Source organism: Canis lupus, chromosome 15, assembly GCF_011100685.1.
Source record: "Canis lupus familiaris isolate Mischka breed German Shepherd chromosome 15, alternate assembly UU_Cfam_GSD_1.0, whole genome shotgun sequence".
Classification (NCBI taxonomy): Eukaryota; Metazoa; Chordata; class Mammalia; order Carnivora; family Canidae; genus Canis; species Canis lupus.
This window is the reverse complement of record NC_049236.1, coordinates 43549018-43621106: the sequence shown is the minus strand read 5'-3', so window position 1 is coordinate 43621106 and position 72089 is coordinate 43549018. Positions and strand designations below refer to the sequence as shown.

The 72089-nt window shown below is 38.0% G+C and overlaps 2 long non-coding RNA genes across 2 annotated transcripts; one reads left to right on the top strand and one right to left on the bottom strand.

Moving 5' to 3' along the window:
- Positions 1-24695: 24695 nt before the first annotated feature.
- Positions 24696-28035, bottom strand: LOC119868432. The gene is made up of 3 exons (XR_005369989.1): positions 27916-28035; positions 27470-27601; positions 24696-24975 (listed from the first exon to the last, which is right to left on the bottom strand). It is a non-coding gene; the product is annotated as an uncharacterized LOC119868432 (long non-coding RNA).
- Positions 28036-42204: 14169 nt separating this feature from the next.
- Positions 42205-71752, top strand: LOC111098910. Its single transcript, XR_005369988.1, has 3 exons — positions 42205-42309; positions 64767-64897; positions 71497-71752. It is a non-coding gene; the product is annotated as an uncharacterized LOC111098910 (long non-coding RNA).
- The last annotated feature ends 337 nt before the right edge of the window (positions 71753-72089 follow it).

Below are 72089 nucleotides of genomic sequence, written 5' to 3'. Positions count from 1 at the left end.
CACAATTGGTCAGCATTCCTCACCTGTATTTCTCAAGAAGTTTACTTAAAAATATTTCTGAGGGGTGCCTGGGTGGCTCATGTTCTCTCTGCCCCCAAAATAAAAAAATCTTTAAAAAATATTTCTGATTTTTTGGGTGCATATACATATATTACAGATACATTATTATAGAAGTGAAGAAAAGAACAATTTGGAGATTACTATTTTCAAGCTCTGTTATTAATTCCTCCTAACCAGTGACCAATATATGTTTCAATGAAACAGAATATTTTTCTGTTTCATTGAAATGTATATGTTTCTCTACATCCTAGGAGCACTGGGATTGCCACAAGAACAGAGCAGGTGGATCTGATTTATCCTTGTTTAATTAGCTTCTTTTTATGTGTGTGTGAAAGACTTTATTGTTAAAAACTTTTTTTATTTGAATGTAGTTGACCTCTTTTATTCCTTTTGTATACTGTTCTACATAAGATTTACTTTAATAGTTGAGTGACATTGGTTAGAAAAATAAGTTTATTTAGATTATCAAACAGGATAGTGTACTAAGTTATCTACAGGTATAGCCTAAATATAAATGTCTTTGTATTACCTGTGAGACAATGACAGAATGCATGCATTAACAAGAATGAGGCAGATGTTTGCTTCTGCCTAGGATGTTGACAGCTGGAAAAAATACCACCTCTGCCTTCACAGGGGAAAAAAGCCAGATAAACTACAAAATAATTTTTCTTGAAGTCATCAGAAAACTGAGGTTGCAGACCAATCAGGCAATCTGAAATCTAAAACCTCCTCAATCACTGCAAGAAAGACAGAATGTCGGAACTGGCTTACCTGTGGCTGGCAAAGCATGGAGAAAAGATGCAAGTGGGTAAGAAGAAATCAGCTAATATTTTGATGAATTTCTAAAGGTCAGCTGTGGGCTAGCCCCAGACACATGGAAGGTTCACAGTCATTGGTAGACTCTTTTCTTTTAACTTTTTCTGGATGCTCATGAGAAAGATTGGGAGAGAAGGTTTGAGAGAAAGCCTCTTTTGGTACTGCAGGTTTAGTGGAGGGCATCGGTCATCACTGTGGGAAAAAGCAGGAAGCCTTTCATCTCTTTTATATCAAAAGAAGCAAAAGGTTTAAGCATGAGGATAAGGCAGCAAACTTTTTATGTCTGACCTACTTTAGTTCATGGCTGAATCACTATCATAGAATTCTAGTGTAATATTATGCCTTTATCTTTTTAAAAAATACTCATAGAAATCTATAGGAAAAATTAATAAAAAAATAAACTCTATACTCATAACAAAAGTTGTCCTGAAGCACATCACTAAGCCTTTATAATTTACTTTTAAAAACACAATGGCAATTCTAATAAGAAAGAACTCTAACATAATAATAAATACATGAGATTTTCAAGGAGCTTTAGAGAAGATTATAAGGGAAAATTTACCTAAAGGATTTAAAAATATACAATGATAGGAATTAATGCAATTTAGTATCGACACAAAAGTAGGCATCAAAGTTAGGGATTCCAGGAGTAAATCTAAATATATATAGGAATTTACTATTTGATCAAGTTGACATTCAAATGAGTCAGAAAGGTTGGAATGGCAAGTTAGAGACATGGCAGTTGAAATAAGGAGAAAGGATTATATACATTATATTATATAGGCTTATAATGTATATTATATGTATAATAATATAAATATATATATATATGTTATGTTATGTTTATTATGTATAATACATAGGCTTTTATTTTACAGGGTATTCAAGCCCATGGCCCAATCAGTGTGATTATTTTGGTTTTCTTCCTGGCTCAGTGCTTCTGAAAGTGCTAGAATGGCTAAAGGAAGGCCAAATAGCAAAAGTCTTATTCTGATAGTTGATTTCCACTAAACTGTTAATTCTATAGATTGTGGACTATAAAATATAAGCTTTATAAAGGCAGGGAGAAGGTCAGTCTTAGTAATCATTGTACCTCTAACCTAGTAGAAACTCAATACTGTTGAATACTGAATAAATGTATAGAAATGCCTGTCATTACTCCACTAAATAGTAGGCCTTACCCCATTTCCTTGTGCTTCTAAACTATCTTGTTATTTGGTTTCATTATCATTAGCAGTAGTCTTATTAAGTGACTTTGTATTTTACCCTATTGGTCTGTTGAGTCCGTTCCCTAAAGCCAGAGAGTGGACCAGTGTTGATCTATGATAAACTTTTCATTGGTCTGTGATGAAATGAAGGGAGAATTTATTCTTTGTTTATTTATTCATGGTGATAAAATATTGCCAGATGTCCCACTGGGGGAAGGATTACTGTATTTTTCTTGAAATTATGTCTTTTATATTTTTTGGAATCAAAAACATGGTGATAATAAATGGTAGTTATTTTTTAATGCCCTTGCTTAAATATTTGGTTAAATGTTGAGTGTTGTATGTAAATCCCAACTGAAAAGAGAATTGTCCTTAAATGTACCTTCTAACATAGTGGTTAGCAGCTTGGAGTCTGGGGCACCTGGGTGGCTCAGTAGGTTAAGCATCTGCCTTGGGCTCAGGTCATGATCTCAGGGTCCTGGAATGGAACCCCATGTTGGGGGGGTCCCCACTCAGCAGGGAGTCTGCTTCTCTCTCTCCTGCCCCCTGCTTGTGCTCACTCTTTCTCTCTCTCTTGTTCACTCTCTCTCTCAAATAAATAATATATAAAATCTTTAATAATAATAATTTTAAAAAGCTTGGCATCTTGAGTCAGAAAAACTTTGTGTCTTGTTCTGACTCTGCCATTTACTAGTTACATGACATTAAGTCTCAAACTCAACTTTTGTTTTAAAATGAATATGATAATTTTTTTAAAGATTTATTTTTATTTATTCATGAAAGACACAGAGAGAGACAGAGACATAGGCAGAGGGAGAAGCAGGCTCCATGCAGGAATCCTGATGTGGGACTCGAGCCTGGGATTCTGGGATCACTCCCTGAGCTGAAGGCAGATGCTCAACTGCTGAGCCACCCAAGCATCCCTGATAATAATATTTAGAAAAGCACTTTAATTTGTGTGTGTGTGTGTGTGCGTGTATATATACACACACACATTTATATATAAATGTATATATACATTTATAATACACATTATAAATATAATTTATATATAAATGAATATATGTATATATATAAAAATATATATGTGTATAAATATATATACATTTTTATATATTTATATATAAATTTTTAATATTTATATATAAAAATATATATGTATATAAAATATACATATTTATATATGTATTTATATATAAATGTGTATATATATATATAGATATACACATTTTTTTGGAAGGAAATATTCACATACTCTTTTTAGTGTTCTGTATTCCTGCATGAAGTTCCTTGCTTCCAACTGGAATCATTTTCTTCCAGCCTGAAAAACTTCCTTCAGTATTTCATTTAGTGAAAACTTTGCTAGCAATACATGATCTCAGCTTTTGTATGCCTAAAAACATCTCTATCCCACCTTCACTTTTGAAGGACATTTTCAATGGGTATAAAATTCTAGGTTGGTAGTTTACTCCCTACCCCCCACCCCACTCCAGTGGCAGATTCAAAATGTCATTTTGCTTTCTTTGAGTTCCCTGGTTTCTATCGAAAAGTTCACTGTTAGTCTAATGGTTGTTCCTGGGTTTTGTTGCTGCTGTTCTTTCTGTTTTGTTGTTGTTGTTTTTTTTCCCCTCTGGCTCGTTTAAAATGTTTCTCTTTGCTGTTGGTTTTCAGCAATTTGACCACAATATACCTAGGTGTGTTTTTGTTTATTTGTTTTTTTTTTCCTTGGGGGGAGGGGCGTATTTATCCTGCTTAAGATTGAATAAAACTCTTGAATTTGTGTTGCTGTTTTTCACCAACTTTGAAAAATTTTGAGATATTATCTTTTCAAATATTGCTTCTGCTCCATTTTCTCCTTCTCCATTTTTGTGTCCTTCTGGGATTCCAATTATAGGTAAATTTGACATTTTTACTAGATATTACATTTCTTTTATCCTCACCTCTAATTTTAGAAAAAATTGGAAAATCTTTCTCTTTTTGTGTTTAAATTTAGATGTTTTCTATTGATCTATCTTTTATGCAATTATGCTATCTCCTGCATGTCAGTCTGCTGTTATTCAAGGACTTCTTATTTTCAGATGTTATATTTTGTTGTTTTGTAGTGTCAACCTGATTCTTTGAAATAAATCCAGTTTTCTGATAAAATTCTTCATCTTTTCATCAATTTTGCCCCTCTTTCCCTTAAATTTCTTTGATATATTAAAACTGGTTATTTCAAAGCTTTTGTCTGTTAACGCCATATGTGCATGATTTAAAGATCTCCTACCATTATTTTTTTTTGTTTTTTTTTCCCTACCATTATGTTTTATTCCCTTGATTATCAGCCACATTTACCAGGCTCTCCACAATCTAGTAATTTTTAATTGTATGACAAACATTTTGTGTATGGATCTTTAGAAGGGCACAATGATATCTTCTAATAGTGAACTTTTCACATTATGAAGATAGTGTTAGGCATTGATGTCTCATGCCAACCTGCACTATGCTGAGTTAGGACTGGGTTGCAGAAATATACAACTCAGTTTAAACCAGTTTATGTCTTTTTCTCAAGCATGTTTTTCCACATCTTTTTATTAAAAGTCAATAGGTCTCTTAGCAGCCTTGAAAGGTTGTAGGAGATTCTGCTCTTCAGAGGTTTGGGACTTTCCTTTTGACCTCCTGCTTCCCACTGCTTTCAGATGTGGCAAACATACTGAGAAGGAGTCTAGTCATGTGTTTTGAGGCAGGTCCCATCCTCAAGTTGCACTTTGCCTCTTAAATACCATGGTAGTACAGGAGACTTTAGTTTGCTTTATAAAAGCTTCCCAGTCTCAGAATTCAGCAAATGTACTGTTGGAAAAACTAACCATGTATTAAGATGTCTGAAGTTTTCAATTGTCCCTCCAACCCCACCTGACCACTACAAGCTTTGCTGATTTCATATTCTCCCAGTGAAGTGCCTCTGTGCAGGCCACGCCCAGTCATCAGCCGATGTCTTCATAGGCAAATTCTCCATAAAAAATGGGCAGTGAGAGGCTGCTGAACTGTTTAATACTCCTTGATTCCTTAACTTCTCTCTCTCTCTCTCTCTATATATATATATATATATATATATATATTACAATGTAACCAGTTTTTAAAAGTTATTATAGTAGAAATAGTTGTCCTTGTTACCTACTCTTTTCCTACTTAGAATTAGAAGACTAAATAAATAAATTTGAAAGAATGAATGCATTTCTCAAAAGGTTGTTATGAGAATGCAATGCTATAATATATGTAAAATTACGCAGCATGCTCACCCTTATTGATAAATTTATATTAGTTATTGTTATAATTGGCTCATGGTCTTCAGCTTTCCAGCCTATTGTCCTAATTTTCATTTTAAGTACATTTTTCTCCTTAGGCCTAAAAAAATATCCCACTCTGCTTATATCTCATGTTTTTGTGGGTCAAAGTAAGTCTGTATACTTGCTTAACATTTGCACAATTTGCACATGTTTTGCTTCCTTGACTGTTCTTTTTTCCTTTCTCTTTGCATCTTGCTATAGAGTTAAGATCATATCTGCCATGATATGGTCTCCACATAATGCAATGCCAGAGAAATGTTAGAAATATGAGAGTTGTGCATCATAGTTGTACTTGGATCTTAAATCTGACTACTGCACTTTCAGGCAAATGCAATCTGGAGTTTTTCCTTAAAATATGATTTTGAGAGTTCATTGATTTTTTTTTAAATGTACATTGAGCTTCTTCTGAATTTTAACATTATCATAAATAGGTCACAGTAGCCCAACCAGGAAGGAGAACAGAGGGCCCTCACAATTTCAAGTTCAGTGATGAGTATAGAACCCCTCCAACTCAAATGCCAGTTTTGATTTGCCCAAGCAAAAGCCTGTTGTTTTGGCCAGCCTTTCAAGCAAAACCCAGAAACCCATTTACTCATTAACAAATGTGCCAAGCCCAGTGCTGGGTCCTAGAGAAACAATTCTTAAGTAAAGGATGGTTATAAACAAATAAAATAATGTTCAAAGTGTTTTAAACAATTCATGTTGTGTAAGCACATAAGCTACTTGGCCTGTAATCAGTGGTTTCCTTACTTGTTGCGTGTGCCATGCCCGTTCTGGCCTCAATGCGGCAAAGAATCCTGTGATTAACTGGCTACAGGAAAGGCAGCAACAGCAACCAACCTAATTTTAAATCCTTTAAATGGCAGCTTGACATTGAAACACAGCGAATACAACTGATCAGAGGGTTTTTTTTTATTAACCACTCTTGATGGAAGGAAATGGTAACTCTTAAGAAAGAATAGAAACCTCTTTGGCCTAAAGCAGTTATTCTGCTGTAGATCCCAAGGCCGGGAGGGATGGCCACACAAGAGGAGGACAGGCAATTCAAAATGTGACTCTCTGTGGAAGTGAATCATGCTCAGAGTAACAAGCATTTTTTTTCTGCTTTATTGTGTGGGTGCTCTCCAGCCAAATAGCAGAGGGGAATGAGTGAGCAGAGAGGGGGGTAGGAGTCAAGGCAGTTTTCCAAGATGGTGCCAATGAGAGTGACTTGGGGGAGTTTTAGAAAGGGTAATATTATGGCTGGTTTTTCTGACTAACTGCCTCAACTCAATTTTACTAAAAGACATCACTGGCAATTCTGTGTTTGCATCCAAAAGAATGTGAAAAACAACTACAAAATAAGCCAGTTGCCCCATTTCCTCTCCTTTTCTGAGTAATAATAGCTTTCTATCTTTTGATGTGCTGATTTTTAAAAAAACCTTTTTATAACTCATGTTTTGCTGCTAGCAGCAATTGATTGCAAGAAAGACCAGATGCATTCAAACATACACACAGAGGCTCAAACACAGCAGTTTTGAAACATGAGGTCATTTTAATGTTAATTTTCAAATTATGAAGACTTTTACCTGCTTTTTAATGAAATTGGACTGGTTTCTCAACTGGATTCTTTTCTGTTTGAAATAATCTGTAAGAAAATACGGTGGGTAGGTAGAGACAATCCATATTTCTTTCTCTCTTATGCTATTTAAGCATAAGATCTCTCTTATGCCCTGTCCTGAGACAATACCAGCCCAGAAGTCTGCACTAAACATCCAATTGCCTGAAAGTTTCCTCATTCCTTTCAGAAACCTAGAAAGAAAGAAGACAATTTGGACAAATAGCAATGGCCTTTATGTTGTTAGTCTGCTGGAGTTGGCCAATGCTCTTAGTCTTAAGGAAGAGCTGTTTGACACTGTCTTCCTCCTATTTGGTCTTCTTCTCCAGGAGTCTCATGGGAAATTTCTACCCTGTAGAGCCAACTAGCTATAATGCATTGGTTCATCTCCTTCCCTTCTTCTTTGCCTTATTAAGATCATGGTAGTAAGGATCCAGCACTCATCACTTTGCATTTGACTTTTCTGAAGTGGTAACACTATATAGCTAACCCCTTTCTCAGACCATCAGGCACCTTGGAAAAGGATCCCTGACATTTGCCTAAAAACTACAGTGGGTTATCAGAGCCATGTTTGGACTTTCTCTCTGATAGATGGTGTGACATTCATACATCAGAACACATTGTGGATGTTAAACTTTTACTGTATAGTTATATCTATTTACATAATAGAGGTCTGTGATATATTAAGTGGAAAAGACAGATTGTAAAACAGTGCATGAATAGTTTGATTTCACTTTATAATTGTATATGCATATTAGAAAGCCTGGACTTATATATAAGACTGTATCAGTAAAATATCTTTGAGGAACAAATTTTGTATTCCCTTTTCTCTTATCACTATTTAAAAAATGTTTTAAAATATACATATACAATACATACATATATAAGAATGTCATATAATAATGTTTTTATTATTTCAAAGTATGTTGTAGTGATAGACAAGTTTTAGTAGCAAAGAAGGAGAGAAATTTGTCAAGAAAGTGACAAATGTCAAAAAGTGCATTGTTCAGTGGCCAAGAAGAAAATGTAGCGTCAGTGTAACACTTCCCAGATGAATAATAATAATAATAATAATAATAATAATAATAATACAGCCTTATGTCAGCTACTCTATTAATATTATCACTAATCTTCACAATAGTTCTGCAAAAGGAATATTATTCTTATTATTCTTTCCATTTTACAATAAACTGAAGCTCACAGAGTCTATGTGACTTGTTCAAGTTACAGCTAAGGAGTTGTGAAGCTGAATTTAATTTGCTAGTTCATGGAAATGCCTGATTGTACTTAAGATGAGGAGATGGTAACTGACACTTATTTCACAAATAGGTCTATTGTCATTGCTGAGAAGGATTGCAGTGAATGGCTAGTAAGGTTTATTATTGATTGCTCTCTTACAGCCAATCCATTGTATTATAGTTTTGTCCCTGCAAGAAATTTCCTAGATGAGGTGTGGATACATATAAATGTGGGTACACATAAAATATAAAGCAGACAGAAGTACATTTTTTCATTTACTTGTAATTCCCCCAAATACTTTATAGATACTGACTATGTGCATGAAAATGAAAAGGACTTGACATATGTTTCTATTTGGATATCTAATTTGCTGCTAGTTTTAGGGGAAAGGCTCAGAGACTAGGAGAGTTTAGTTGGAGAATAATTTATAGAACGGGGAAAGGTGGGTATTATGACAGTTTAGAAAAAATGGAAAATAAAAGGGAAAGACAAGATTCATGGAAAGCAAAAATGAGTCAGTTTGTTTCTAGACAAATCTTTGAACTCAATTAATTTATGAAACAGAACCTTTAACCTTTAAGTTATTTTAGTGATTAAAAGAAGACTCAGAAGTGTTTGTGGAAGAGGAGATTGCAGACATACAGGAATTAAACAGCTTGATGTGAGGAAAATCATAAAACAGTGGTATTCTGCTAAATGTTTAACAACTGGCTCTCACGGGAAAGCAAACCCTCAATTGTTCCCTTACCCATTTGTATGGTGAAAATACTCCTACCAATGCTGATTTCAAATGGCCAATGTTGATGAAAATGGAATTGAAAAGATAATGCACGACATTGACTCTTGAGAGTCCGAGGTAAGTGGCTTAAGTACACCACTGAATTATGCTGTTGAAGAATGAAGTCAGAATAAGACTGCTCATTTCATACTGTAGGTTTAGAACTTATTATCTCTAGAGACAGGTGATAGGCTTAACATATCCTTTAGCACATGCTTTCTTCATAGAAAGTATATGACAATAATTTAAACAAGATTGTTGAGGGGAAAATATATTGGGATTTGGCAAAGGACTTGGATTAATTGTTGGAGAGTATGTTCACACTGGCTTATTGTGGCATATAATAAATGCTCAATAAATGATGGTGCCTCTCATTTCTATTCCTTCAATACATGCACACACATACACAAACACACACACATCTGCTTCTTCCCACTAGACTCATATCTTCTTCAAACAGCTCTGTTGTTATGGCCCAGACTAGACATACTTATGCCTGCTCTGGCAGCAGCTGCTATTGCCCTCCTTCTAAGAACATATTCATTCTAACAACATGTGAATTTATATAAGTTCTATAAATAAAATAGAATAATAGCTCATTACTTTTGTATAGAGGTTTACAGTATTCCAGCTCTTTTGTGTATCTTATCTCATCCTCTGACGGTGAACTGGTAAGGCATATATTTAATACAGGAATGATTTATCTCCATTTTACAAATGAGAAAAAAATGAGACTGACAAAGATAATGTGATTTATTCAAGTGGTCACATGTGGAATGACCAAAATCTGGGTCTTCAAATTTCTAACTCTAATGCTTTTTCCACCACACCTTTATTTTTATGATAAAATTGAAAAGCAGAACATTTGTGGCTCCACAGGCAACTGACTGTCTGCAAAAGAGTAGCTGGAAGTGGTGTGTTCCAGAAATGTGGCAGAGATGAGTTTTCCTTCTTTTTTTTTTTTTTATGATGGCTTAAGTTTGCCTCAGTCTTTTATATGTTGAAATAAGGATGGAATAAGAATAAATAGGTTTTTTGAAGGCCTTACTATTGGTCTTTCACCATATTGGGGGTGCATGTGGGTTATACTTTCATTACATTTATTTTGTTTGTTCTAATATTTCTTAAGATCCCATTATGTGCCATGCCCTGGGCTGGGAGCTGGGATGCAAGTTTGTATAGGAGGATCATAGTTCTTGCCTTTATGGAACAAACTATAGTTAGAACATTAGTTCATGGAAGTGATAAATGCACTATGGGAGGTACCTGAGAAGATTCCTGGGCAAAGTGGTCACATGCTAGGAGGTGATCATTTTTAGATTTCTTAATAAGTTTTTTTTTTTTAATTTATTTATGATAGTCACAGAGAGAGAGAGAGAGAGACAGAGACACAGGCAGAGGGAGAAGCAGGCTCCATGCACCGGGAGCCCGACGTGGGATTCGATCCCGGGTCTCCAGGATCGCGCCCTGGGCCAAAGGCAGGCGCCAAACCGCTGCGCCACCCAGGGATCCCTCTTAATAAGTTTTGATTAGTAAGTGGAGGGGGAGGCAAGCATTAACTGGATGCCTACTAAGTGCTACTGCCCCACTCGCTTCCTACAAAGACCCCATCAACTCTATATTAAAGAAGAGGAAATTTGTTGCTAAGAGAAACAACTTGACTTGCTCAAGTGTGCACCTCTATTATATGGTAAAAGTGAAACCTGAGTATGCTTGCCTTTCCCACTACACTGTGCTGCCTCCTTTGACCAAGTCTTAGTCTTTGGGATTTTAATTCTCTCTTATTTCATTAACATGGGCATTTAGAATTCTCTAGCCAGATAGATTTCAGCATGTGCATTACTTGCCCTACCCACCCCTACTGCACACACACATAATGGATTAATGGGTGGGATACACAAACGTAAAATAATCCTCCTGTTAGGAGCTTCCACTAGAAGTTTGCCCATTCTTTCTATTTTAATCATCAAGACAGGTGGCAACTGAACCAACCCCTTACACTGTTATGAACACCAACTTCTCCTTTGTATATACTGTGTTACTTAAGTGTTTCTGGCTTGAGTTGAGGTCAATGGCAAGATACACTTTATCAGAAACAAGACAGAAGGATTGATTTCAGAATAAACTAAACATTTACAAGAAATAAAACCTCTTTACTCGTGTACTAGCTTGTAGAATTAAAACTATCTTTCTCCTCCCTACCTCCCAAGGTTTGGAGACTTTAGGAAATTATAGCTCTGACCTCTCTAGGATGCTGTTGCATGCGCAGTCCCTATCGTATTTCCCCTGGATATGGTCCACTCATAGCATTACCACCCTGTCACAAGGGGAAGTGGTTCCCAGCAATACTGCCCTGTATCCTATAAATACTCTACTGACCCCACCTGAATATGTACACAAAGGTTATACATGAATGTTAAGTGTAGGGAATGCTTCTGTAATTGGTGATATTTAAATATATGTTTTGGACACTTAATGGGTGTTCTCTCTCCCTCTCTGTCAAGTATACACACACACACACACACACACACACGCCCTTCTTAAATTCACAAGACTTCTTTCAAAACAGAAACAGAAAAGACTATCTGTTCTGGGAAAAACTGTACATTTTTTCTTAAAGCATCTTTCACAAATTCTTGATAAGGTTTTAATCAGTATATTCAAATTTCTAAGGCAACTCAGTTGTAAGCTAAGACTAGAATAATTTTTTGTAATTTACAGGTGTAATTAAAATATACTTTAATTTGAAAAAATGTTTTTGAGTTGGCTTTGAATGTGCTATTTGAAGAGTTGAATTTTGGGTTGTTTGGAAAAGACCTTTTTTTTTTTTTACAGATTTTTGTTTGTTTCTTTTTCACATAGAGAAGAACTATTGAAAAAAGTAATTTGACTTATTATTATATAAGAATTCTTCAAGAGAAATGTATGAAACTTGTCTATAAACAGATTACATGAAAAGTTTAAGTGGTTGATGTTTCTAGCTAACTAGATTTAATGGTCCAAAGGTTAATTTTAAATGAAAACGTATTCCCAAAACAAAGTATAGCTACATAGGTGAGATATGTGGCCTAAAAATGTATCTGAAACCAGTCATTTCATTATAGAATGGAAAATGTCATCATCTAGACTGAGTTAAGGTGTGCCAGGTCGAGATCATCTCAAATTCTACAAAATTGCCAGCACTGCAATTGTTAAGTCCCATGGGGAAAAAGTATGTGTGGGCTCAAACTTTGGACTTAAAAACATACTTAAGTGTCTGATAAAAATGGTTTACTAGAATAATTTGTTAATTAAAATTATTTTATTATTTACCTAAGATAGCTTTGGACAATTGCATAAAGTAGAGTTTATGTTCATTCTTTTCTTTTCAAAATAAGAGAATGTTTTGCTTTGTGTACTTTGTGCTTCAGCATCAGGATATTGAGGTTGTATAAATTAATTGTATCTTTGCAGCCTGACATGAATAGACTCTTTAGGAATTACATGTTGAAGTAAGGATGGCTTTTTTCTTTTACCACCCACATTATGTTATGAGTAGCACAGGGCATTTAAATGCTTTGGCACAGAACATGAATAAAGAGCTGATATTGAAAATACCATTATCATTATTTATTTTGAAATTGACACTTTGCTCTATTTTAAGGCTTACACCCAGTTTTATCTGCGTAGTTCAGATAATCCAACACATACATAAAACCAGACCCAAGTGTCTTTCTTTCTTCACCCCATCCATGGGTCTTTCCATTTAATTTTTTGAGGAAAAAATAAAAGGTGAAGAAAACATGGGTCCAGAAAAAGACATCAACTGAGGAATTTTGTTTATTATAATTGGACAGCTGCTGTTGGCCTAGTAAGGATCATTTTATGTTTTATTTTGATTGAAGAGATATCACTTTGCCAACCATAATTTTTACAATTCAGCTTTTGAGTGGAAATGAGATGACCTTTAGATTTTCTTTTTCTTTTTTTTCCCCAGCAGATGGTTGTTCCCTAAAAGTGTCATTGTCTGGCAGATGATTATGCCAGTACCTTAAAAGTGACTGATTTGATGTTATATTTAAGAGATTCTTCTTTTAATCTTCCCTTGGCTGAAATCCATGTATTGGCTACATATGTTTACTCTAGTAGTATGAAAATGTCCAGTGAGGATTCTAAGGGAAGGAATTTGGCCCTCAGTCTTGGAGAGGATGCTCCTGATGTCTTTATCTGACAAAAACTTTACTTTTGAATTAAGGAGGTACTTCAAAAATATACTCTACAAAGTGATGAACATGAAGCAGGTCTATTGAACTCCTCCAACTTTGGTTTGGGGATTGTGGGGGCAGAGCGTGTGTCTGCTATTTCTGTGTTCCCATTGTCTAGCGCATAATAAGAATTTAAATAAGACTGCTTATGCTTTTCATCTGCATCTATGACCATTGGCTTTTTGGAGAGTCCCATTATTTGGATACTGTGAAATGGGTTTGCTATGGACTATTAGTGTCCCCCACAAACTGACATATTGAAATCCTCACTCCCAAGTTGGTGGTGTTAGGATATGGAATTTTTAGGGGGTGATTAAGTCATGAGGGTGGTGCCCTCATGAATGGGATCAGTGCCTTTATGAAAGGGATGCCTTGCCCCATCTGCCATGTGAAGACACAGGGGGAAGATGGCCACCGATGAAGCCAGAAGCAGGCACTCAGCAGACACCAAATCTGCTGGTGCCCTGGACTTTCCAGAGAAAAGAACTGGGAAAAATAAATTTCTGTTACTTATAAGCCACTGAATGTGTGGTATTTTGTTATAGCAGCTCAAACAGACTGAGACAGTGTTAACATATGGAACTTTTATTTTTTTATTTTTTATTTTTTTCATATAGAACTTTTAAAAGTACTGGGTTGTACAGCTGAATTTTATATTGATATACCTAACAGAGCTTAGAACAAAAGCTGACACTGAGAAAGAACTAAATGCATTGGATGGATGTCTTTTCTGGGTAACTTAGTCTGGAGTCATAGGGATTCCATTTTTATTGACCATATGCTCTTAATTCCTGAAGTGCTAAAGGACACATGTGGCATCTTATGCAGGACTATTTTGGGACGAGGTCTGGTATAAGGATAATAAATAGAAATAGCACAAGTGAATTTTGCCAATGACATGCCAATGTCTTTGCAAAATGAGTATTTGTGTCTAGAATAGTTAGAAGAAAAAGAAAATGGGCATTCCATTTATTGGCATGATTTCTAAGAAGGGAAGGACAAAGTTTTAAAGGTCAGTTGGTCAGTCTTCCAGGACCCCATATGTTATGGGTTAAAGGTAAAGATCTTGCTCATCGTAGAGCTTCATCTCATCAATGAAGTGCTGCAGTATTTTCTCTCAGGATCACAAAGTGTTTCTTATAGAAGTAAGGCATTAAATAGTATCATAGTCTCCTGAAACTAAGTAAATTCCAGAATACCCAGGTTTAGTACATTTGGAAGATTAGTTTATAGACTTCTAATTTGGGTGGATTAAGGAAGTTTTTCATGTATTCATATATATGCTAATATGGAGTTCCAACTACCCAGCTCCCACCCCTTCTGTGCACATTTCCATAGTATTTATTACCTTAACCCTGATACTTGTGGTTTTTCTCTATTCATCCCTACGTTTATGCTCCCAAAGCATTACATTCTAATTATTTTTTAGAAGATTTGTTTATTTGGCACAGAGAGAGAGAGAGAGAGGGAGTGCATGCATGAATGGGGTGGGGGAGGGCCAGAGGGAGAGCATGAAAGAGAATCCCAAACAGAGTGCAAAGCCTGATCCCGAGGTGATGACCTGAGCTAAAATCAAGTCAGCAGTTCAACCAACTGAGCCATCCATGTGCCCTGCATTTTAATTATTTTTTTATATTTCTGTTTCCCCTACTAGGATGCATTCTTTCTTTATTACTTTTTTTTTCTGGGCAAAAAGATTTTTTCCAGTTTTGTTGAGAAAAGTTGACATATATTACTGTATAAGTAAGGTATACAGCATAATAGTTTGGTTTACATATACTCTGAAATGAGTGCCACAATGCATTTAGCTGGCATCCATCATCTCCTATAGATACAATTTAAAAAATTCCCCTTTTTAGCCTAGTTTAACCCCTAGTCAGGGTTCAAATCTCAGCTTCTTCAGTGACAAAAGTCTGTGTGAGCTTGGTTGAGTTACTTCATCTCTGTGACTCAATGCTCAATTCTGTAAAATTTAAAAGTCAATATACCCGACTCATAGGATTTTTATAAAGATTAAATGAGTAAATTTATGAAATTCAAACATTGCTCAGGACCTAGTAAGTGCTAAATAAACATTAAATGTTCCTGATACATAGCACTGATTAAACAAATGTTGATTCAGGGGATGAAAAATTATTAGAAATATTTGAATGAGCATCTCTTACTGTTGAGGCGATTCCAACTTTTTTTTTTTTTATAAAAATCTTATTTGTTTATTTATTTAAGAAATATAGAGATAAATAGAGAGCACAGGTTGGGGAGGAGCAGAGGGAGAGGAACAAGCAGACTCCTTGATGAACATGGAGCCTGACACAGGGCTCGATCCAAGGACCCTGAGATTATGACCTGAGCCAAAGTCAAGAGCCAGCCACTTAACTGAGCCACCCAGGCAACCCAAATATGGTCATTTTCTTATTTGCTAGTGTGAGTCACTGTCTTTATATACCAAGTAAAAATATTCTTACGCAGTTCTTCTGCGTATTCTTCCAATATTCTTCTTGGTTCTTCTTTTGTCATCCTCCATAAAGATACTAGATCTTGTTTGGGATCTATGGTATCAGCATTTTGATTAGACAGCCACACCGTAATGCTGTGCCAAGCATATCCATTGAATTTATAATTTCATCCTCTGCTACACCATTGTTAACACCTCTAGTCATGCCACGTGTTCATTTTGGGCCTGGATTTCAGACCTTTCAGATTCTTTATATATTGCAGTGGTATTCATGGCAGAAAACACTATTCTTAGATTTGACTCAACACAAAGGGGTTGATCTCACAGATAATGGAGGATGTGTATTGGGGATTAAAACAAAGAACAATAAGCACATATATTAGCTTGGATCATGTTTATACTTTGTTGTCAACTGTCATCATTTGTTTGAAACAAGATCTCCTGCATTTATTTGACTAATAGAGCCTGGCAGAGAGTGATACAGTGTTTAAATTTCTTCAATTATGTTTAAATTTTGGTTTCCTTATATTTCACAGTGGGAATCTACTTTACAGTCAGGGTTTTAGAAAATGATTCTTACAATCATCGTTGGGTCTTAAATGATTAATCTTTGCAACTGAACCATAAACTTCAGTGAATGTAAGGTCTTCATTTTTTGTCTGAACTTCTGATACTTGGAGAAATTCTATATGCTTTGAGAGTGAGTGAGGTCCCATCTAGAACTAAATTAATATTTGCTACAATGTATTTTTCAACCTTTAAAAAAATCTTTAAAGGCAACAGGTGCTTGCTAAATTGAACTAAATCTTAAAAAGGGTTGTAAAGGGAAAGAAAGGAAGAGACCTTCCTCATCTTAATTTCACTTTTCAGGAATTATTACTAGTAATGTTTGCCTTCCTTTTCTGCGCTCATAGGGATACACACACGTATACACAGAAACAGCATGGTTTTTTTTCTTAAACAAATGAGATCAGATCAGATCAGATCTTCTAAAAAATCAGATCAGTCTCATATCATCCTATAGTTTGCCTTTTCACTTCACAACGTTCATAGGATCTTTCCAAGTCAGCCTGTAAAGACATACACATCGTTTTTAATGTTTACATAGAATTCCATTGTATCTATTTACTGTGATTTATTTAACCATCTCCCCTCTTGGTAGACATTTAAATTATCTCTAATTTTTCACTATTACAAGCACTGGTGCAATAATCATGTCTGTCTCTACCTCTTTACACATATCTATGATTATATTTTTTGTAGGGTAGCAGTGGATTGCTATAGCTCTGCAGGAGAGTAGTAGATTGCTAGGTTATAAATTTGATATTTTGGAAATATTGCCAGTGTTTTTTCTCTTTCCCTCCTGTCCCTGCCGTATTCAAGCAGCTAGGGTCTTCTATATTCATTGTCACTGAGAAACTATGTTCCAGTTATGAAATCAAAAGGGGGAAAATGTCTTCAGGACTTTGGTTTCCAAAAGCCCAAATCCTTAGGGGAGTGAAGAAAACTGGCAAAGACAAAATGTGTGGGAGACACATCATAAAAGACCGCAGAACTTCTGTTTTAGGTTAGAGAAAGTTTTTCTGGCATGGTGCAGAGGGAGGAGGGATGGAGGGAAAGTGAGGACAGCAGAGGCATTTGCAGGTCTAGAGCCAGGCCAGGCCCTATGTTTCCCAGGTTGTAATCTCAGTGAGGAAGCTGGCCCCAGGGAATGAAGGAAGTGGGACCCCAGAGAAGAAATGCTGTGTGTTACATAGAGGCAAATATGCCCACAAACAACCTTGCCAAGATTCCAAATCTCCAGCTTAGCAGAGGAGCCACAGAATTATTCCCAGGCCCTCGAGCTTGGCATGAAAGGATCAGAGAAAGTTGCTGGACGTAAAATGATCATGTCACCAGGAACAAGGGACATTGCATCAGTGACCTGTCTGGGGTGATAGCTGAAGACTGGGTGAGCCAATAACTTCCTAGAGGATTTCATGTGGACTAATGACTTAGAAGATCATGTGTGTCTCATGAACATCTTGACATTACATCAGGACTTAGCATTGTTGGTAGGGATGGAGAGGAATCCTGAAATGGTTACAATTGAGTTTCTATGATTCTGTAATTGGTTACTGAGATTCTTATCTATTCTGTAGGATTTGTGCATTTATTTTTTTTATTTTTAAATATTTATTTATTTATTTATTTATTTATTTATTTATTTTGGATTTGTGCATTTAAAAATCAGGGGCGCCTGGATGGCACAGTCAGTTAAGCGTCCGACTCTTGATTTCAGCTTGGGTCATGACTTCAGGGTTGTGAGATTGAGCCCTGCGTGGGGCTCTGCACTGGGTGTGGAGCCTGCTCAAGATTCTCTCTCTTCCTCTCCTTCTGCCCCTATGCCTCTCTCTCTCTCTTAAAAAAAAAAAAAATATTTTAAAATGTTTTAAGCCATTACATTTTTTTCCTTCTCCTTGGAAATGGTTATTCCACTTTATGCCCTACCAATAATATAAAAGAAGACCCATTTATTTTTCTCACCAACACTAAATGTTATTACTCTTTTCATTTTTGGTTTTGTTAATTTAATAGGAGAAAAAAATGTTATCTTATTGTTGTTTTATTTTGTGTCTCCCTGGCCATTGGTGAGATCTTTTCATGTTAATTGATTATTTATATTTGTTTTTTTTTTGTAAAGTGCTAATGTAATTCATTTTATTCTTTTATATTGTTAGATGATAAATTATCTTCTACTTAAAGACTAACTACTGACACTTAAGACTAATTAATGACACTTAAGTGATGTTTAGTTTTTAGACACTACCTTTCAATCCAAAGGAGAATAGATCATGCTCTCCAAAGATAGCTATTGCTCTGTCATAGAATTGGTCTTTTTAGGTAAGCACTTCTCACCTAATTAGTTTTGTTTTAATGTTTTAATGAAAGACATTATGATTCTCACATAGAAAGAAATTCAGGTTGGGAGGGGATGGTAGGGACACTAAAAAATGTTTTCAGTTATCTTCCAATGTTTTTTGTATTGCTAATGAAAAATAATATTTAGAAAACACATCATTGATTTCTTAAGTCAGAAGAGCAAGATTATAAGGATTATGACTGGCTATTTGCTAAATTATATCTCTTTAAGCTTCTTTCCAGTGGATTTAAATCTGATTTGAAAACCCATTTACTTGTTTTATTTTGTTTAAATTCTTCTCCTGGGGTATTCTTTTCCCCTGTATTCTGACAAATCTCTATTGGTGATATTTTGGTGATTCTTTTAATATTTTAATATGCATCATTGGCCAAATCATGATTCCCTCCAACTGTGTACTGCAATGGTGTAACCCTGAGATATAGTTTATTTTAAAGGTAAGAAAACTGATATTTGGGTGATGCCAGCACCCAGCAGAAGCACCCCCAGGCCAGCTCCCTGCTTCTCCCTTCCCTTCTGTCCAGTATTCAACGTCCTCTCTTTCTTAGCTGTCTTTCTGTTTAATAGGCTCTGGGAATTAGACAGTTGGAAGAACTGCTAGCTGTTCAAATAGAGGCCAGGTTGTTAGTCTTTACCATGTGAAAGCGGCTTTGATGGTCTCTGTAAAATGACCTCGTTGACACCCACCGCACCGTTGGCACCCCCGTGGCGGCTCAGTAGAGATCAAAGCCGCTGGTTGCGTGGTGGCAGCTCCCTGAGGACAGTGTGGAAGCTTCCTGGCAGGCTCCCTTTGCTGGATTCACAGTGCTGTTATCTGCGCCCTGCTTGCTGGAGAGCCACTACCTGTCGGCCGGCCACGGATTAAAGAGGGCTTTCAGTGTTCAAACCCATTCTCTGGCAGCTGGAATTCCAAGTGTACTTAGAAACTATAACCAACTCTATTAATTTTAAAATGAAGCAAGAATACCACTGCTTTTCTTTCTCCAACACTGTCCTTTTGTCCCTTCTGGGCTGAGCTGTGCTTTTGGCTGTCATCTACCGCAGCTGAAATGATTTATTATTTTTTATTTTTTAAAGATTTTATTTATTTATTCATGAGAGATACAGAGAGAGAGAGAGAGAGGCAGAGACACAGGCAGAAGGAGACGCAGGCTCCATGCAGGGAGCCCGATGTGGGACTCCATCCCCGGACTCCAGGATCCCGCCCCGGCTGAAGGCGGCGCTAAACCGCTGAGCCACCAGGGCTGCCCAGCTGAGATGATTTAAAATGTTATGCAGTAGGGTACCAGGGTGGGCGGCCAGGAATAAGGTTCTCTCTGGTTATCAGAATCGAAGCCAGCCAAACTCTCTGTCTAATGCTTACCACCAGAAGGTTGAGGACATACATTTATTGTCCTAAAACCACTTTTATTCCTCTTGCCAGCAGGATCCCATATTCTTGGCTAATCTGGTAAATACCTGGCATTTGGCAAAAAAGAGCCTGTTTTATGGAAGTGATTGTTCTGCCTATGAGTAGAGACTGGATCCCAAGCACTTTATAAAGGTGCCTTCAGTATTTTTCAAAATATCCAATATAAAGTAAGAATTATTAGAATGTCCTTATCATTCTTAACTCAGAGGCCAGGGGGCCTGGAAGGTTCCAAACCAGGCAGATGCTCCCTTGGTAACTTGGTTTGTCATTTTCCAACAGGAGTAAAAGATTCTTTTTCAGCAAGCAGACGATGGTATCCTCCTTTCCAGCTACCTGAGGAAACTCATCTCTCTCATGTAAGTCCAAGCTGTTTTCTGCAGGCTTGAGAACCAAGAAGCATGTGACTCAAAAACTAATAGTCTAGGCTCCACAGCTTGGGCAGCTAAGTCTTCAGACATAATAAACTCTGTATGAGACTTTCATTTTTTTATCAATGCAGGGACAGGAACTAGATAAGCAGCAGGAAATTTAAAGATGAAGAAAGTCTCCCAAGTAGAGGGATTTTTGTCTAGAGTGACTACTCAAAGTATATTGCAGATTTGTGAAGTAGGACCTCTCCTTCATGCGGCCATTGTGACATTCTGGTGGAAAAATGAAAACAGAGTGCACTGTGTATACCATGGCATATTTAACATCGACAAGGAAGGGCTTCAAAGTGCAGTGGAATTGTCTGAGGCGCTACACCCTGCAGGTGGGTAGTTAGCAGCAGGCTCACTGGGTTACTAGAAATGAATGTAAGAAAACACAGAGCTGGCTTTTTGACTCTTTGCACATCTGCTAGTGCTGAATTCATGGATGGAAACGGAGAAGTGAGCTTCATTGTGAAACTGGTGAGCTGAATTCCTTGCTAGTGCAGAAGAGAAGCTGAAGCAGGTAAAGGGTGGATAGATTAGGAGAGTGCCTCAGCCTGTTGGATTGGCCTGTGATTTGCTGTTTGCATCCTCTGCTGATTCCTGCTTACTCCCTTTGCTTGATACACTTAATTTTTCCAAGCCTTTTTGCTTTTATTATTTCATCTGATGCCTGTAATAATAGTGTGAGACATACAGGGTAGCCGCGGTGCCCTTATTGAAAAGGTGGGAAAACTAAGACCCAGGAAAGTAAAGGGATCACTGATTCACACTGAGTGAAGCTGTGCAAGCAGGCCAAGCTAGGTTTTCAGGCCTGAAGCCAAGTCCAAAATTCCTTCTATGATCTATCTCCCCTCCACATGCAGGCTAGCCCTACCAGTCTACTGAAATTTAAACATCAATTGACTTCATTGACTTGAGAAACAAATCCCCCCACCCAAGAAAACCCCACAAACTGCGAATATTTTTTATTACTAGGCAAGTAATGTGTAATTACATTTTTAAAACAAGTTGGAAAATGCAGATAAAGAAAAAAAGGAGAAAATAAATGTCACCCATAATCCCACCACATAATAACTATCTATATTTTAGGGACTACCCTGCTGTTTGACTGTATAAATGCATACATTTAGGCAGGTTTATAGCTCCCTTCCCCCCCCCCCCCAAATGAGATCATTTGGTATAGAATGGGACTATATTTTTTATTTGCCTGTGTATTGAGAAAGTCTGTCAAAGTCAATATTACAGACACTTTTGCAATACGTAGTTTCAGGGCTACTTTTCCATTCTATAGGTATATTTCATTTTACTCTTATGTGTTTTCAAATTTGCTTTACCATAAACCATGCTGCAATGACTGTGTTAGTGATTAAATGTTTGCACACATCCTTAGTATTTCCTTAGGATTAATTTCTAGAATTGAAATTGCCAGATTGATGAGTACCTGTATTTTTACAGTTTCCACCAGGAAGCAATGTATGAGAGGGCCTATTTCTTTGGCAGGACCAAGTTTAAAAATAAGACTCCAGGGCAGACCGGGTGACTCAGCGGTTTAGCACCACCTTCAGCCCAGGGCCTGATCCTGGAGACCTGGGATGGAGTCGCACGTTGGGCTCCCTGCATGGAGCCTGCTTCTCCCTCTGCCTGTATCTTTGCCTCTCTCTCTCTCACTCTCTGTGTCTCTCATGAATAAATAAATAAATAAAATCTTTTAAAAACAAAATAAAAGAAATAAAAATAAGACTCCAGAGACTTTATATAGTTGCAGAGGAGCAGGCCCCAGAATGTTATGAAGGAAACCTTAAGTCCTTACAAAGGTAGCCCATTTATGAGCAAAATAAGCACAATGCATTCTTTTGCCACTTTCCTAATTCCAGAAGATCAGCTACTGTATCAAAACAAGATCGATGACACAGAACATTAAGGAAGATTGTACTCAATCTATACTTCAAAGGCTCTAAGAAAACACAACAATGGGAAGTCTAATCCATCAGTGGCCCATGGCCATATACCTTCTTCTATAATCCCTTCATTTTTTACAAGTTAAGTAGGGTTAAGCCAGGTCAGCACTATGGATAAAGGTCCTCTAAAGAAATCCTAAGTACCACATAAAGTGTTGTTCATGATTGTGTAAATGTCAATCCTGTGCAAAAAGCATGTGTAGAATTTTCCAAAGTATCTATCTCATAGCGGGATGTATTCCGTCTCCTGAAATGATGCTGATGAAGACAAAGACAAATCAATTGAGAATGAGCTCTGTTTGGTTTGTGAGATTTCTTGGAAAGCTTGTGTGATGCAATTGGTATGGCTGTACCTCATGGCTTAGGGGCATGAATTTCCACCAGAGTTCTTGGTCTAGAGAGAAAACCACCCATTTTCACTGTCTTGAGACAGTTCAAGAAAGTACCAGAGCCTTCCAGCTGGGATGATCACATTGCACTTTCAGACTGTCAACACAAGCAAAATGAAGAGCTGATGCAATTATCTAAGTACTTCAAGAAAAAAGAAAAAAAAACTGGAAAAAAAGGCATTTTTACTGGGGAATTGAAATCCTCAGTGAGCTCTCTCCCAATTCATAAACTCCACCAATTAATACCCAGACTTTCCTGCACCCCTCATAAGGAAAAATGCCGTGAAAGTGGGATGGGAAAACACTGCAAGGAAACAAACTTTTGAAGATCTAAAGGGCAATTGGGATGCAATAAGAGAGCTGTTTAGAGCTCTAAGGTGCTTATGTAGATTCTTTGTATTTTAAATGTGCTGGTGGGTTTTATAGCTCTGTTAAATTATACAAATTTAATTTTCAATCCCAATGTTGTCCATAAGAACTGCGATCCCCAATGCCTAAAGTACATTAAAAAATCCACTTCAGGGCACTCCTAGTGGCTCAGCGGTTTAGCGCTGCCTTCAGCCCAGGGCCTGATCCTGGAGACCAGGAATCGAGTCCCACGTCAGGCTCCCTGTAGGGAGCCTGCTTCTCCCTCTGCCTGTGTCTCTGCCCCTCTCTCTCTCTGTGTCTCTCATGAATAAATACATAAAATCTTTTTTAAAAATCCACTCCAGGGGTTGGGTTATACCATAAGTTAAGAAGATATTCTATTAGCTTTCCATCTGTAGGTAGAAAACTTTCAGGTGCTCTTAACAAGAGTTGATAAGAATGCCCGGGTGACTCAATTGGTTGGGCGTCTGCTTTAGGTTCAGGTCATGATCTCAGGGTCCTGGGATTGAGCCCTACATCAGGCTCCCCACTCAGTGAAGAGCCTGTTTCTCCCTCTTCCTCCTGCTCACGCTCTCTCTCATTCTTTCTCTCTCAAATAAATAGATAAAAGCTTTAAAAAAATGCAAGAGTAGATGAATCATAGCAGTATGTTGATAATAGATGAGTTCAAAAATATATAAAGGATTTATATAGAGATTTTTTAGTTTTAAAGGCTGATATTATTCCTTTAGTGATTCTATTGATTTTATACCCACTAAAACTTCTAGGATGAATAGTCAAAGCAAGTAAAGTTGACTCCATAATTTTCCAAACATGTTTTTAAAATCCATACGTGTATTTATTTACTGTGGGCAAGTATTTTATAGCACTTAATCTAGATGATGGTACAAAATATTGTTTAATAGGTTTATATTGAATTAATTAAAGGATGCCTGGATGACTCAGCGGTTGAGCATCTGCCTTTGGCTCAGGGCATGATCCCAGGGTCCTGGGATTGAGTCCTACATCAGGCTCCCCACAGGGAGCCTGCTTCTCTCTCCACCTATGTCTCTGCCTCTCTCTCTCTCTGTGTCTCTCATGAATAAATAAATAAAACATTTTTAAAAAGAATTAATTAAATAATAAAGGAAAGCCAGGTTCAAAAGAAACTCCTAACTGTAGCAACATGTAGTTAATAATGAAATACTCATAATGCATACTTAGTTTCCATCGACGAAACATTTTATTTTTATTTTTTATTTTTTTTAAAGATTTATTTATTTATTTATGATATACAGAGAGAGAAAGAGAGAGAGAGAGAGAGGCAGAGACACAGGAGGAGGGAGAAACAGGCTCCATGCAGGGAGCCCAACGTGCGACTCCATCCCGGGTCTCCAGGCAGGCACTAAACTGCGGAGCCACCCAGGGATCCCCTCGACAAAACATTTTAAAGAATGGAGGCTTTGGGAAAACTGCCACTAAATGCATTCATTTGTTTATTCAGCATTTCTTGAATATCTACAGTTGCTTCATACTGTGCTAGGATGCAGGAAATTTCACCAAGTTGAATGGACAGTTGTCCCTGTCCTCAAGGAGTTTGCTCACTGTCCTCAAGAAACTTTATAACTGTGGTGCATTCCCCACACAGAATTTCTCCAATGTCTGAGGAATTTTCCATTTTCTAGTTTAATCTGACTGTTGGATTCAATGAGTCCCAGAAAATTAAAGAATCTGCTTCTAAAATTTGAAAGACTGAGATTGAATACCTTCAGTGGGTTAATGGCCTTCCGATCCTCCAATTCTTCTCCAGTGGCTTTAGGAAGAGGAGAGAAATGGATGGTCACCAGCATTGAATAGCTTTTTGGAGACAGCTTTTGAGGTGCACAAAGCAACCTCAAGCTAGTGTTATTTGGATCCCATCTAAAATAACTTGGCAACACTATTCTAATCAAACAATCAGGTAGTGTCCCTTAGATGTCCCTTCGTGTCCCTTGTTTCCCAGCAAAATTCCAAAATTGCTCTGCTGGCCCCCTCAACTCCTCTTAGGTGGATTAGCAGGAAAAAGACTCATTTTCTTTACTTCCTGTCCTCAACAGCTGGGGGGAGTTGAATGGGCTTTTAAGGCATATTAGAAATACCGAGTATATGACTTATACAGAATTTCAAAGTCTGCAACATTTTCTGGAGTAGAAAGCTATTAAATAAATGGGATCTATTTTATGACACTGTGATTTATCTTGCTTAACGTCACTGTTTCTATTCCCTAGAAGGAAAAGAGTGTTGTGGAGAAAGAAACTTCTAACAATAAGGGAAAGACTATTAGCCTAATGTAAATTGCCATTTCTCAAGTTCTCAACGGATAAGGTGTCCCGAAATAAGTAATTGGATACCTGTGAGTGGGCCTGGCATGCCCAGGGCAGCGGCACAGTATATTCAGGTGTGGGTGGCTCTGCAGACTGGTGACTTCAGAGCCCATGTCCCTATGGAGGGTCCCACTAATGCTATTACACTTGTGGTGTCTTACTGGAATGGTGGGTTAGACATGTGAAACTTTGGCCTGTTTTCTTTCTGAAAAATATATTTGTTTAATGCTGAAAATATCAAATTTATTTTCACAAGCAAAATCCTAGGGGAGATGAGGAAATGGGCCATAAATTCCTTTTTAAAGTATCCACTAGTGCCTCTGTTCTGTTTATTTTAGGTTTTAGCTTGCAGCAGGTCCTACAGCCTCTTGCTGTCTCCCAATTAGGGTGTCGTTCTGCATTTTACAAAACACACATGCCGGTTCTTTGGAAATAATGTTGAATGTTCAGCTGTCCCAGCTTGAAAGACAACAAATATAAGATAACAGGAAGAAGCTAGTCAGATGGTGAAACAAATCAGGTTCATTTCAGTTGACAGAGAAAAAAGTTTCGTGCATCAATGAGTACCTAAATGGCTTTATTAGACCAGTGATTTTTAAAAAATTCTTTTTAATTCTGTAAATGCCCTTCTCTCCTTGTTCTTTCTGATGGTTTACAATTCGATTTATTTATCTGTGGGATGCAATTAACTTATGGATCATAAATTGTTATTTTCCAAGACATGGAGTGTCATGTTGTTTTCATTTTTACTCTTTTCAACCTTTAAAAGAACTTTATTTTTAGGTTCATTCTCTTTCTTGAAACATGTAATCAGTGCTTATCTTCTGTATTTTTCCTCCCTCATTCTCTCCCTACTCAAGAACATTATCAATGCCTTAGAAAGAACAGTTTAAGAGTTGGTAGTGGAAACTTTGTGGAAGGCATTTATTCTTATAATGATAGCACATTTGTCATTTAAGTCACCGTGGAACAAGCAGAGTCCATTTTATATAGAAACCTCATTCTGCTGACACTGAGTAGCATTTCCATAAGAAGAATTCTCTTATGAATATCTGAGATTACTCTTTACTGTTTTGGGTGTTTTGTTTTGTTTTGTTTTGTTTTTTTGCCTAGAGCTCCTGGGGCATTTGATTATCAACCCCCCTCCAAATGTTTCCAATGTTTCCCAATATTTTTTCCCCCACTGGTCCACGTGCTTCCTTCACACTACTCATGATGAGCAAGAATGGACCTTGTGCTTCCTTTGAACAGAGCTCCGTACTTTATATAATGTCTCATGGGTGTTCAAACTCAGTTTTCCTTCCCAGTGTACCACACCTTTTAGACCAGATGAACAATATTCTGTCTATGCTTTCATTCCACTGTTACCTGGAACTTACTGCAGGGTTCACTTTGTATTTCAATTACTTATGCCCTCTCTACCCTGGCATGAGAACATCTGAGGTTGTCTCTCTCCAAGAAGGGAAACATCAAGGACTTTAAGTACTTTGCTTTCATTACTTGTAAACAGATACCTTTTAAATTTAAACCAAATATTTGTTTGAAGAACAACTAATAACTGTTTTACTTAATTTTCGCAATGTTCCTCAAGGCCACATGAAAGAACCCTGAGGCTGAATCAGATGACCTGGTTAAACCCAGTTTTGAGATGCCAGCCAGGAGCGGAATGATGCTACCCTCAGGGTGAGATATTGTTCACACTATTTGGAGTTAACAGTGATGCCCTCATCCCAGTTAAGAGACTGCAGAAGCCGTCTCCAAGAGTGAAGGGTTCATCATCTTCGAGGTGGCAGCAGCCTTCATTGAGAAATTCTCCCTAGTTGAGGGATATGACCTCACTTTGGTAATAGAAGAGTTGTTCATTTTTCCAGCACTTTCTGTTGTAGCTATCAAGAAGGAGAGACAGTGGGGGGTCAGGGCTGGTGGGGAGAAGGCTGAGCTTACCCACTGAACTAGCAAAAGGCTTCACTGTTTGGGACTGCCACGTATATCTTCAGCCATAGACCTTGGAGGATCTTGCAAGCATGGAGTACGATGTAGGAAATGTACCACAGCGGAGCAATGGGTGAGATGCACCTACAGGGTAAAAAAAATCATCAGGAAAATGAAAATGAGAATCACTGGATAAGGAGGGAAGGAAGCAAGGAGAGACAGAATGTGCACTGGGAAATAAAGCTTAAAATGCACATATTCTTGAGGCAAAGCACCGTATATTTAATTCTAAGCTTTTTAGAACTAATGTAAAAAGGAAACTTGCCAAGTATCCAGATGTCTCAAATGAATTAAAAGTATGATATACACCCTTATTCTTCTCTCAAGTCTAACAGGAGTTGATTTTTTTTTTTTTTTAAACAGAAGTGGGCAGAGGAAAAGACGGTTTTGATGGGCACTTGGGTGAGAAGAGGGTGTTACAGAGATAGTAACTAGGACATGACCACATATAGCTTAACCGGCCCTTGTTTTGGTAACTGGGAATCAGAACAAGTACATGAAGCAGTGCTTTATGTGAGGTGGTTTGTAAGGATTGAAATGGACATGGTGTAATTCTATAGTTGGATACATGATATGACATCATAGCCAGGGTCGAATTCTCCAGCGGGTGTGGTAGTCTGGTGAAGGGCCAGTGAGAGCCTGGCAAGGATGGCTGATGTCCTATCGCCATGGTTACCGCCCTATGGACAAGTAGATTTCTGATACACCCTGGCTGGAGGCAAAATATCCAGAGACTATGTGTTCCTTTTTCCATATGCCCAAGACATACCTATGGGGCCTCTTGAGAATATTTGAAAGTAGGAGAATATTATGGGAGAGTGATCCTTGAAGGCATAAATGCAGAGGCTATAGTGACAGTAAGAATTATGCATTCCCTCCAAACTCTATTAGTCCTTAGAGGCTGTTAGATTAGAAGATATTTGAGTTACATACTGTTTACAATGTTTGTGAGGTAAAACATAACAGATGCTCAGGAGACAGTAATTCATGGCTTATAGACCACACAGGAGTTTCTGCCTCAGGTCATTTGAAAGAGATACTGCCCCTAAATATGGCAGATATTTATTGGCTGACTTTTTGGCATCATTTACAAAAATCCTTTTCTAATAGTACTGATTTCTGTTTGGAGGTCTGTGTGATTCTGAGAAAAATGATTTCACCTCTGGGTCTAAGGTGGAACACATGAGCTTGCTAGGCTTATTTAATCAGTGAGTCCTATTCACAAATTATAATAACTAGTTAAGGTTGGGGCATACATTTTAAGCCATCTGTATAGATTAAATCTCATATCTTTTCCTGGAAATATTGGAACATCGGTGCTGTTGTTGAAGAAATTAATGAGAAAGTGTGTTACTTTGGGCAGTTGCATCCATTTGGGGACCGTAAGGTAAGCCAGTCTTAGGATGAATGCTACTTAGAAAGAAGTGAAAAAGAAAAAAAAAAAAAAAGATGTTGGATTCATAACTGAGTGGCTTGATCAAAGTTTACCTATAACTTACTCTCTCTCTGGTATTTTTAATTACATGAGCCAGTGAGCCTTCCCTTATGGTTTAAACACATCCAGTGAAGTTTTCTGCTAGTTATTACTGAAAGTATTCTTACTAGTAAAGGAGTAAAGTACCTTTCTATCGATACTCCCAATAGCATGGCAAAAAAGTGTTCTGCCTCCTCAGACAAAGAAAATTCTCATGACATTATGAAGTTAGACAAGATTGATAAAGGTGACTGGGTTTTCCCTCTAGAGGACACCAAAGTGGAAGGAAACCCATAAAGCTATATTTATTTGTATTTCAGGCTACTCCATTCCAGATACTAACCAGCTAGGGAGTAGGGAATAGACAACATGCCCACGTACTTTGCTCTAAGTCATACTGAACACAGCATTAATTGTAAAAAGAAAAAAAAAGTTAATGATGTTGGTAACATTTAATTAATATTTAATTTTTTTTTTTTGGTAACAGAATAAGGTAACCAGTAATTAATTAACACACTACCAATTTTCTAAGAAAACAAAATAAGGAAAAGAAGTTATTTAATGAAGGAAGCTCTTGGAATTAATGGCGGGATCAGACAGTTCAGTAGCATTCAATAAATGTTTTCTGAAGCCAGCTATGTGCTGGATACTGAGGTACGTTCCAGAGCCACACAGTGAATGACTATGGTCCCTGTGCTCCTAGTATGTACAGCTTATCCCTGAGAAGACAAATGAGTTTTGTTGTTTCAAGTGCTAACTTTGATAAATTGGTCATGGTTACCTGTGAATTCGTGTTGAGAAAAAGACTCAGCTTGTGTTTTGATTCAATCAGAAGGGGCTATTGGATCGAGGTTTACCTGAGCCCCTACTTCTGTGACCATCAATACTAGCTGCTGTGGTCACAAGAATGGCAGGCTTGTTGAACCAGCTCTTATAATTGCTATCCTTGGCCAAAGAGATAGAATTTAGGTGTCAACCCCAGTGCCATATGCCTTCTACTAAGTCACTCTGGTAGTACAGGTTCAGAGCTCATGTGCTAATGGTACTATACTCAAAAACAAAATACTTTAGTGATGAAAATATATTTGTCTCTGAGCCCTAGAGATTCCAGGAAGGATTTTTTGAAGAAAATCACGAAATAAACTGTAAGAATACAAGAAAAATTTCTGAAAACAAAACAAAACAACAGCATCCGTGGTCTTTCTTTTAGCTTCATTTGATTGGGAAACTTGGAATTTATGAGTAAGATACTTGTTTGTGTTCTCCAACAACCTCCAAAAATGATGGGCCTGGGAAGATATGATAAATGTGGGCAAAGCAAACACAGATTTTGTTGGCGCTGATGATTTTGTACACTATGTTTTTTGTAAGGCAGTTTGCTGAATCCAAATTTCTTGATGAAGATCACATTTTCTCTAGTGGGACATAGCCCAAGAAAGCAGTTCAAAATGGTTGGTGTGGATCAAGAAAAGAAAGGGTATTTTAGTATGCTCATGTCTCTAATTTAATTCTAAAATGTGAGTCCTGTACCCCCAGCACAGTTAAATGCTTTTTGTAGCATGATGAAGGGGAGTAGGAGGGAATTCAACCTGCCAGAGCCACGCAGATTTATACCTTATAATAGCTACCAATGCGATGCAGTAAAATTTTACGTTTCAGCTAAATTACTAATGACTTTCAGGCCCGTGCCAGAAATTTTAGAGTAGGCTTATAAAGGGAGATGAGAGAATGTACAGTCAAGCCTTCTTAGGAGTGGTGTGTGTGCATATGCGTGTGTGTGCATATGCGTGTGTTTTTCATTTGGGATTATGGGACACGTGCTCATCATTTTTCGCCATCTTGATTAAATATAATTAGGTTCTGGCAAGCTACCCTTCCCTTCTCTTGGATGCTGGCGCTTTTTTGTATTTTCACATGGGTTATCCGCAGGAGGTTAGAGCAGGAGGTTATTTTGTTGCCTTATGCCTTTACTCCAGGGGTGGCCACATTTTTTTGACGTATTGGGCTTCACAGTGATTTACAGATTAAGGCTCTGGCCTGTACCCAGGCCAGCAGGGCTGCTGTTCTCTCTCGCTGACACATCTTGCTGCTTGGAACCAGTGGCTCCTTGCTTACCCTCTCATTATAGTTCTTAGCCCACATTTCCTTTTGGCACAGAACACTTGGTTATTTTGACGATGTGCTGGATTTGCCTCCTGCCTCTACCCCCTGCTGACTTGTGAAAATGACCACAGACAGGGAAGCAGGTGATGGGAGGGAGCTGCTCTGCTGCTGCCCCCACCCCTACTGGGGGCCCCAGAAAATTACTCCTTAAGAAAGAGAGTTGCTTTACCAGAAGCTTCAGAGTGTCAGGTTTGCTTTGCTAACGTTGATCTGGTCCACCCCGGGTCCACCCTCTCTCTCTCTCCTTAACTGCAGGGTCTTGAGAGAACACAAATACTTCACGCACCAGTAAGTAGCTCTCAGCTTTCTGGAGGGGGAAGGGGCCCTCCCTGGAGTGCTCTGCTGCTAAGGACACTGACCACTTCTTTCATGATCTCAGGACCCTTTGAAAATGTAGGTCCCTTTCACTGTGACAATGCTTCTGTTTAAGTGATGTTTATAAATATGCAAAAAGAGAAAATTGAAATATAGATCATATAAAATGATCTATCCTAAGATAGAAAGCAAAGGCCATTAAGCCTTCTGCATAATAATAAAAAGCCACAAAGCCCAGTGTTTTCCTATATGACTTCATTTCTTGATCTTTATACTTTAGTTTTTACTCACAATTATCAACACATCATGTTATTTTGATTTTATTCTTTCCTATTTATTTTACACCTAAAATTTTCTTATTGGCCTAATAAGAATCTTTCTGTTTCTTTTTTCTTTGTCTTTGGGACTCCCAATCTTTGTGTTGTTATGTATTCATTTTGTTGAGTCATTTTCACTTATTTCATGGTGTCTTTATACTTTTAAAATTAAGGAAGTCCTACCTTAAGGTGCTACCATGCAAAACTTTGCCACAGGAATGAACACATTTCTAGTGTATATAAGAGACCCAGTGATATACATAAGTTCTGTAGGATTGATTTCTATGGGAGTCTTTAATTATTGGCTTATGATGGATTTGAAAGTTGTTAAAACCTGACAACTTACTGATGTATTTAAATAATCATTGTTCTTTTGATATTTTGGGTTTTCTCCCAATATGCTTTTAATAAGGGCCCCATATTCACTTTAACTGCATTCTTTTTTTTTTTAAGATTTTTTTAATTTTTATTTATTTATGATAGTCACAGAGAGAGAGAGAGAGAGGCAGAGACACAGGCAGAGGGAGAAGCAGGCTCCATGCACCGGGAGCCTGACGTGGGATTCGATCCCGGGTCTCCAGGATCGCGCCCTGGGCCAAAGGCAGGCGCTAAACCACTGCGCCACCCAGGGATCCCTTAACTGCATTCTTTAACAAAAGAGGAAACTCAGACTTAGGTCAATGTGACTTTTAACTGGCTCGTTCAGATGGGTAGGTCTAGGGTTAGTACCCAACCCTGGGTAAGTTCAATATTCTTTCTGTTATGGATGAGAGTCTGCACTGTGTGAATGTGGGTCTCTGTCCTTGGATTCCCCATGAGATTTATGTGAGAATCCTGGAAATAAAGACAGCCAGAAGGAAAGTAGCATGGACAAAACAGGATCTATTTGTTTGTTTGTTTGTTTGTTTATTTATTTATTTATTTATTCATTCATCCATTCATTCATTCATTCATGAGAGACACACACAGGGAGGCAGAGACATAGGCAAAGGAAGAAGCAGGCTCCCTCCAAGGAGCCTGATGCAACACTTGATTACCAGGACCCCAGTACCCCAGGATCACAACCATATCCAAAGGCAGACACGTTCAACCACTGAGCCACCCAAGTGCTCCCAAAGAAGTTTATCAAGGTGGGAGAGTGGGCAGGTTCTGGAAGGTGGAACTGGCCTAGGTTCTTTTGGGATTGATTACTATTGGGTCTTTCTGGGCTGGGAGGAGCTGGCAGTGCAGTGGGAGGTGGGTGGTCTCTAATAGAGGCTCCTTCCACTCATTTAGGAAACTCCTCCCAAAGGCTGAGAAGGGGAGTTTGTGAAGCTACAAGGTTTGTAATCAGAACTGCTTTGGTAGCTTTTCTCCATTGGGTGGGGCTGTAGGTGCAATGCAAATGAATTAATTATAATGAGTCTAAGGGGTTACCCTGGGGCAGAGGTGAAAGAGGAGAGTACCTGTGTGTCACAGTGGCTCTTGATCTGTCAGCCCCAGGGTCTTAGAAGCCACAAACTCAGGATTTGTGCCCCCCCTCCCCCGCCCCTGCTTTTAATATATAGCTTATTTATCGTGGCTTACCTCCAGCTCCTGTCTCTATTCCCCTTCAAGGACTTGGGGTTCTGCCTCCGGGCATTCCTTCGACTGCTTCTGTCTATAGCTTCTACCTAACATTTCCATTCGACCATTGGCCATCACAAAATCATGCAGCTAACCTGATGGGTTGGGTAAGTCATGAATGCAAAGAAGATATTTCCATTTTAAAATAATTTAACTTTGATAGGAAGGAAGAAGGAGAAGGAGGAGGAGGAAAAGAAGCAAGAAGGGAAGAAGAATCCATTCCTTCCTAATACATTTTCAGGCTAATGTTACCTTTTCAAAATCTGGGTCCATCCCAGACTATGTTCTCCTTTCCTAACTCTTTTAGAGGCAGTCTGAGAATTGTAGTATCTCCCACCAAACTGTTAGATAAGCTTTGTGTTTAATCCATTTCGATGGGGCTGGATTTACTCTGCCAAGGCTGACTTCTCGGTGGGGCTAACTTACTGAGCTGTGGGTCTGGCCACCAAGTTTACTCAGCTGCTTTCGCTTTGGCAGGCAGCCTCCGAGACCTTCATGAAAACCAGTGCCTCGGCTGTTCTGGCTTTCTTTTGAAACATCCATAGGCTTGGCCCAGAAGATTAGACTGAGTGGTACCGGAGTGTTCAGATGTCTCCCAAAGACTCCCAGAGAATACCACTTTATAGAGCTGATAGCCAGAAATGTTGTTTAATTCTGAGTTCTGGCACTTATGATGAGTCCATCACCTCTCTGAATATTAAATCTTGGAAAAGGTAGCCAAGCATGACTTGTATTTTTCACATCAGTTTTCTGTGAAGAAGAAAAGAATGGTGGATTTGTAACTCTTGTAAACTCATCAGAGTGACTTGGCAGCATTGGAGATTATGAGCTATGCAGAGTTCACTCAGTCCCACGACCCAGCAATTGCATTGCTGGGGATTTACCCCAAAGATACAGATGCAATGAAACGCCAGGACACCTGCACCCCGATGTTTCTAGCAGCAATGTCCACAATAGCCAAACTGTGGAAGGAGCCTCGGTGTCCATCGAAAGATGAATGGAAAAGAAGATGTGGTTTATGTATACAATGGAATATTACTCAGCCATTAGAAACGACGAATACCCACCATTTGCTTCAACGTGGATGGAACTGGAGGGTATTATGCTGAGTGAAGTAAGTCAATTGGAGAAGGACAAACATTATATGGTCTCATTCATTTGGGGAATATAAATAATAGTGAAAGGGAATAGAGGGGAAGGGAGAAGAAATGGGTAAGAAATATCAGAAAGGGAGACAGAACATGAGAGACTCCTAACTCTGGGAAAAGAACTAGGGGTGGTGGAAGGGGAGGAGGGCGGGGGGTGGGGGTGACTGGGTGGCGGGCACTGAGGGGGGCACTTGACGGGATGAGCATTGGGTGTTATTCTGTATGTTGGCAAATTGAACACCAATAAAAAATAAATTTATTATTACAAAAAAACCCACAAACATGTAAACAAAAGAAGAAATTAGCAAATTGGAAGCAAAGGCGTCCATCATTGAAGTGGCAAGAATCACCTGTGCGGCTAGAAGTGGTAGGACTAGAACAGTGGCACAGAGCCTTCATACCAACCCGAGACAGAAGACATGTTAGAGATCCAGGCCCACTGGAGTTATTTTTAAAATAAAATTTTCCAGATTATAAAAAAAACAAAAAACAAAAAACAAACAACTCTGTCCCATTTGGAGTGAGGGTTCCTGTTCAGAATTCAGGTTGCAGTGATGTCTATGGGACAAGAATACATATGAATCTTCTTTTTTTTCTTCTGTCTCTTCTCTAATAATGTGAGCTTCTTTTCATGGGGCACTATTACCTATAGCTGATTTTCACAACTACTGTTTTACTATACCATTTTTGCCATTTACCTCAATAGTATGAGTATATAAGGATGAGGATGTGAGGGAAATAGGGCAAGGGAGAGGCAAGGACAGAGCACCATGCTTGAGTGCATATGACTTAGAAGATTTCTGCTCCCCACTCCTCACTAACAAGACTATTCACTTCTGGAATTTTCTTGCATATTCTGCTCCAGTGCAGAAGCCACTTAACAGAACTCTAGGCCAGAAGCCAATTGTACTTGTCCTAATGTTCCAAAAGAAAGAGCTTTCTCCCCTATAGCTCTGGTCAATTGACACAGGGGAACGATAAAGATAATAAAGGCTCTTCCAGCTGGAGACTGCTAGGAAGTAAGACAGAGTCTGTTCTTATAGATAACGCACAATGATATGAACTTTAGTAAAATCAGAGGATAGAGTCAACATTTTTAGGGATAATCTCAACATCAGTGTTTGTATGGGTGTCTTCTTCTTATACCTTCACTACTCATCTCCTCAAATCTTCCCAAAGGAAAAAATTGCCTATTTTTTCTCTCAGCTCCTCATTTGTTTCTTTTATGACACTTACCACCACTTGTAATAGCTTCTTTTCTTGTTTTGGCTTTGTTCTTCTATGAGGCTGTGAGCTCCATAATGACAGGGCCTGGGTCTATTGTGTTTATCACTGAATCCCCCAGGGCCTTTGTAAACATCTGGTTCATAGCACCTTATGAATCAATATTTGTGGACTCATAAATGAGTGAGCAAGTGAATAAGTGGCCAGCCTACTGGTGTGCTGAGATAGAGACAAGAAAATATCCTAGGCTGAAGTTGAGACAACAGCATACGTTGCAAAATAAGTTGGTGAATTCAGTTATCTGGGAAGAGCATAGTGACAAAAATTTTTCATCAATTTCTTCCTTCTTACTACCACCAGTATCCCTGCTACAATTTCCCATAAATAATAGTATAATATTAAAATTAAAAGACTCTTGGAGAGTTTTAAATTTAAGAGAAATACCAGAAGCACAATAAATAAAACCAAAAGTAATTAATGGGTTATGAGTTAAAGCTACTGAAAATATTATATATATTCACTGGAGTCAAATTTCCTGTTAGGAATGATAATAGGAGAAAGAACCGACTTTGATGTCTTGCCAAAACCCACCAGTATGGTGATCCCAGTTACTGTGATGTGGGCACCTGGCCTACAGATTTCAGAATTCTGTGTGGTTTCCCTCAACCAAGTTTCTGAAGGAGCCAGCAAAAGGGGTAAGGGTGGGAAATGTGTTATCTATAAAAGTAAACCACAAAAATAATTTCCAAGTGCCACTAAAGGCCTCAATTTAGGCTGTAAAAGCCAAGACATTAAGAATAAACTATTGTAACTTCTCACAAGTGTGGTAACACACATGGCCAACAGCATGCTGGATGCAGGGGGAGTGTGGAATATGTCAACATGGGTGGGGAAGAGGGAGAGGCCATGGGGGTGGAGAAGCTGGCTTCCTGGGTTTGAAGATTTGCTCTGCCCTTTTGGGAATTTTGCTTCTGACTCTTAACATTAATCTCATTCAGTAATTTGACATTTATTGTCAAAATACCATGGTATTATTGAAAAATATCTGTGAGTGAAAGGATGCATATACCGCTGAGTAGAATGCTTAGAAACTTTGATAAACTATGCCAAAATCTAATCTCCCTTCTGAATACAAGTAAAACCATTTACTTACCAACAGTTAGGAGGATTCAGTCTATTTTTTTATGATAGTTCTTCTAAATTAAGAATTAGTTGTAAAAACTGTACCCAGAGATGTGTTTATCCCAGATTCAAAACGTATGTATCAGAAGGGATAGATTAATAAATATGTTGCTTATTCCATTAGGACAAGATCAGCATTTCTTTTCTTTTTCTTTTTTCTTTTTTTTTCTTTTTTGATAGATGAAGCCAAGAAATATTTCCTGTAAGCCATTACCTATACAGGGTATATCAGGTTGCTTCTGATCTGAAGGGGATGGGACAGGGAAAGAAACAACTAGAAGCAGATTTGCTTTTAGAGAAATTTCATTACCTTACATACCAAATTCCCAGGTAGGTGGCTTGAAAGTTGATTTTTTTTTTTTTTGTCAACATTTCACTAGACCTATCTCCTTAGTCTGTGGGTTACAGGATGTCTACAGTGATTCCAGGCATTATGTCTTTACGAGCGATGTCCAAAGGTGGCAGGGGAGAAGAAGACATGTTTTTTTCCTTGGATTCTCTTTTAAGAATAAGTAAATTGTTTTCATGCATCCCACAGCTAATTTACCCTTATGATTTATTGGCCAGATTTACAACTTTTGCCAAATCCCAAACCAATCACTGGCAAGGGGAATGGAATTACCTCAACTGGATTCACTGAAACTTACCTCCCTGAGGAGGAGGACAGCCTGAGGCTCCCCTGAAACACATGGCTGCCTGATACGCAATCCTGATTGCCAGAGAATATCTGCTGGGGAGATATTCCAACAGTGTTTGCCACACAAGGGAAACTATTTAGAAAAGGCTTTAATCAGAATTTCCTTTGTGTCAGGGTCAGATTTGGCTACAGTTTCCTTCTTGCACTTTCTTTATGTCCTCATCCTAAATGATCTAAAATGAAATCACATTCTGCAACTAAGGCCAACCATGTCTCTAGACCCAGGGGTCTCCAGACCAGAACTTTGCTCTACAATATTTTAAACTTTGCAAGCCACATCCAGTCTCTGCCACTGGGGCTGTGCTGCCTTCCCCCCTTCCTCTTCTTCTCCTCCTCCTGTCCCTCCTCTCGCCCTCTCTTCTCCTCGTTGGCCTCCATCCTCTCTTCTCCTTCTTCCCACAGCCTTTTGAAGCGATATAAAAAAATTCTTAGCTTATGACCTGTACAAAAAAATGCTGGTACCATATGGCCTGAGCACTTTACTTGGCCAACCTCTGCCCTAGACAGAATGTGCAGAACCAGGGAAATTTCATCCAATGTGCTCATTAAGAGCTAGCATTTTGACATACTTGAATGAAATCTGTGGGGTCTCCTAGAACCTGATTTCCATGAACTTGGAAAGAGGAAAGAGTGGAAGAAGGTGTCACACATAGGTAGTTTGGTTCGATTTGGTGTGAGCAGAGAATCTTGATGGCATGTAGACAGCAGTGGAAGAGAAAGGCAGATGCCATATTAAGGCCAAGGGATGTCTGGCTGAGGTGGCTGTGTAATCCATTGGTCTTCCTAGGTTAGGGGAGCTGGGGAAATCTGGGGGATCCATTAGCTTTAGAAATCTGAGATTTCTGTCCAAGTTCCAAAGAGTAAGTATAATAGATAAGAACTCAAGTTCTCCATTATTAATGGAAGCATGTCATATTCATGCCTGTACTTCCAATTTTACCTTAAGCTTTCAGCTACTTCCTAATAAGAGTTAACCACTTAGCTAATGTTTTTTCAATTTTGTTTTGATGTTTTTCTTGGAAAGGAAACAAATGCAAAAAGCTGTCTTAACCATGTACAAGACTACAAAAATATAATGATCTAAATCTAGCCGTTAAGAGTAACATACTTCAATAAAACACTTTATAATGCTCAAAAAATTAATGACTACCTCTTGTATCAATAAGAAATATCTTTAAACCTTGAATGCTCTTTCTTCACTTACGTGTAGCCTTCCTGTTATAATTAAAACGAATACTAGAAGCCTGGGACATTAAGTCTACTTAGCACTGGCGATCTATTGTCAGTTTTAATTTGACCTAATTTCCTCTCCTATTTGATACTATGTGAGACAACTAGGGGGCAAAATCAGTCTTAAAAAGGACCTGGGTATGTTTAGTATATTGTGACTAAAGATCTGAAATGTATTATGCAATGTGGCTTCAGGGAATGACACGGCTACCGGAAAGAAGCAGTATCATCATTTGGCAGGCCGGAGAACAGGATGGAGAAAACTCGAGTTCTTACAGGTACCCCCAGGTCAGTGGGGAAACTGCCCCAGGGAACCTGGAAAACCCTTTAAGCACTGCACTTCCTTAGTAGTGATGGGGGAAGAAATATGAAAAATCCCCTCAAGCCATCCATGTTTGGATGGGAAAAATTATATCTAAAGAGTTGTATGCAATACATTCCAGATATTGAGAAATGAACTTGAAAATTATGTCCTCTAAAGTGAGGAAAAGTTGTTGCAGGGCTTCTACTAACCGCTGAAGTTTTTATAGGGAGCTTGACTGTGACAATTATTTTTATTTTTTGTATGGCCCTGATTGGTGCTACTTGTAACTTGCTGTCGACCTGGAGGTGGGAGTGCGAGGGCTGAAGATTTTTCTTACTAATTTGTTTGAGGTTATATGAAATTTAGTTTTAGGAGAAGAATCCTCATAGATTCTAGTATTTACAAATTCCATGTTGTTTTTTACTCTTGGAGTCATGATATTTGCAAATCAAATTGTATTTGGAAAATTACTGAGCTTAGAACTGTTAGTAATGAGTTGATTACATTGAAGAATAAGAGCAATATCCTTTCTGAAAAGACAAAAAAAAAATCAATGAAATTTGGAGATCAAAGATAAATCTCTGTAATATGCTGAAGTCTGCATTTAACAGATCACATGGTGACAGATCCCGGATGCTTCAGGTTACCCCTTCCACTTCTCCAGGTCCTGGCTGGATTCAAATGATAGATGGATAATGAACTGGACTGAGGTACTGTTTACATGTGAAGACTCCTTTGTGGTTTCAGGCTGTTGACTGTATTTGCGTCACTGTTGGTGGTGTTTTGGCTTTGCTTTTATTTTCTCTCCTTGCTCCTCCCCTCCCTCACACCATCTGATTGATGGGCCCTTTGCCATATTTCTTTGGTCCACAGTTACCTAACGTTCAGGGCCAGCAAGAAGGGCTGGTTTTACTATTTCTCCAGCTTGCCCACCTTAGAAAGCTCCTCTCACCTTTGGAGTTTCTCCCCAGCCCCTCCTTGCTAGGAGAGGTTCCAGGGCATATTGGAGCTGTGTGTTGTCATGTACTCAGCAGGCTGAGGACCCCACTTTGCTGGTGCCCAGAAAGAGTGGGAAGGAACCACACCTCCTGCTGTTGTGCCAATTCGGTCTCCGGGGAAGAGGAGCACAGCAGACTATTTAGATATATTTAGATTAGTTACATTCTATCCTAAATTGTCAAGGCAATTTCCTAAAGAAGTTACAATAAAGGAAGAATGAGATTAAAGCCATAGTTCCCTTTGGCTTTCTCTTTGATTTCAAAAATGACAAATTCTTAAAGATTGAGACCCCCGAAGAAGGGATCCTGTGGCTAATGTCACCCATTTCTAACTTGGATTCTGGCACAGTCCCCACACCTCCATCATTTTCTTTGTTTTCTCCATTCCCAAATCCCTAGTGTTTTCTGTGTAAAACACCACCACCCCTTCCATAGGAAAAACTCCTGGGCTGGAATCTCAAGTAGCATCTAGACTTTAGTAGTGGTAGATGGGGGACAGTATTGCTCATTGTCACTCGATCTTGCTGGCTACGGTGGTGAGGATCAGTTTCTGTACCAGGGTGATGATGGGCGAGGGCCGTACAGTTTCTTTCCTCTTTTATGGCTCTGAGTGAGCTGTTAAACTGCTGGGTCTCTGTCTAAGGAATGTTTCCATTGGCAGGTGCAGAAATTAAACCCAGAGAGGTTTAGTAACTCTACTAAATTCATGTGGCCACTAAAGATTAGCTCTAGAGCCCACAGCCTCCCCCTCGACTTTTACTGGCTGCTTTCTCTTTACCGTAGTGACACTGATTCATGCCAATTTACCTTAGGAATAATAGATTTATGATAGCATTTTCTTCCTTGTTTTATCAAAACAGAGGAAAGAATTGAAGGCAGAATAATAGCAACAAATTAGTGTCATCTTGCATTAACATAGGAAACTGCAACAAAGGATATACTAAAATTGTCAAAATAATGTAGTAGTAGTAAAAAAAAAAGCAGCTTAGCTCTTGTGTTTCTTGATTTTTTTTTTTACTGTATTTGGATTTTTTTTCAGAAAAGGTAAATATTCTGCATGATCTTGGACTTATGTATCAAAGATAAATATTTATAAAACAATTGTGAATGAATGCTGGCATTCTTCAGGATCCTTAGGTTATCTATACCCCAACCTAAATTCCTATGGCAAGAAGTTCCAACACACTCAGAAGAATATTCACAGGAAAAACGGCATTTTTCAAGGTGGAATGAGGGCCCTTTGACTTTGGTACAATTTATAGCAATAGATTCTCCCAGCAGTCAGGAGGTGCTGAGTGCCAGCAGGCCTGTATAGAGCGATATGGTAAGCTGTCACTCACTGTTTTCTCAAAGGTATGTTTCCTGGACTAAAGTCTATGGGTCTTATTGATGAGGTAAATTATTGGCCTTCCCATAATTACCACGTACTTCTAGCTCTATACAAATTTTCAATATTTTATTCCTTTTGCATGTCTTCTGGCTTGAGCATGTGTGTATCTATGTGTGTGAGAGAAAGAGAGTATGTATGTGAATGTGTGTGTGAATATGTGATGAACATGTGGGTGTATGTGCATGCATGTGAGTGTATGTATGTGTGCACATGTGTGTGTATGTGTTTCAGCCAGAATCAATAAGATATAGTCATACTTAAACCACTGTCTCAAGGCCCTAAAGTAAGATAGGTGTGAGAGAGACTGAAATATTGTTCATAAAAGTTCAAGTCTTTATTAGTGTCTTTTTATAAGTTGAGGAAATAAAACTCTACCAGAAAAACATCATTTCATTTCTCCACTGGCTGCGAGAACAGAATTGCACAGCTTCTCCCATATGCTGCCAACTGTCCCATTATGGTAGAGCTCAAAAAACCAGGTATTTAATACCTATTGTGTGCCAGGCAATGTGTATGTAAAGATGATAAGACATGGTTCCTGCCTGTGAGGCCTGAAGTCTACTGGGCCTACAGATACACGAATAAATAACTATAATGTAATGTGATAAGTGAAATGACATCAGTGTAATCAAGGGGTTATGAGATCATAGAGAAACCATTCTTAACCCAGCCTAAGAGTGAAGGCTATGTCTCTGGAACCTCCTAAAGAAGCTTCATGCAAGAACTGTGTTTTAATGGACATGTGGTAAATTTCCATGGACATTTATTCCTCATTAGAGCCTTTCTTTTAATAACATAATTTGTAAGAATGCTCGTTACTAAGATTCTTTTTCAACTGTGGTGTGCTGATGGGTTTTTCCCACTTTTTTTTTCCTGTGTTCCAATCTTGCCATGTTTGGATGACACAACCTATATATGTGATAGCATGATGGTACTTTTTTTTTTTTTTTAAATCAGCTTTACAAATGGAAAGCTGTAGTAAGTGCAAATAAGGTCATTGTCATAAGACAAATCAAGATTCTTACTGTATGATTGAGATTGAGAATGTCGCTAAATGACTTGTCCAAGGCCACACAGTAAGTGGGTGGTCAAACCAGCTTTGGAAATGAGAAATTCTTAATTCCTGGTGGGGTATATTACCAGGCCACAAATGAATGGAAGAGCTAAGTGATATTTATGGCTGGTGAGGATGAAAACCTCAAGAGGGTTGGATGATCATTCAAAAGAGTGGATATTTCTCTGTACTTATTTATACCTTGTGGGGTTGAAAACTGGGATGGCCATTCCACAATAACCATCTGCTGGCTTCATTTTTGCGAAAAGCGTTTTTTTTCCAGTGTCACTAAACGTCTCTGTGAAAGCCATCTTAGAAAGCACTGATGTATGTGACATTTTCAAAACTTTGGGAAATGTTTAGGTTATTTCCAGCTTGTGATTATAGCCGGGAGCCTGTTTGGGGAGATCTGAAACAGCAACGCAAAAAGAGCCTGGGGCTCTGAGGAGACAGCCGGGTTTGTGTTCTGGCTCAGATACTCAGTAACTGTGCAGGTCACAGGCTCCTCCAGAGAGCTTCAGTTTCTTATTCTGTTATGTAAGGATTAGACTATGAAGTGCCTGATTTCACTGTTACAAATTCTGTTTTCTTTTATTGGATCCCTACTGATCAATTCTAGACCAACTGAAGCTCTTCGTAGGCTGGACATAAGTAATAAAACTTGCTTGTGTCAATATTATAATGCTAATTTACAGAGACATTCGCTGCTCCTTCCTGATGAGAGGAACTTAGGTTTGCATGACTAGTTTTCCTATTAGGAGATGGTTCCTTAAACCGTAGGCATGCACTGCACTGTAACTAGCATGCTTAGAGTTCATTCTCTTTTAGATGACTTTTATGTCATGCCTTGACCAGTGTGCACTGATTCATGGTGTACAGGATAAGTAGAAATTAAGATAGAGTCATTGTGACTTTTCCAGAGAAGTACTTGTCAACTGGAGTTTTAAAAAAAAAAATCTATAAGACTCAGGCCAACATCAGACAATGTTGTAGAATCCAGTAGAAAACTTCTAAATTCATTCTACAGAATACTAAAGCCAGAAACTGTCGAAGAGCGGTGCTTGGTGAGATAAATGTGCTCTGTATCATAGGTACAATAAAAAGTGGTAGAGCCCACTGATTTGGTGATGTTCTTATTTTAAGGGAATGGGTGAAGAAGGAGCCAGGATGAGGCAGACGCTGCTGATCAGCCTCCTTGTTATCCTATTTAAACCTCACAACAATGAGAGGCATGTATCATTATATCTGTTCAACCCAGAGAAAGCTGAGACCCAGGGAGGCTTAGGGATTCACCCAGGATCCTCCAGTTAGTAGGTAACGAAGAAAGGGGTCAACCTTTGTTCTTCTGACTTTAAGCTCTAGCTCCTTCTGTGAGCTTCCTGGCCTCACTCCATATCCCCTGCTTATCAACTGTAGAAGGCTGTGCTCAATTCAAGTTAAAGTCCAGATTAGATTATTGAAGTGCATTTTCTCCTCTTATTTAGAAGCGAGGCTTTTCTGTTTCTTCTTCTGTCAAGGCTCAGTGTCCCTCACATTGTTAGGCTGTGAAAGGACCACCCCTGATATGTTGACAAGAAATCAGCTTCTAATCTGCAACACTTCTTTATATGGCTTGTCAGCTCAGAGCTCCTACCAAAGAAGTATTTCACAACTGGCCTGGCCACCTTATCACATTCCAAGCAGAGTGCAGGCCTTCGTGGGCTGCAATACTTGGAAACCCTTACAGTGATAAGTTATTTACTTTTTATTTTAACGCCACCAGTACTTATTCCCTTCCCTCCCCCCACTCCCCACCCCCTTCAAAGAAGCCAGATTATTTTCTGTCATATACCAGAGGTCATTTTGCATTGGGTTACAATATCAAATAAATCACAGCATCCAGCACCTTATTGTTCCAGCTCACCCTTAGGCACACACAGAAAACAGGAAGAGCACGCTTGGTCATTTTAGGTGGCACACCAGTGGGCCAACTATGAAAGGAATTTTTCATTTGATTTACATCCCAAGACTGTTTTGTGAAATTTGGATGAATTTTATCTCTGAGCTTAAATGAAAGGCCCCTGGTTTTGTTCTTTCCTTCTCTCCTGCAGAAGACTCTGCTTCTCCTGTAAGCTATCCAGTGTGTGCCTGAAAAAGATTAAGATGGTCTGCAGGGCGGGAGACTTTTCATCAGAATTTATTACTGTTCAAAGCTGCTATAAAGGCTTTCATTTAACCCTGGCCTTTGTATTTCCATCCATGAAAATTGTTCATACCATGACCAATCTGATGCATTGTCAGTGTTCTTCATGGAATATTCCAAACAAGACCACAGTGAACCAACTCCTCGGTGGGAGGAAAAGGGGAAGATACTGGGGCAGTCAAAAAAACTAAAGTTTGCTTTAATACTTTGTGGTATTTTCTATCCAGGTCATAGCTCCCTTAGGCAAGGACTGATGGAAACTCTGTTTTGACAGTTCAAAGAATACCTTGGATAGATACTCCCCCACCCTGTGGATTCATACAATGAAACAAAATTTCAATTAGACACAAGGAAAAGAATGGCTCTAAAATGTAGTCTTTTGTCTCCATTGAAAACCCAACACCTGCCAATTACAAGAGCCAATCTAATTTGTTGTATTTGTATTTTTCTTTCATTAAGTAAAAAATCTTTTTTAGCATCCATCAGAGCTGTGTTCTAAGAAAAAAGAATTGAATACACCCATACCCTCTTTATAATTCCTTGATTTAAAACATTTCTATATGCATTAAACACACACATTTACAGTACATGGTATTCAAATAATCTCCAAATACAGGAAGAAAGAAGGCAGGAAGGAAAAAAAAGTTCTTGAAAACAGATAACAAATCTAAAGAGGAACTGGTTCTACATTCGTCTTAAGACGTAATTTCTTTAATACTATAGATCAGAAAAGGATTAAAGATGAGAATCTATAACTGAGTCCTGCGTACACAGACACTTGGAATTTGTAGTCAATTTCTGTAACTATACTGAGGCCACAATTCTAATGACTTAAATGCTAACAATAAAACCTTGAAAAAAATCTGCATTTTAAAAGCATGCACTGTAAATCACACAGGGAAGGGAGTAATGCGAACAGGAATTGGAATGTGGGCCCAGGGAGAGCCAGAGGCATTATTTGCTTCAGGTTGTGTAGATACCAGTCTTACTGGGAGGGTCTGGAGAATGTACCCTTTTAGTTTGCAGCTTGGGCCCTGACCTCATGCTTATTAGATCCTTTGGGGATCACTTTTGATCTAGCTCCCAGCACCCTAAAAGAAATTTGTTGCTGTTACTTCAGTTGCTCTAGGAGATGGTTAGTGATTTAAGTTACGTTCCTGCTGATAAAGGGCCGTGGCAGCTTTTAGTAATTATTAACTTTATAAAAATCTTCCCTGACCCTCACCACCTCCAATCAACTTACTTACTCTGACTCATTAAAATAAAAAAAAGAAAAATATCAGTCTGAGTTACCATAGTAGTCCCCTTCTCTTCATAACAGCATGTGTGCTCCTGCATCCAGTGAGTCTATGTGGTCCGCTGGACCTGGGATGGGTCATTTTTGATAGTTTTTAATTCAGTGCCTAGCAGAGTATCTGGCACCAAACAGCTTGAAATGAACGTAAACATTTCCAGCTTTTGCTATGAACTGCCGAACTGCTTTCTGACAAGATAATCAAGTGGCAACAGAACTTCATATTACTTGAAACAGAAACAAAAAGAAAAACCAACCAACCCGCCAAACAAAAAAACACTGAAAACTTGCTCATGTAATGGAGGTAGAGAAAAAATCTCATTATTTCCATATACTAGGGTTGCTTTTTTTTTTTTTTTAAACACATTTATTGGCAACTTAGTCTTCTATTTTGTGTGAATTCCATGTCCTTATCTGTAGTCCCCTTCTCCATTGGGTTGTCCATCTTTTCCTTTTTGAGTCATAAGAGGTCTTACTTACTATCTTAAGAATTTTAAACTACTTACAGCACAAAATATTGCAGATATGTTTTCCCATTTTGTCTATAGTTTTTTTTTTTTTTTTTTTTTTGCTACGTGTCTCTCAGATACTTGTTCATTTGAGATGGATTGAATTATGACTTGTACCATGCCTCTTGCTTCATGAAAAACAGTCAGTGTGGCTCCCCCTCAGCCTCAGTGAGTTGGGTGAACCTTTCCTACTGGTACCTATAAGTCAGGAATTACAGAATCATATAACTCAAAGTTTCAAAGTGAACGTTTGTATTATTTTCCTATTCTTTGTATGTTCTACAATATATCTTCCATTTACAAAAATACTTTTGTTAAGTGGAACTCCGTGGAGGAAACACTAAAAAAATTATGGCTTATTGCCTTTTCTCCCCCTGGCATTATTATCACCAGTGTACAAAAACAAACATAACTTGCTTTTAGGAAGCAAATTGCTCCATATTCAACCTTTTAGGTCCTTTCTTATTTAGTTAATATCAGAAATTATGTGACATCTATAACGAAAATGTATTTCTTCTGGTCCAGCATCCTGACTCAGCTGCCATGTCAAATATCTTCGGTGTCTAGAACAATCCAACATCCTTCTGAATGTTATTTACTTTGACCGACTTATGTTAGTAGTCTTGAAAGTCAAACATTGTTAACGAATCAGCCAGAGCCTCCTTCACAGAATTCTAGGCAGAGAAAGATATTTTCCTCTGGGTTATTTCTGAAACAGAAAGGGAAACGTCTATACCTACAATTTGTTACTATAATCTATAATTTTTAGCATCAGTGTATAGATTAACTCTATGGGCCATTTCACTATTGATACTGATCATGAATTCAGCATTATTCTTGTCTAATGAGATTTTTCACCTTCAACTTTGGTACAATAATTTTTGACAAATTTTAGATCTTCAACATTGTTGTCTATGAATCAATATATATATGTATATAACTAATATATTAAAATTAGATGGATAAAAAGGTGTGGTGCTGGCTTCCTCTCAATTGCTGACATTTTATGAGATATAAAGTATTTCTAGTGCTCTCCTTAAGTTCTATTTAGTACAATTAGCTCTATTATATTTGTAGAAGAAAGAACACATTTCTTATTTTTCTAAGTCAGATTGAATCTGGAGTGGTATCCTTTCAAGGATCAGAAGAAAATCCACTCGCAGACATTTGACTGGGTCCTTCTGAGGTATCCTGGCCAGAAAACTAATATGTCACATTATCTAGACGAATTGGAAAGGTTCTTGTCAATGTGCTTGAACTGACTGTTTCAGGCTCCTTGCAGGTGGCTCGCATGGCCCAGCAAAATCATGTGGCCCCTTGCTTAAAGTCAAGCTTAGGCCTTAAGATTCATAAGGTGAACATTTAGTGATGAGTTCTGCTCATTACAGCAAAGCCTAGGGATGCGATGTCCTTTCACGAGAGGCAGTACGACATGGAAGTGATGGGTTGAGGGAACAAGGGAAATTGTATATGGGATAAAGAAGTGAAAGTCAAAATGCCATTATCCTTCTTGTGAAACACAGGGTGGGGTTGAGTGGTTGGCAAGGCCATGGAAAACAGTTTGGATTTTATTCTAAATGGGAAGACATTAGAAGGTATGAAGCAAATAAATATGATCTAATTTGTGTTTTAAAAGACCTCTTCTAGGTCATATCTTACAGAATTAAAAATATGAATCTGTAAATATATTTGCACAAGGATGTTCACTGTGACATGGTTTGTAATAGCAAAAAAGAAAGAAAAAAGAAAAAGAAGAAAGAAAGAAAGAAAGAAAGAAAGAAAGAAAGAAAGAAAGAAAGAAAGAAAGGCAAAGAAAAAAGAAAACAATCTAATAGTTTATCAATAATGGTTAATGAATTAGAACATATTCATATTATAGAATACCATGTAGTTACTAAAAATAACCAAGTAAGACTCTGTACCTCATCTGGAAATGTTTTAATTATGTATTACAGACAAAAGAAAAGCAAGTTGCATCCTAGTATGTATAACATAATTTTATTTTGTTGCAGATATGTATGTCTGAGTCATTGAATAAATTTAGAAAAATGGGGGGAAATGCACACTGAGCTATCATGGTTATTTCTGGCTAATGCGTACTTCTAAATAATGACACAAAAGTTGGCTGAAAGAGAAATTTCACTCAAATTTAAGATACTTTGTGATCTTCCCAAATATTTTAATTCCTGAATTCTTATTTGAAATCGTCTAAAGTGAAAAAAAAGAAAGAGAAATGCTTAAAAAGTCTCTTACTACAAATAGAACTTATCTTGAACAATATAATTCTCGTCCAAATTACCTAATTACTCACGTAATACCTCAGGGTAGATTCAAGATATGTTAGAACACACCCTCCTGAAGCATTAGTTAGCAGTTATATATTCAAGTCAGTGTCTCCAAAACTAGTATCTTACCTGAGGAGGGAGCAGGTTTCTGGTGTGATTATTGCTTTTCTTTGTTTTATTTCCCTTGAAAAATATTTGAGAAAGACAGGATTTTCTCTTGCATTCATATTTACCGAGGGCCCAATGCAGCGATTTCCGTATACCTTCCAGCTTACGGATTGTGATGGGCATGTGGGTTTGGGCTGCTTGGCATCTAATCCTACCTGATTAGGAAGATCCTTCATCTTGTGAGATCTTAGGGGCGCGTAAAACTCCTTAACTCTCTGTGCTGAGAAACAGACTCCAGGGCCATCCTGCTTGATAAGGCATGTCAGCAACTCTGCAAAACAGCTGGGCAACCACGGGAGGTAGTGAAGTTCTTTCTCAGTTTCCTCCTCCCTAACCTGGAGGTAAAGTCGGCTCCTTCCTTACAGAGTTGCTGTGAGGCTTACCTGAGTCAATAATGACCAGTGTGACACAGGTAAGTGCTAAGGAAGTGCTACACTCCTATATCAACGCAGCACAGGGCCTTGTGAAGTCTGTGTGGTGCACCAGCGTCAGGGTGCACCGAGGTGCAGGTCGGTGCTCCCACTGCGTTCCCACAGAAGCCCCAGGCAGCACACCTGGTTGGAGTGATGGTTTTATTAGCTGGCATTCAGACTTAAAAATTGACTTTAATTTTTATTAAATCTATACACGCACATGGTTTGAATAATCCTGTTGTTCTACATTTTGTAATAATAAAAAATATAAAAAACAAAATAATAATTACAAACCCCACAGTGTTCTGCCCACATTGGCTCCTCATTTTCCACCCCTTAATGGCAACCCCTTTCAAGTCTTTTGTTAAATAACATGCTTAGATTGCTAGTCCTGACGTTTCAATGCGAAGTGTTGCCACTATGGAAAATGAGGATTTAGCGCTTTTTTTTTTCTTCTTTTTTTAAAGCCAATCCTTCTCCTCACCACAACTCCCACATCTTCTAGGCCTTCAAATTTAGCTATGCTTTGGTTTTGAGCAATGTTATGTGTTTGCATTATTATGACCATGTAAATATTTTTCAGAGCTGAGCAAGGGTATATTCTGTGACTCCTTCCTCTTCTCCTCTCCTCCTTCTTTTCCTTGAAAACCTTATCCTGGAGCTAATAAATGTCATGGTTTTTTATTTGCTTGGTTTTCTATAGTCTTCTTATTAATTCATCCTCACATTCTTCCCCATGTGCTAAACCTTCTCTCCCTGTGTTCCAAAATTAGAGTTCTATCAGCTTCCTTTTGTGACCTTCTCTAGTCAGGGTATGTGAGCCTATTCCTGGACAGCTCTCATTCAGGGCAATCCTTCGTGCCATTCTAGGTATAAACTTTCACCTTTTCTTAGTCTGATCCCGTTTCCTGGATTTCTGATCTTCTTACTTCTTCATGCTATCTGCAAAGCTTCTTCACCCAGTAGCTTCCTGAGAAAAGGTGCATGGAAACAAGTCTGAAATACTGTATATCTGAACATTTCTTTCTTGTACCTGACAATTAAAACCTACAGTTTGGCGGTAGAGAGAATAGCTTCTTGCATACTTTTGAAAGGTTGCTCCTTTGACTTTTTGTTTCCTGTCTTGCTTTGATAAATGTGGACTCTGTCTGATTTCTGATACTTTTGTGTGTGACTTGTCACATTTCCCCCTGCCCTAACCCTCAGCAAGGAGACTTTTAAGATATTCCCTTTCTGCCTGGTATTCTAAAAGTATTTTGATATAAGTCTATTTTTATCCATTGACTGAGTATACAGTGGTCTCTTTGAGTTGGGAATCTAATGTCTTTCAGTTCTGAGAAATTTTCTTGAATTATTTCTTCGGTGATTCACGCTTCTTGATTTTCTCTACTCTTTCTGAAACTCAGGTCGTTCAGTTCTTGAGCCTCTCGACCCATTTCTTAAATTTGTTATCTCTTCTCTCCTCTAATCCAGTAACCTACTTCAAGTTATGCTTGTATATTTTCAAGTAGAGTTTACATACAATAAAATTCATCCTTTTAAAGTATATAGATTTAGGATTTTGACAAATGTATTACAGTCAGGTAACTACCACCTAACAGAAGATAGAATTGTTTTGTGCTTGCCTTTTTCCTCTTAACAGAACACACACATCAGGAGTTTATTCTTTTTTATTGCTAAGTAGTGCCATTCCATTGTATAGCTGCACCACATTTTATCAGCTGATAGATATTTCAGTTATTCCCATTTTTAGTTACTTGGCATGCAGGCTTTTCAATGAAGACATATTTTCATTAAATTCCAAAGAGTAGAAATGGGAGGTCATATGGTAAGGATAGATTCATCTTTCAAACCAATTTCCAAAATGAATGTACCATTTTGCATTCCCAGTAGCATGAGAAATCTAGTTTCGCCTCATCCTCACAACTCTTGCATTGTGATTCTTTTAAAATTTAACCATTCTAGGGGGTATATTTGAAATCTCATTTTTTTAAAAAAATTGTTTTCCTGATGACATTATTGAGCATATTTTCATCATAATTTTTATGTTTCTTTTTGTGAGCTGTCTTCAAATATTTTGCTGCCCCCTTTTTTGGATTATTTGTCTTGTTATTGAATTGTATGAGCTCTTTATATATTTAGATACAAGTCTTATGTCAGATAGGAGTTTTACAAATATTTTCCCTCAGATTGTGTCTTGTTTTGTAATTTTCTTAACAGTACCCTTTAAAAAGTTTTAAATTTTTATGAAGTTCAATTTATAATTTTTAAAATATTTTGTGTTTTTCTTTGATATCTAATTTAAGAAAAATTTTACCAATCCCAAATTCATAAAGATTTTCTCCTAAGTTTTGTCCTAGAATTTTCCTAGTTTTAGCCATTATGTCTGGTTTATGATCATGTCAAGTTAATTTTTGTATGCAACATGAGGTGATAGTTGAGGTTCATTTGTTTTGGCATACAAATATTCAAGTGTTCCAGAACTATTTGTTGAAAAGATTTTCTTCTCTTCACTGAATTACCTTGATAGTATTATTAAATATCATATGCCATATATACATAAGTCTGTTTTTTTTTTTTTTTTACCTTTATGCCTATTCTTATTCCAATACCACATCATCTTGATTGAGGTAGATTTATAGAAAATCTTGAAATCAGGTAATGTGAGTGCTCCAAATTTTTCCTACGTTTTCAAATTTGTTTTGGGTCTTCCAAACATTTGCATTTTCATATAAATTTCAGATTCAATTTATTGATAGGATTTTGATTGGAATTATATAAAGTCTGTGGGTTAATATGGATAAATTATATTAATATTCAGCCTTCTGATATATCTTTTTATCTATTTAGGTCTTTAAAAAATTCTCTCAGCAATGTTTTAGTGTATAGGTCTTCATATATTTTGTTAAATGAATAACTAAGTAATTAATGCTTTTGTAATTTTTAAATTTTCAGTTTTCAACTGTGCATTTCTATGAACATTCACATATCAGTTGTATAGCAATACATATGGAAATGTTTTTTCCTCTTGGGATATATCTAAGGGGAGATTGTTGAAACAGTTGGCAGATGCATGTTTAACCTTTTAAGATTTTTATGTGTTGACTTTTTTTATCCTACTGTCATGCCAAACTCTTCTATAAATTCTAGAAGTATCTTTTCTAAATTTCATAAGATTTTCTACACATACAGTCATGTCATTGGCAATTAATGATAGTTTTTCTTCTTCCTAATTTGTATGCCTTTTCTTTCTCTTTTACTGTATGATGTTAAATAGAAGTGGTAAGAATGAAAATCCTGTTTCTGTGTCTACTTACCAATCCAGGAGGAAGGCATCCAATTTTTAAAACAAATTCAATTTCTTTAATACATACACTGGTAGTCTATTTTTTCTTGAGTGAGCTTGATAGTGTGCAATTTTCAAAAAAAATTTATCGTTCATTTACATTGTTAAAATTATTATCAATAAAACATATATAATATTCTTTTTAAACTTCTGTAGGATCTGTAGAGATGTTACACCTCTCATTCTTGATTTGATAAATTATATCTTCTCTGTGCTTTTCCTGATCAGTCTGGCTGAAAGTTTATTGATTTTATTGAATTTTTCAGAGTCTGTTTTGTTTATTCTATTGATTTTTTTCTATTATTTGTCCCTTTTCTATTTCATCTTATCTCTATTATTTCTATCTATTTACTTTGTTTTAAGTTGGCTCTTTTTTTTTCTAGTTTCTTGAGATGGAAACTTATGATTTTAGGCCTTTCAAATCTTCTGATATAGACGTTAAAATTATACATTTCCCTCCAGTGTAATGGCTGTATCTTTTGCCTTCCACATATTTTGATACAGTCTGCTTTTATTTACATCCAGTTCAAAATGCAATCTGATTTCTTTTTTTGTTTCTTCTTCAATCAAAAGCTATTTTGAAGCTTAACTTCTGAATATTTGGGGAATTTTCAGATTTAAAAAAACTTAGTTGAAGTACAGTTGACATCTTATATTAGTTGCAGGTGTACAACTAGTGATCTGAGAGTTATGTACATTATGAGATGCTCACTGCAATAGCTATAGTTATCATCTGTCATCATACAAAGTTATTATGATATTGTTGACTATACCTATGCTGTACTTTTCATCCCTGTGACTTATTTATTCTATAACTGGATTTGTACCTCTTAATCTCTTTCAACCTATTTCATTTATTCTTCTCAGATTTTAAAAATTATTGATTGCTAATTTAATCCCATTACATGAGAGAACATACTTTGTATAATTTTATTTAAAAGTTTTTTAATGATTTGTTTCATTGCACAAAATATGGTCTATCTTCATGAATAGGCCATTTACATTAGAAAAAATATGTGTTCTATATGGACTTTGGTTGGAGTGTTTTATAATTATTAGATCAAATTGCTTAATAGTGTTGTTAAAATCTTTTATATCCTTATTCATATTTTTGTCTACTTGTTTTATCAACTACTAAGAAAAAAGTATTAAAAAGCCCAAATGTAATTGTGTATTTATTTAGTTTTTGAGTTCTACCACATTTTTTTCTTCATGCATTTTTTTTTAAAAAGATTTTATTTATTTATTAGAGAGTGAGAGAGAAAGTGATTGAGGGGAGGGGCAGGAGGGAGAAGCAGACTCCCTGCTGAGCAGTGAGCCCAACTCAGGGTTAGATCCTGGGGCTCAGTCTCAGGACCTTGAAATCATGACCTGAGCTGAAGGTAGACACTTAACCAACTAAGCCACCTGGGGGCCCCTCTTCATGCATTTTAAAGTCCTGTTATTAGGCACATACATATTTAGGATTATGTCTTCTTAATAAACTGATCTGAATATGCCTTTTTCATGGTAGTAGTGTCTTGTAGGAATCATTTATCTGATATTAATAAAGCAAATAAACTTTCTTTTGAATAGTCTTTGTAGTCTTAGTCTTCTGATCGTCTTTCCCTATTCTTTTCTTTTTAACCTTTGTTTCTATATTTAAAGGAGGTTTTGTTAGACAGTATATAGTTAGACATCTGACTTTCAACTAGACTGGTCTTAAAGACCAATGTTATCTTGGTTATCTTTTTGCTGCCCTCAGCATGTAGTGCAGTGTTTTTCAATGTTGAATGTGAATTGAGGAATGGAATAGAAGGAAGTAGATAATCACAGTGGACAGTGCTGAGCCATGTAGCATAATAGAATGTGTGTATGAGTTGGTTCAATTTTCCCTTTCCATGAAAATGTATTTGTTAGGCATTCAATTATGGCCAGAGCATATTTAGGAATAATTAATGGAGAGAGTGTATTTGGCTTTGAACATTGATAACTTTATTCCTATTCAGTTAACATGGCTTCCATTACTTTTTTTTTTCTTAATTGTTTAAAACAATTAAAACATTTTTCAGTTTCAGCCCTCAGGGATTGTCAGAAATAAATTTAATTTATTTCTGGACCTTGAAGAAAATGTCTTTTATTATTGGGTAATGGGTAATGGGGAGGAATTACGCTTTAATATCTTTAAAAAATAAAAGAAGGGAAAACATAAAATGTAATAAAGTAAAACATTTGGAATTATTTCATACACTCTATTCTATTTTCTCAATTACATTAAATTAAATACTGTTTTGGGCTATGAAGACTCTAAGAAATGTGTTCTATATAATCTCCATAGTCCTTTTTAGTAGATCACTTATAGTTATAAATTATCTAAGTTTCTTAAAAGGCAGAAATAATTTCAGAAGTCATCTAATAATTCTAAATTTAAACAGTGGACATAATTAATGGCATATCCTTTAAATAAGACAAGTGCAAACATAATTTGCTAAATATTCACATGATTGAAAATTAATTTTTAAAAACTCAGGTAGATGATGTGCAATGTCAACTAAAGCATTGTGAGCCTGGGCATGTGCCAGAGCATATAGATGTTAACTACACATTTGTGTGCAGCCAACAGCCATGTTGAGCTGTTATTACTAGAGAAAATTATCTATAGTCAGGCTGTGTCCCAAGAAGCTACAGAAGGTAGCATTTATGACATTAGGAAGTTGTATCAAAGTTCAGCATCTAGCTCTGAGACTGACAAGCTTTGAAAGTTGATTTTATGTATACTCTGAGAACTGATCCTTCTCTTTAGAGAAGATTCATGACACTTGTTTCAAACCCAAGAGGCTATTTAATGAATTGGCAATGACAGGAATAGTCATAGGAATCACAGCACTCCTAGTCCATTTTCTTCCTGTGGTCAGATTTTATTAGAAACCAAATTATAACCTTAAAGCACTTTACATTGAGAAATTACTCTTACAAGGACCAGAAATACTGTAAATCAGACCAGAATTTCTGGTAATATGGCAGATGAAGCTGACATGAACACCCCTTCTTATTCCATTTATTTGATAATATGAAACAGAATAACAACAGAAGTCCTACAAAACCAAGCACAAGAGAAAGAGAAACCCCCAGATGCCAGAAATAAATAAGGAATGCAATGCCAGAAACTATAAGACCTAAGGCATACTGCTAAATATTTATGTAAAAACTGGTCTAGGACCAGTGGGGTTCCAGCAGATGCAAAGACAAAACCACTCCTTAAAAATGTTTTCACAACCCTTGGTGCACAGGACTCATGCCTGACAAGAAAAGCTACGACCTTTACTGAAGATAATGCACTCACCATAAAAAGTCACCAAGTACTTGAGGAAACAAACCAAGTATTTTTAAGAATATTAATCATATTGGGAACGCTCCTACTCTGCTGTAGAGAATTTACAACTGTATAGCTCCCTGTTTCTTGCAACATCAAAGGGATGTGGCCAGTTCAAGGGAGGGGTCATAGTGGGCAACAGAGATCAGGAAGAATGGGGGCTCCTTGATGAACTCAGATTTACTTGAGTAACCCCCTCAAATATTTTCCCACCAACACATCAGGACATGTTAGTTCATTGCCAACATGCCTCTGGGTATGGCTTTATCAGGGACTTTAAACGGTTTGATTGGAAAAATAAGAAACCATGATATAGAGAAGGAAGATTCTGGGCAATCATGTAGAGAATGTGAAAAATGGGTAGACAGAAAAGTAAGAATGGATGATGAGAGTAGGTAGTGTATCTCAGCAAACTAAAAGTATGTGGGACATGCTCTTATCCTCTGCCAACCTTTTTGCGAATCATAAAGTTACCTTATTGGGATGCTTGGGTGGCTCCGTGGTTGAGCGTCTGCCTTGGGCTCAGGGCGTGACCCCGGGATCCGGAATCAAGTCCCACATTGGGGTCCTTGCATGGAGCCTGCTTCTCCCTTTGCCTCTGTCTCTGCCTCTCTCCCTCCCTCCCTCTGCCCTTTTTTGTGTTTGTTTGCATTTTGGATTTTATAATTCTCCCCTCCCCAACTCTGAAAAAGCATTATGCTAACTTATATGGGCCCTACGTGGTTATTTGTGTGTGTGTGTGTGTGTGTGTGTGTGTGTGTGTGTGTTTGTCCCGAGTTGCAAAAGACTATTTATAACAAAATACTCTTTTGTGACCTCATCTGTTTAGTTTTCTTGCCAAATGTTGCTCTTCAGAGTAGATATTTCTATAGAAAATGTTCAAAGTAAGAGACAGTGTATTAAAATTGAATTATGGCCTCGTAGATATTAAAAACATTGAAGGCCAACATGGATGGAATATGGTACCAAATTGTATTAAACTCAGAGAAGGAATAGTAGTTGATTTGAAGTCACATTAAATAGGACGGAGCAAAGAGAACCCTTTGTAAGCCTAGTGCATGAATTCGATTCAACACATGCCACCATCTTCAAATAACACTTATTAAGTACACAAGTGTTTGAGGTCTGTACTCTGTTTATTAACAGAAAAAAAGACATATGTTTTAAAGAAGATGTGAGGTGTTCCTGTGCTTTTGTCATTTAAGTGATACGCCTGTGAGGTGTAAATGAAATTTTATTGATAAAACACTTCTTCATTCATTTACTTCATATGAGATTTCATACCCATCTGATCCCTCTCCTCCACAAGTCAGACTACAGCAAGACTGGAATCATAGGCGTGCATAAAATCCCCGCCGGCTGGGTCTGTGCTGTGTTCCCAGGCACACTGAACAAGCTGTTTACAATGAGTAGCCATTTGGAAAGCAGAGCAGAGCCTCTCACTATATCTCACAGAATGGCCCCAGTTGCCCCAAGCCATGCCTGTGTTGCTCACACAGTACACTCTTTATAAGTCCAGAGACGGAATTTCAATGAGGAGTACTGAGGTATGTTTTTCCAAAAGTGGCATCTGGCTCAAGGATTGGTTACGTGAATGGCCTAGCAGCTGGTTATACCTGTGGTTTCTGCTAATTAGCCTGAGGTGGTGTTGGCTGCCTCCTTGGGCTTTCAGAATACATCCAACCTTTCGTCATCATTACAACTCTAAAGATGGCCTAAATGTGTGTGTGGTAAAGTCCGGGGGCCTTTGAACTTGGTGTGGATACCTGTCTTATTGTGGACAGTGTGGATATTTATTCCCTGGCCTACACTTATCCACTAATGATGGGTCAAGTCATTTGGATTTCAAATACAGTAATAATTAATCCTGAGGAAGTTTAGCCTAAGTACAGGTTTCCTTTCCTTTAGAACCTTAGGAACAACTGTTTCTCCCCAAAGCGGGCAAATGTTTTCTTAAAAAATTAAAAATACTTCTATATCCATCTGTCTCTGTCATGCTTCTTTATTCTGTATTTATCTCTGTGGATACAGAACTGCTCTGGACATTTGAGGGATGTATATGTTTGTGTGTGGGTGCATGTATATTTATAAACAGGGTTTTTACTATAAGGGGAAAAGAAGATTCCTGGTAGAACTGTGGCCGGAAGGGCCCACTTCCAGCAGTAAAGGCCTTTGGACCACACAGACAACAGCCTCGTCCAGTCCTCCTCCCCATTTCTCTCTTCTATTCAGGAGAGGACCAATGTACAGGACCAATGTCTCTCAAACTAGAGTATAACCACACCCCTTCTCTCTCTTTCTGGGGCCTCTGTGCGTCTGAGAGCTGGCAGCCTAGCCAGATAAATGCTGTCTTAAAACATAGAGCATAGAAGCAGAAGTCTGAAGACTTGGTTCTATTTCCAGATCTATCCTTGAACAAAAGAGATGCTTAGGTACAAATCCCGTCAATCCCTCTACTCTGTTCCCAGTTGATTCAAAATGGTGATAAATAAATCGTATTTGCATGCATCTTGATTCACAGGGTCCATATGACTTTACCATGAAACTTTCTCAGGTAACAATCTGAGAAAAAGATTCAGAAAATGAAAAGAATTAATGAAGTTCTAGCTAGGAGAGAGTCTTAAATATTTAAAATTGAGGGCCTAATGTGATTAGAAGGCTGTATCAGACTGTACCAAAATTGGATCCATGTTTTGCATCAAGAGAACATAGAGATCTTGGATAATGATGTCATAACATTGTGGCTTAGCCACGTAGTCCCGAAACCTAATGCAATTCATGTATTTTACATTACCCTTCCTCTGCCTTTTCTCTACCATTAACTATGGCCAGCCATGTGAGTTGAAACTCCCTAGCAATAAAAAACCAAAACAAACAAAAAAAAACCCCTCTGTTTCTTCTTTCTTAGAAACCTTCTGTCCACCTGACTTCTACTTTTTGCTCTCTGAAATTACTTTTGACATGCAAGTTTGTTACCCCCAGAGTCAACCTAAATTTTATTTCTGCACCAATCCTGAAGCAGGCCTCCACATTTTTAAATTCATACTCACCCACCCTACCCCTACTGCCACACAAAATTCATCCCAAAGCACTAGGGAGCAATGTAGAGCTTACCAAAGATTTCACAGATGAAATAGAAAGGATGCTTATGTAGCCTCCCCACCCCAAATACGTACAATAAGTAAGCTAGTAAGCTACAGTTACACGATTTTCCCCCCAGTCAAATGTGTAAACAATTTTTTTTTCCCCAACAGGATGTATAACATCTGACTCAGGCCCTTACCCCTCTGCACTCAAATTTCTATCCTTGATCTCCTACCATAATTCTTCTCTTTCAAGAAGTTTGGATACCAGCCTGAGGGTCTCTTTAGGCACGCATAGCTTATCAACTCTCTTTTTCAAGAATTCAATTTAGGGGATGCCTGGGTGGCTCAGTGGTTGAGCCTCTGCCTTTGGCTCAGGGGTGATCCCGGGGTCCTGGGATTGAGTCCCACATCGGGCTCCGTGCATGGAGCCTGCTTCTCTCTCTATGTCTCTGCCTCTCTCTCTGTGTGTGTCTCTCATGAATAAATTTAAAAAAAGAAACTCAATTCAGGTATGCACCACAGTCAAGCAGGAGCCTGTGTGCTTGCATGTCTTCCCATGGTGTTCAGCGACGCCATGTTGTTAGATTGAAATTAGCTGTGATGGGAAACCAAGGAAATTGGCAAATGCCACACATCAAGGGAGCCTCTACCTTCCCCCCATTTTTTTCCCCAGAGAACCAGTTGTTAAACATCCACCAACACACAACTGGGTGATATGCAGAGCTTTTAGTGACAGGTGCAGCATGGGAACCAATCAAAACCAGCACGGTCATTTTTGCCCCATAAGTGCATGCAGCTAGTAGCAGCCCAGTTGTTTTCAATAAAGCAGGTGTCTCCTTGCAAAACAATGTTTCTTCCAACTTCTGAGTAGTTAAATGTTTCTTTTTTTTTTTTTTTAATTTATTTATGATAGTCACAGAGAGAGAGACAGAGGCAGAGACACAGGCAGAGGGAGAAGCAGGCTCCATGCACCGGGAGCCCGACGTGGGATTCGATCCCGGGTCTCCAGGATCGCGCCCTGGGCCAAAGGCAGGCGCCAAACCGCTGCGCCACCCAGGGATCCCTAAATGTTTCTATAGATCATCCAGAATTGCTTTTATTAGAATGCCAGGGACGATATTTTGTAATATACGTCCTTCCAAAAATTTGAAGGGATTATTTAAAATCTAAATAAAGAAAAAACATTAACATCTTTAAAAATCTCAATTTAAAGATTTCTTTTGTAGGGGAGAGATCCGTTTTTGAGAAAACAGTCATTCATTAAATGATGCTTTGTATTTTACAAGTTTTATATTGAATATAATCTATTGTCTTTATTTGAAAGGACTTCTGCATTGCGATTAGGGTAACGGGTGAAAGGTAATTAGGAAATTTTGGCAAATTCAATTAGAACCCCAGTCTTAGAGGGGCGCCTGGCTGGCTCAGTGGGTAGAGTGTGTGACTCTTGATCTTGCGGTTGTGAGTTCGAGCCCCATGTTAGGTATATAGGTTACTTAAAATATTTTTTTAAAATTCCAGTTTTAGAAGTACAAAAATGTAAAAAGTAATGTGTTTCTTAGAATTCAGGAAATGCAGCGAAGGGGGTTGAAGCAGGAAACAGAGAGTGATGAGCATGTCAAGACAGATCCTTAAACTGGAAAAAGCAGCTGAGGAATCCATAGTGCTGCCATGGAGATGGTCAGCTCCTCGTGGATTTCTTTGTACTTCCAGGAAAGACTTAGGCAAAAGTAATCTTTTACCTTATTAGGTGAGAAAGCGTGTATAGAAAACATTTTTCAATAAGAGAGTTAGCATTTCTAATTACAGAAGAAAAGATTTGATGTAAGAAGCAGCTCTGGGGTTCCTGAGATAAGGCTGTTGAGGAGGCCAATTTAGCTTAAAATTAGGAGACAAGGGTGATGCAAAGTAGCACTTTAAAATAAAATCAACGAAGGAATTGAAAATTGTATCAGACAGTTGGGATGGAAGCGTACCAAATTGAATTAATGTCTACTGAACACAACTCATCATTAAAACATAGAAGTTTTAGTGTTATTTCACTGGATTTTTTTGAAGAGTTTTTTTTTTTTTTTAATTAAAAAGATGAAAAAAAAAATCCAATGCTTCTCTCCTAGTGTGCTATTGTGGCTGTGTGTCTGTCTGAGTCCATTATGGCCACTATAACAAAATATCAGACTGGGTAGCTTATGAACAGCAGAAATTTAGTTCTCACAGTTCTGGAGGCTGGGAAGTTCAAGATCTAGACACTAGTGTGATCCTGTTCTCTGGTGAGGGCCTTCTTGCTGGGTCCTTTCATGGAGGAGGAAGCCAGGATCTCTCTGCAGCCTCTTTAGTGAAGGTACTAATCCCCTTCACTAGTGCTCCACCCTTATCACTTTAAGTACCTCCCAAAGGCCCCACCTCTTAATTCCATCATCCTTGAGGGTTAGAATTTCATTGTATGAATTTTTGGGGGACACAAGCATTCAGATGATAGCAGTGTCAGATCACATCTTTTAGATTTATCAAGTAAGTGCCTGCTTCACAATTAGAACATAAATGCTGCAAATATTACTTCTGTTTGTTTTCTATTTTCTTAATTATTAGTATCAATATTTAGGCCATTTGCTTAGATTTTTTCTTTTAAAAAGTTAATGTGTAAGTTTTGACAAGCAGTGATTTATTATGTATTTGAATCTGTACATACTCTCTGTATTCTTTCATTGATTTTTATGCCGTGAAAGACCTCCATCCAGAGAGCACATAAAACTAACCTATATTTCCTTTTTTTATAGTTTTATATATGCAGTTAACTCTTTAACACACTTGAAAAGAATTTTAGTGAATGGTTTGTGATAAAGCTCTAATTTTATTATCAATTTTTGCCTTTTTTTTTATTATCAATTTTTGATTAATAGATTGTATTCGAACTTTGCCTTTTCTTTTTTATTTCATTTATAATGTGGCCTTTATAATATAACATTATTACACATAACAGGATCTGTCTTTGACTTTCCTTTCTTGTACCATTTATTTGACTGTAGAATCTTTATATTATTAATTATTACACCTCCTATAAGGATTTTAACAATGAGAACTGACTGAATGCACCTCTCCATTGATTTTCATTTTCAACTGATCTAGTTATCCATTTATTAATCAACACAAATCTCACCAAAATTTTGACTAAATATATATTAGACCACCAAAAGTTTTATTTAAGAAAAATTTCTATTTTCACAACATTTATCTAGAGACATGGTACTTTTTTCCCTTTTAAGAAGACAATGTTTCTACTTTACTGCTATATGCTAAGTGTGGGGTTGCTCCCCAACAAATATTTATGGAAGAATGCAATTTTAAGCAGTAAACACAGTCTGAGGAGATTTGTGAGAAGTACCTATTCTTCACTATAAAATAGCAGAAAATTGAGGAAAGGTAGAAGAACAATGGGCTTTGAATCAACCCTTACACCACTGGTATTTTTTTCTCTGTTAGGTCTTGTGTTCTATGTCTTTCTGTATCAGGTTTAAATTTTTCTGCCTAGATTTGAAGACTCTGAGTAACCAGATTATTTCCTCTATATTCCTTGACTTCCACTTTAACTAGACCCCATCCTTCACCCCACCCTTCCAACCGCACCATCTGCTCTTTGTCTTTGCTCCTTTGTCTCCTTCACAGGGCAGGTATCTGTCTGCAACTCTAATAATCACCAGCCACCAACGTCTACCCACTTCCATTCTCCTGCTATTAATCTTCTAAATAATCTCTTTAACAACTTAATAATTTTTAAAATAATTACTTTTTACATATATTTTTTAACATTCACACCCTCTTGCTGTAATTCTTTTATTAGTTTTAATTGCTTGCCAGTTCCTTATATTGGCTATTTAAAAAGGCAGAATCACAATCATGAGAAATTAAGATTAATTTTCACTCCCCTTTTCATTTGTGAGGTATCTTATTTATGTTTAATATCTCAATGTATTGGCTAAAACTTCAAGATAATCCTAAATGGTGGGGCAGTAATGGACCTTCTTACCTTGTTTCTGATATTAGTGGAAATAGAAATGTGTCAGATGTCTTGAAGTAAATATTACTTGCTATGGACAGAATTTCTCTTTTTAGTCTGTAGCTGAAATTTTAATGAATAATTGGAATATTAGTCGCTAGCCCCTTGTATTTCAAATTAATAATATTGTTTTGTGGCACTTCACCTCAGGAGCCCATCTGAGGGGGACTGGTTAAATCAGATTTGGGAGTACTCCCATCCTTCAGATCCAGGCATGGTTCATCATATTCTGACATCTCTTTCTGGCAGGTTGGAACCTTCAGTTATTATAGGTAGAAAATGAGAACTGATCCTAAATTGCAAGCTGACACCCTCAAAATCACAGGGTCAGAGAGAGCAGGGCTGGGATGGGACCTTGGTCTCCTTCTTATTCATTTGCTGCTTTTGCATTTTGAGGAGGGCAGGTTATCTCTAGGAGCCCCAGGTCTTTACATGCCCTCAGTGCTTCGACAATGTGATTTGTTCTGTCAGTGGGAAGGTGTCACAGGAGTGATCCAGTCACTCTGGAGTTCCCTAGAGTGAAAGAAAGTGACCCACAGCCTCTCTGGATCCATTGAATTTACTCAAGTGGTACATGTTCAACCCAAACTTGGAGCAAATGAAGGAGATGTTTCTCTCAGTCAGCTGTAAATAGCAGCAAAGATGAGCCTGATTGAGGGGACACATGGAAAACATGGGAAACCACGATAACAGAGTATCTCTGGTCTTGTCTTTTCATGTTTCTTTTCTTCCTTTCTAGCCCCTCCTCACTTCTTTCTGGATCTACCACAGGTCCTTCAAGGAAAATAGAGAGCTGCATACTAAGAATGTGCAGGGATAGATTTCAGGAGGTTTAAAAAGAGCTGCATGATCAGTACAAGGAGGACATGACAGTCTGTCTTGGTGACCAGTGGGAGTCCATGACACTATGTTTTCTGCATGGTTGAATTTCACAAAACTGTATAATAGCAAAGAATGAATAAGCAAACTAATGTGAGAGTGAAAGAAAGATGAAGAAGGAAAGGAGAGAGGAAAGAAGGGAGGAAGGGAAGGGAATAACATGATTTTCATCTTTGTATTTCACAAAGTAAGGATATAAGGGAAAACTTGCCATAGGTTCATTGCCATCATTTTTTTAGAAGAAAGAACACCAAAAAGTGGAAAGGTTCTTAGAAATACATAAAGTTAGCCTACAGATAACCTTTTAAAAAAATTATTTATATAAGAGAGAGAGAGCATGCACGGGGAGGGGCAGTGGGAGAGGGAGACAGACTCCCTACTGAGCCTGGAGCCAGACATGGGGCTCAATCCCAGCGCCCTGAGGTCACTATCTGAGCAGAAAACAAGAGTCAGACTCTTAACTGACTGAGCCACCTGACGCCCCTAGATAGCTTCTATAGAGTCTACCTTAAGTTTAGGGAAAAAAAAAAAAAAAACCAAATCACTACCTTGCCCTCTGTTTCCTTTCTGTGTTTTGCCACAGACTAGCAAAATACTTCAACACAGTATTTTGGTCACTGCACTGGCCTTTAGAAGCATCAGACATTGTGGAATGTCAGAAGTAACTTCCTTGACTCTGAAGGATGGTGACTTTTGGGACTAGAAGAACCAAAGGTATGTTTGTTCTTAGGGTGCTGGATCCAAAGGGTCTTTAAGGGCTAGAAGTAAATATGAAGGGAAATTGACTCCAATATGATGTAAGGCAATGTGCCGCTGCCCATGGGCAGAATGCTGAAGCCATTGGCAGAGTCATTACACTTGCAGTAAATGCACAGACAGACCTGTGGCCCTGTCACTGGTAACTACCTCAGCTAGTGTGGGGATCAGTATGAAGGTAACTGGTGTTGTGAAGGGGGTATAATGAGGAGTCAAGACTGAAGCTCCAGCCTCTTTCTAGGGAGACGTGTATTTCAAGGTCCTGTGACATGTGTACAGTATCTCTATCCCTATATTCTGACATGCATTTTCTAAGATAATTATTTTCATTGAATATGCTGACCTTTTTTAACAGTCACTTGCCTGGGAATATCTGAAATATGGATGGTAATAATGCTTACAGTGACTTTAATACACTGAGTAGTATAAAATGGCATTATTTCTGGGAATTGGTTCTACAAATCAAGCTAATTCTATTTTTCCTGTCAGCTAACTTTCTCAACTTATGAGCATTTACTTAAAATGCTTGATTATCTGCCATCTTTCTCCTTTGGATAGTGGATGATTTCATGCTTATACCTGTGCAGGTCATTCCGCCTACTCATTAGAATATTTTGCCGCTGAAATGGATGCTGATTGTCCCACTTTCATGGGACATCCCATTTGGTGCATGGATTATCTTCCTTGAGCCCAACTCAAGTTTTGCTGTCAGCAATCATAACTGATTCTTCATTTTTATTTTTATGTTTTAAAGATTTTATTTATTTATTTATGAGAGACACAAAGAGAGAGGCAGAGACACAGGCAGAGGGAGAAGCAGGCTCCATGCAGGCAGCCTGATGTGGGACTTGATTTCAGGACTCTGGGATCACGCCCTGAGCCAAAGGCAGACACTCAACCACTGAGCCACCCAGGTGTCCCTAATTGATTCTTCTGAGTGAACAGAAGTTACCACTATATCACATGCCTGACCTATTTAGTATACCTTCGTATTTTATATCTACAATGTTATTTCAGTTATTCTCAATATTTTTAAGTTGTTTTCTATTGCCCAGTTTTAAATAATGCTTGCCTAGTCCAAACCAAAAATACTGCACTAATATGAGCTCAGATAACCACTGGGTACATCAGAGCCTTCCGTATAATTGGTACGCGGATTCCTGTTTCTGATTTCCAGGTAAGTGTTACACAGAAGGAAACTTTTGGAAGTGAAGCATTTAAGGACAATGACATTTGGCCTTATTATTTTTAAATCATATTTCCTTAGTCAACAGACCCAGAATACTAGCCAATAATCTTGGATTTCATTAAAGACTGGAGGCAGAAGAATCAGATTGTAGGTATTCTCTACTGAAAATTGCTATTTCATATTCATTTTCTTCAAAATCATAATTAGTTTCTGTGATGGTAAGAGCTGAATAGGCAGACCAACTTGTCTGTGGCGTCCAGCCAGCAAGTGTGTGTACCTCATGGCACCGTGTCACGAAGAGTCATGCCATCTTACTGCTACCTACTTTATTGTGGAAGCTGAGGGAACTCACCAAAACTTCCATTTACAGGTATCCATTCTCAAGGGTGTTTCCTACCTTGTACTTGTATCCAATCCACTTCCTTGCCTAGAAGTGGTGAATTTACATGGAGATTCAAAAGTTGCAAAATATCAACAGTCCCAATACATTTCTTAAAAAGCTCAGTGACTCAGGCTGATGAAAGGGCATGAGACCACCAACCTAAGCCAGATGGGCCCTGGGGAGGCAGAGACACTTCAGTCATGTCAGCCTATGACCGTTAACAACTAGACAACTGATGCATTCTGTACCAACAGCTGGAGCTTCTGGGAGGTCTTTAACCATAGCCCTAAGCAAAGGGCATTGAGGTAATCCAGGATGGAGGTCACCAACGGATGGAAAACTGTGGTGGGATTCTCACTGGTTAGGAGAGAGAAGAGGTTACAGCCTTTTTGCCAAATCCTCTGTGGCTGGATTCAGTGCCCAAATGATGATTTCCATTGCGAATGCAGTCTAACATTGGTGGTATCTGTCTTTGGGAGAAAAACAAGTCCCGATACTGAGTACCACTCTTTCGGCAAGAAACACTGCCCGAATGTGTTCTCTGGGTCTGATTTCACATAGTTGTGATAGGGAATTTTCTTATCTGGAATAATTATTTCAGGGACAAAATGCCTTTAGGAAAATAAATGAATGGTGAAGCTATTGAAATCATCCTGGAGCTAGAAGGTCCTGTATTGTTCTTTTTTTTTCAAAATTTCCAGGTTGAAAGAGAAGATGGGCAGTTTCTTAATCTAATTAAGACAAATATACTATAAAAGAGAAGCAACTTTTTTTCCCCCCACCCCTCCAACCTACACATTTTTCTTTGAGATTTTAGTACTGGATTATTAGTTGGTAACTTAACTCACACAAAGCCTTGTTCAGAATACACGTCAGAACTCCACTCTAAGCAATAAAGCAACAAAAAGACATGTCCATATACTTTGGCATTGTGCTGGCAGTAACTGAAATGCATAGCATCATACTCTTCGGGGGCTGCTTCCCCAGACAAGCAGGGAGGACAGATGTGTGAAAGAACAAACACTCTCAGCTATGCCTAATATTGTACAAATGCACAGAATTGAAGTATTTATAGCTTCTATAGGCAGAGATATAAATGAGTTTTGTTTTGTGGTTTGGAAATATCTGTGGCTCTGCCTGTGATGAAGGGAGACATGTGAGTCACATATTAAGCAAGGATTTCTTCTGCTCATGTCTGATGTGCATGCAACATGGCCTTTGCCATCAACAGCCAAGAATAGAACATTCATATTTAAGCAATAGGCAAATGCATACAAGACTTGACAACGCAAACAGGGCTGTCCTGGGGTTGGGCTCAAGAGCAGTATGCTCTGTGAGCACCAGAAGAGGGGGATTCATTTTGAGAAGGCTCACTTCCCATGTCAGATGCAGATCACTTGAAACTCCAGCAGAAGTTTCAGCCATGTCCTCCTTTCCCTCTCCCTGTTAAGATGATGTCAGTGCAGTGAGGATCTTCTTGTCTGTTCAGATTATTGTTTTTTAAGTCCATATGAATGCTTTTTGGTTTTGCTGGATTCCAGATATTGGACAGGAATTCCCAAGTTGCCAGATGTGTGCTTGCACACACACACACACACACACACACACACAGTTGTATTGCATTAGAATTAATGGTTTAAAACATAGCAAGTAGTGAAACACTTTACATGTCTTTTGATTACAAAAATAGGTAGAATTATGGAAGGAGTAATTCCTGGGAATAAAAGTATCGTCAATGATAGTGTAACAGCATTGCACAGATGATACAGAGGGTAACAGATGGCAGCTACATTCGTGGGGAGCATGGCATAACATAGAAGTTGAATCATACGTTACACACCTGAAACAAATGTAACATTGTGTGTCAACTATACTACAAAAGGGATGGAGTCACCATGACGTATCTCTTACAGTGGCCGAATGCCCTAGCAGATTTTCAGAATAAATGAATTGTGTGCAATGAACCATGTATAAGCTTTTTTCAGTCCTTCACACTGAGTCTATCCTCAAATCCTAGCAATTTTTCTGAAGTGATAGTGTCATGATAGCTGTAGGACAAACCTAGAAATAGACTTGTAAGTTAACCTCATTCAAGTCTTCTCTCTCTTCAAGCAGTCTCACCAGAAACTCTGGTTCTTAGGAATCCTCATTTCCTGTGTTACCGCAGTGGTCTCCTGTCTAGCCCTCTGACTGCTTACAGGTCTGATTAAATTCAATAAACAAGTAGTAAGTACCTATTTTCCAGGCTCAGTGCCAGGCTCTATCCCTTTATTTAGAACCAAATTACAAAGTGTATGTATGTACGTATGTATGTTTCCTCTAGGGATGCCATCTAACCAACCAGAAAAAAAGCCTGCTCCCCAGGGCATGGGCCTGCGCATACACGTCTTGTGGCAAGCCTCGTGAGTAACACAGACACACACACACATACTTCTTGGTTGGTTTATTTACCCCGTCTTGCCAGATCAATCAATGCTGTACACTACATGTTGTCCAGCTCTCTAATCCTTCCCACCTCCCTGACTGTGCATAATTTAGAGCTGCGTCCCAGTAGAGCTGAAATGTATGAATCCCACTACCTACCTTTCTCTTGCACTAAGCATTTGATTATAAGCACCTTCAAGGCAGAAGCTGTATCCCCCCCATCCTCTTTGTCACTCCCCACAGCTCCTTCTCTGCTACAGCAAAATGTACACATAGCACATTTTCATATACAGTAGACTTCTTTGCTATAGCAAACTTTCTGTAAGTTCTATTTTCCTTAAAACAGGAGGCTTATGGGGAATGAAGAGCCATGTACCTCCTCTCTCTCTCTCTCTCTCTCTCTCTCTCCCTCTCTCTCTCCCTCTCTTTAAAAAAGATTTTATTTATTTATTCACGAAAGACAGAGAGAGGCAGAGACACCGGCAGAGGGAGAAGCAGGCTCCATGTGGGGAACCTAATTTGGGACTTGATCCCAGGACCCCAGGATAACACCCTGAGCCAAAGAGCTCAACCACGGAGCCACCCAGGCGTGCCTCCTCTCTCCCTCTAGTCCAGCTGCTTCTGGTGGGGTGAGTGCTTGCTGCTCAACTCCCCTTTGCCCATCTGCCCAAGTTGGGGAGAAACCCGGGCCTTTTGTTCAGTCAAGCAGGAAAGAGACATTCAGATGAAATTGAATAGTATTTGGTCAGGTGCCTAAGTTAGTGTTTGGGGAAAAAGCATGGGAATATTTCGTCTTTACATTTGGCCTCCTTGTTATATACTATTCTAATTATGCAGGGCGATTCAAAGCTCAGTTCAATGGTTATTTTTCAGGTGCACCAATTAGGAGTAGAAATAGGAGCCTGGGGCACTTCCCATGACATTCAATATTCAACATTCAACACCCAGCATAGCAAGACTAGGCCGTCACTCACTGAAGGTGTTTGGCTCCAGTTATAGAGATTTGAAAGCTTGGAAACTTTAGAAAATGGGTCATACTCTATATACTTTTCCCCCATGCCAAATAAAATAATATGAAGCATCTAAAAAATGTTATCAATAGCATATTTTTTCTAACAAAAATATATGTTATGGAAAAATAGAAAAACAAGTATGTAATTATCTACAAAAATAGGATCTTCGTGTATACAGTGACATTTTTCTTTTACATTTTTTTCATTTATGTTAATAAATGTTTTCCTAAACCAGTATACTGCAAAGTAAGTTCTGTCTTCCATGAGTTATTGATAAATATTACATATAAAAAAAGAAAAGAAAAGACTCTTGATTAGCTAAATCTTAGCAGTCTTGGGTTAAACAGGGTTTTTCTGCTATTGGACATTTGGAAGTCTTTAATGTATATTGTGATTCTTAAAATAAGGGATATAGTACAGAAGTTCTCTAAATTATTTACCAAGTATATTATTTATATATTACATATATTGTATATATTTGTGTAGTTTTTCTAAACATGTGTTCCCTTGGACACCTCTGGATATAGAAGTAGAAGTAGGATTGAGAACTATGATCAATCTTAGGACATAGCCTGAAAAATTAATCAACACATGTTGTAAACATTTCTGCATTGATCATGTTTCTTATGTGTATCTGTATATATGTGCTTCTTTATTAGCAAGAGAGTGAGGGATTTGACTACAGAACCATTAATTTGGCATTATCACCTGCTAACATTCGATACTACTAATGTTTTGTGTGACATAATTTAAGAAATGTGGCTCTGCAGTATTCCCTGATATTACAAATGATGCTTTGGGGCTACATGACCCTTATTCATCCCAAGAGTTGATGCTGGTTTTCTGTATCTAACTGTGTTCAGAATATGACATCACTGCTTGCTTTATTAAAGACACAATGATCTATATCAGTTAATTAATTTTTCCAATTCTAGTCTGGGGCTTCATAAAAATACACTGGCCAGAGAGGAAGCTGTTAGTTGATACTGTATAATTTCGGTTTAGAAATTCTTAGGATCTTTAAGCAGAAATGCTCCTTTGTGGGAGAAAAAAGAGCAACGGCCTGAGTTTTTAGCAGGAATTCACCTCCACTCACAATGGTCATTTTTTTTTCTCTGACTTTGTGCTCTGCCTAGGATTTTGTTTTACCCATCCAGCATCTTTGTTTGCCTTCTCCTAAGCATATTCATCTCCTGCTCCCACAGTTGTATATGTCCTGTGGTTTCCCATTTGCTCTGTGTTTAAATGAAAAATGTATATAGTTTCTCTCTCAAATTAAGTTGTACTTATCAGCATTTTATGCAAAACTGTTTAAAGACAAATCTGCAGCAAATGAGCTGCTTGGTGCTGCTGATACGGTTCTTTAAAAAGCAGAGGTTTCAGAAACAGCTTATCCATCAATAGCTCCGATGGCACTTTGTGGTTGCTTTGCACAAACATATCCCCTTTCTCTCCCAACCCTATCACCACAAAAGATAATTTACTTGCCATTTTGGCTGCTTTTCTTTTGATTTTAAGAATCTTTCCTTTCCTATTCTGTTTATCCTAGGTAGTGCTGGGAGACTTCTATAAATGTACAAGTCAACAATGGGCGATGCGTTTCACGTCAGGAGCATAAGAGGAAACAATGATTGGGACTTTGTTCTCCAGCAGAATGTAAAGATGGCTTATCCTTTAAACCTCAACTTCAGTCTCCTGGTGAAAATAGATTGCCGCCATGAATTTTTGATGCACAAGTCATAAATGTTTGAAAACTATAAACTGTGTGAAATACATGCCTAGAGGGTCGGTTATATCCTGCATCGTTTTAAAAAATTACTTCCTAGTGTTCTCACCTGCCTGATGTATCCATTTATTGGTGTACTACTTCTCATAGTGACCCATTTTCTTTTCTTCCCTCACCGTTTATTCATGGGGAAGTTATGACATGTTGGTTTCTTTGCTGTATGGATAGGGTAGGCTATGATGTGGATCTCCTCAGCAGTTCATTAAGCACACTCCAAAACATGTCATTATCAGTGCTATGCATTTATTTCTTAGTCACCACGTGCAAAGGGTTATTCTGGGCATTAAGGAAGGTGTAAAATTGGAGCCCTGCTTGCCAGCGGCTGGAAACAAACCAGAGGAACAGGGCCAAGCTGT